The sequence below is a fragment of the Prosopis cineraria genome, unplaced genomic scaffold (genome assembly GCF_029017545.1).
Source record: "Prosopis cineraria cultivar Desert tree isolate PC_DT_omini unplaced genomic scaffold, ASM2901754v1 PC13, whole genome shotgun sequence".
NCBI lineage: Eukaryota > Viridiplantae > Streptophyta > Magnoliopsida > Fabales > Fabaceae > Prosopis > Prosopis cineraria.
In genome coordinates this window covers 25,142,576-25,214,664 of record NW_026555344.1, presented here as the reverse complement: position 1 = coordinate 25,214,664, position 72,089 = coordinate 25,142,576, and the positions used below count along the sequence as shown (strand labels likewise).

General features: G+C 32.3%; 1 protein-coding gene across 1 annotated transcript; it reads left to right on the top strand.

Moving 5' to 3' along the window:
- Positions 1-19,288: 19,288 nt before the first annotated feature.
- LOC129290707 (protein transport protein SEC23 C-like) lies at positions 19,289-47,874 on the top strand. Its single transcript, XM_054927591.1, is given in 13 exon segments — positions 19,289-20,185; positions 20,336-20,509; positions 21,308-21,469; positions 28,011-28,153; positions 29,827-29,902; positions 29,986-30,078; positions 30,080-30,162; positions 30,262-30,343; positions 31,062-31,139; positions 38,685-38,846; positions 38,944-39,207; positions 46,342-46,446; positions 47,486-47,874. Coding segments are annotated over 13 exon segments (2,286 nt in total). The 5' UTR covers positions 19,289-19,462; the 3' UTR covers positions 47,627-47,874.
- Positions 47,875-72,089: the final 24,215 nt, after the last annotated feature.

The following is a 72,089-nucleotide window of genomic DNA, read 5'->3' as shown; positions in this document are numbered from 1 at the left end:
TGAGGTACCACATGAGTTTTGGTACACAGAATTGAATGATTTTTTAGAAGTGCAAAACCACGCATGAGAGGACAAGGTGTTCACATGTGATTTATTACATCTAGTTTTTTAAAACTTCTTCAGTGCAAAATCACGTGTGATTATGCCAGTCACTCACAAGAAATACACCAACGAATAGAATCACTATTCTAACAGTCTGTCAACTTTTAAAAACTATATAAGTAATTCATTTTGGACTAGAACAAAAACTAATGATCCTTGAACGAACAATTATCATTTGTGCATTTAAAGAACTTTTAAATCATGCTTTTACTTATTGCATTCATTTATTATTCTTGAAAAGAATTGTGAAAATCTCTTAAAGGTTATAAGCTTTCATTTGTATTCTCATCTACTCTTTAAGAAAGTTTTCTATAAAAAACTTATACTATTTTCTCAGAAATCTTGAAAAGAGACTTTTCAAGTATTTGCAATAACTTGCTAGATTGTAACAAGGTTTGTTAGGTGAATCAAGATAAAGTTAGTCTTGAGAGTTGTACTACGATGGCAAGCACCCATCGAAGCTTATGATTTTAGTTGAAAATATCAAGTGTGATCTTAAATACTAGATATAGGCCAAGTTTGTCACTGAACTAGTATAAATCTAGAGTGTGTTATCTTTTTTCTTTTCTCTTTAGCTCTTTACTCTTTTAACTTTTCAAAAGTTTTTAAGTGTTACCTAATTCACCTCCTCTTGAGTGCCAAGCTATCCTAACATTTGGTATCAAAGCTTGAACTCTTAATAGAAGTCTTAATAGTCTAAGAGAATCATATGGTTGGTTTTGGTGACAACATTCTCCTTAAAGGTGCTTAAATTAATAGGCCTTCAGGATTTAATGGTGAAACTATACTTTCTGAAAAAGTAAGATGAGATTATTCTTTGAAGCCTCATACCTTAACTTATGGGAGATTATCAAGATGGTCCTTATATTCCATACAAAATTGTAAAGGACAACTCATTAGAAAGAAAGGATTGAATTTACATAAAAGGAAGAAAAATTGGTGTTGCTTAACTTCAAGGAAAAATTGATTATTGCAAGTGCCTTAAGTCAACAAGAATATTTCAAAGTAAGTAATCTGAAAACTATATAAAAGAGATGTGGAATGCTCTAGAGATTGCTCATCAAAGTACTGAAGGAGTCAAGGAGAATAAAATTAGCATGTTGACTCAACAATATGAGTTATTCAAGATGAAGCCTGGAGAAAACATTAAGGATATGCAAGTTAGATACACACACATGATGAACAAGCTTGCAACACTTGGAAAGACATATTCTCAGAAGGAACAAGTCAAAAATTATTAAAGGTCTTCCAGTTGAATGGCAACCCAAATTACTGCCATTGAAGAAGAAAAAAAGTGACTTCATGAGATCTATGGCAGCTTTGTTTGGAAGTCTTGCCAAGCATGAAGGAAGACTATCATGCTAAAGGAAGATGTTGAAAAAAAGAAGTCACTGGCTTTGAAACTGACAAAGGAAGCATCAAGGTCTGAAGCAAGTGACAATGAAACTTTGATGAAGAAATGGCTATATTGTCAAGAATTTGACAAATTCTTTGCAAAGAAAAAATTTTGGGAAGAAATTCTCAAAGAAAAAAAAGAAAAAAAGATAATCTACTACAAGTACAAGAAGCTGGACACATTAAAGTTAACTGTCCTTTGAAGCAAGAGAGTAAAAGCTACAAGTATGACAAGAAGAAATTCAAAACTTATCTCTTTTCAATCTAGGGTGATAATGATGAGGAGTCCACAGAAGAGAGAAGCAAATCTATATTTAATGGCCAAAAGCCATTTTGATCAGGTAAACGATTTAAACCCTGACTTTAAATTTGATTTTACATTTGAAGAGCTAAAAATTGCTTTTGAAGAACTACACAATAAGTCCCTTCTTCTTATGAAAAATCTTTCACAAGTTAAAAAGAAACTTGCTATTTATGAAAAAGAAAACTTGGTTCTCAAATATGAAAAATGATACCTTGAAAAAGAATGTTACTATTTTGGAAAAAGAAACCTTATGTACTAATTTTTCTCTTCATATTTTAAAAAAGGAAGATTTGAAAAATACACTTGTAAAATTTGTTAAGGGTAGAGATGATTTAAATAAAATTTTAAGTCAATAAAGAAGTGTTTTTGATAAAGCTAGCATAAGTTATAAACCAAATAAGAAGCAAAAATATTACAAGAACTTTTTATTCCTACCGCTATGACTAACTCACCCAAATTCACTTGTTCCTACTGCAACAAGAAAGGGTACTTAACAAGTCATGTATCCATAGGAAGCAAGGGTTGAATAAAAATATAAAGTGAGTTTCAAAGGGGTCTACTAACCCGCCAAGACCCAAACAGATTTGGGCACCTAAGAAAATATGACATTTGTGCATGTATCAAGGAGAGTCATAAATGAAAAGTGGTATCTAGACAGTGGCTACTCCAACACATGATTGGTTATAGCTCCATGTTTTTATATATGGTAGAAACCAAAGATAGTGGAATTGTCACCTTTGGAAATAATGAAAAGGGAAGAATTCTCAATATAGGGAAGGTTGGTAAAATGCATCCAACTCTACTTGTATTAATAATGTTTATTTAGTTAATGGCTTAGGACATAACCTCTTGAGCATAAGTCAATTATGTGACAAGAGTTATGGGTTATTTTTAATGTTGTATGCTACATTGTGAGAGATGAACAAATAGAAAAAATCATCCTAGAAGGAAAGAGAGTTCAAAATTTTTATTTAATAAATCTTTGTGATAATGACTCACTAAACACAAAATATCTCATCTCTGTGAATGATGAAAGATGGTTATGGCACAAAAGATTAGCCCATGTCAACATGAAACAATTGGATAGGCATGTAAAGAAGGAACTAGTCATTGGGCTGTTAAAGATAAAATTTGAAGCTGAACAAGCTATGTGATGCTTGTATGGAAGGTAAACAAACCAAGACTACATTTCAAAGTAAAAATGTAGTATCCACATCAAGGCCTCTTGAATTGCTTCATATAGATCTAATTGGTACTTTAAGGGTAAAAAGTCTAGGGGGTAATCTCTACACCTTTGTTATAGTTGATGATTATTCTAGGACACATGGACTATCTTCATCTCTCACAATGATCAAACCTTTGAATATTTTATGGCATTTATAGCCAAAGTACAAAATGAACAAGATTTGAAAATTGTAAAGATAAGAAGTAACCATGGTGGAGAATTTGAAAATTTTAACTTCATTGAGTTTTGTGAAGAATAGGGAATTAGTCATGAATTTTCAACTCCTAAAACACCTAAAAAAATTGGAGTTGTGGAGAGAAAGACATGACCTTGGAAAAAATGGCAAGGACTATACTGAATGAGAAGAAACTTCCTAAATATTTTTTGGTGGATGCCATGAGTACAACATGCTACATCACTAACAAAGCATATATTCGACCTATTCTGAACAAAACTCCTTATGAGCTCTACAAGGGAAGAAAGCCTAATATCTCTTATATGTATGTATTTGGCTATAAGTGTTTTGTACTCAGCAATGATAAGGATAATCTAGATAAGTTTGATTTTAAAAGTAATAAAGCTGTATTTCTTACTTATTCCAATAAAAGTAAAGCTTTTACAATCTTTAACCAAAAACCTTATCTGTTGAAGAGTCAATTCATGTTAGATTTGATGAATCTTTATCAGATGAGAACAAAGAACGACAAACTGTGAATCTTTCTCTTAATGATCTCTCACTGAGATAAAAGGAAGAAAATCAAACCAATAATGATACCATGACTAATGATCAAAGTAGAGAGACAAATGATCTTCTAAAAGGTTGGAGATATAGTAAGTCACATCCTATTGATCAAGTCATTGAAAAAGTTAGTGATAAATTTAAAACAAGAGGTTTACTTAGAGAAGTATGCCATTTCAGTGCATTTCTTTCTAATATTGAACCCTTTAATATTAAAAAAAGCCTTAACTGATAAATATTGGCTCATAGCAATGCAAGAAGAGTTAAACTAGTTTAAGAGAAGTCAAGTTTAAGACTTGGTACCAAGACCATGCGATCATCCTGTTATTAGGACGAAATGGGTCTTTAGAAACAAACTTAATGAAACTGGTATTATGGTAAGGAAAAAGGCCAGGCTAATAGCTAAAGGTTATAATCAAGAAGAAGGTATTGATTATGATGAAACCTTTGCTTCTATTGCTAGACTTGAGGCTATTAGATTTTTACTTGCTTTTACTTGCATTAAAGATCTTAAATTTTATCAAATAGATATTAAAAGTGTATTTTGAATGGACTAATCAATGAAGAAGTTTATTTAGAGCAATCTCTAGGATCTAAGGATCCATCAATGCCAAATCATGTCTACAAATTGAAGAAAGCATTGTATGGCCTGAAGTAAGCACTAAGAGCTTGGTATGATAAGTTAAGTACTTTCTTGTTAAATAATAACTTCAAAAGAGGAATGGTGGATAAAATATTGTTTTATCAAACTAAAGATAATGATATCCTTGTAATTTAATTTATATTGATGATATTATTTTTTAAGCTACTAATGAGGTTCTTTATAAGAAATTAGCTAAGATTATGCAAGGAGAATTTAAGATGTCTATGATGGGAGAGTTGAACTTCTTTCTCGAATTGCAAATCAAGCAAATGATAGATGGGATTTTCATAAGCCAAACTAAGTACACTCAATAATTGCTAAAGAAGTTTGGATTTGAAAATTTAATTCCAAGCAACATACCTATGAGTGCATCAATCAAAATGGATAAGGACGACAAAGGAAAGAAAGAGGATCAATAAAATTCAGGTAAATGATTGGATCATAACTTTACTTGACTACCAGTAGACCTGATATCATGTTTAGTGTTATATGTATGCAAGATTTCAAGCTGATCTTGAGAATCACATCTAAAGGCTATGAAAGAATCTTTAAGTATTTAAATGGAACTACACAGCTAGGACTTTGGTTTTCAAAAGGAGAAAAGCCTAATTAATTACTTACTCAGATATTGATCACGGAGGATACAAGATAGATAAAAAGAGCACTAGTGAAACTTATCAGTTCTTTGGTGGCTCATTATTATCATAGTTCAACAAGAAATAAAATAGTGTGAATATAAGCATATGAATATGGGAGAGTAGTGAAAAGTATGATCATAGAAGGTGGAAGTTCTCCCAGGTATGTATAGATGTGTGTGTATGGAAATATGAGTGAACAAATCATATATCAGGCTAGTACCATGGGACATCTGGTGTAGCATTTATGGGTTGGTACCATAAGTAATCCGATACAAAATTATATTAGAACTATTACTATAGGACAACTAGGCAGTCTGGCAACTCCTTAGTGCTCATTAAGGTGTGGTTAGGAGTCAATGACGCCTCTACTACAAGTGTATGAGAAAAGAAAAACCATAATCTATAGGTAGGATAGATTACTTTTAGCCAAGTATTTCTACCACTAAAAGTGTGCTCAGGTTAATAAGTGATTGATCCAATAAAGCTTATGGTTTCATGTCAAGGAGCTTCGGAGGTTTGGTAGATAGATGATCATAATATTACTGGAAATTATATGGAAATGTTTTTAAAAAGAGAAAATTCTATATATTTTGATGTGTGTGTACATACATACATATATATATATACATATATGTTATTACTTTGATTGTTACTTTGACATAGTTATTTGTGTTAATGGATATTAAATGAGCTATAGTGGTTAATGAGATTTTGATCTCACATATGTTTACTTACATTTTTTATGTTGTGAAAGTAGTGTGTGCAAAGGGAAAAAAATTGGGCTGAGAATAGAGATTTTCCAGAAAGCCTTAGTAAGAAATGGTGTAATGACTCGAAATAGAAGTTGTATTGTATAAATGTATGAGTTGCCTTAGGATTTGGAAACATGTGCATATTACTATGAATGTTTGTGGTGTTTGGTGTTTTGATTTCCTAGCCCCTATATATATGTGTGTACATGATGATATGATGGTCTGGGCTAGTGGATGGATGGTAATATGTGTGGATATGATGAATATTTAATGTGTATGTGAAATTTGGCCTTGGATATGAATGAGATTGAGAAATAGGAATTTTGCCCAAACATGTGTAATAAGTAGTTTACAGGCCAAATGTGTATATATGTGTTATAATGTATATATGACTATTCAATCAGGTATTGTTATAATGTATATATGTGTTATAATGTATATATGAGCTATAGATGTGATCATGGCCCTAGGAGTGGCCAATGACTAGTGGTTTCATTTGGTGATGCACAAGTGATAAATTTAATTTGAAACGGTTAAAATATACTTGGGTGTTCAATTTTTAAATGGAAAATTAGATTTAAACAAAACTAGTATCATTGGTTAAATTATGAAATAAGCTTTGTGTGGGGACTTGAATTACCCCAATCAAACATTGGATGCAAAAATGGTGTACATTCGAAGTTCATATCAGAATCTGTAATTTGATAGTAGATTCTGGTATGTACGCCGCAACATATGTGTCAACATGGAACATCATGCCACAGCGTATGGTATAGAGTATGGGGCTTATGCCTCTGTGCCACATGCTGCAATGCATGTAGCATGAGCTGTGGCAGATGGCCCACTCTTTGTGTGAATTGTGATATTTTGAGTGATTTTTCTTTTGAGATCTACTGAAGCATGATTACATGCTTTCATTGTGTGCTGTTTATTAACTTAAGTAATTTGTGAAATGATTTTGAAAATGTTTATCTTAGGATCCCAAGCTTTTAAAATAAATTGAATTGATTAGTAGATTGTGTGAAAGATGATATGGTAATGTCGTTAAGGGCATTAAAATTTGCTGGTATTAGTTTCTCAAGTTTTGAGATTTGGTCACTGTGCTTCTTTATTGCATTCATCCTAGTACTTGGCAAATTATTTATTGTTCATTACACAATTCTTTCCCTTTTGCTTAACTTTCTTTTCTTTTCATCCTTATGAGGGGAGAAATGAAAAGAGGTGCTCGAGCTTCACGAAGTGCTCGAGTATCATGATGTCCTGTTGAGGATGAACTTGTGTTAGAGGTTCAACTAGATAAACCTTAAGTTGATAGAAGAGATGTTCTCTTGAAAGAACTTAAAGATATGGTGATTGATATTAGGCAAACAGTACGAGATCACGATGTGTTATTGAGAGGTAGAGAACATGCAGATGAGAGAGAAGGTCAAGATAGACCAGTACTAAAGGAAGCTCATAGCAGACCTAAGCTGTCTCAAGTTTTGAGTAGCAAAGTAGGCTACGAGAATTGTTGCTGACCCATCTATTGACCGAGCTTGGAAGACTTTTGTGAGGTTCAGTCCACTGACATTCGATGGCAGTATGAAAGAGGGTGAAGTTAAGCAATAGATTAAGCGCCTCAATACTATATTCAAGGTAGTGACTTGTACGTGAGAGTAGAAGGTAACATTGGCTATGGTTCAGCTAATTGGAACAGCCAAGAGATTGAGGGATTTAGTAAGACCATCTGGTGATGTGAGGTATTTAAGGGAAGAATTCAAGAGGGTATTTTTTAACTACTACTTCCCAGCATCTTTTCGTACTAAAAAGGAAGAAGAGTTCTACTCATTCAAATAAGGGGATCTAGATGAGGAAGAATTTATTAAAAGATTTAATGATTTGTTAGTTTATTTGATGTATCTACAATACCACAATGATACAAAGTGAAAAGTTGAGCGGTTACTAGAGAAGATGCACCCAGAGTATCGACAGTAGATTGCTCTGTTTGATGTTATCACCTATGAAGAAATGTGCCACAAATTGAAAATGGTTACGAGGAAAGGTAGAGAAGCTAAGGCTACAAAGAAGAGAGACAGTATAGGAAGGTTTACTTCTTTGTCTATCAGGCAGTGTTTTGAAGAAGCCTATTTATAGCTCAAGCATTCTAAAGCTTATGGGAAAAGAAGTTTTATTAGAGGTTTTTAGACTTGGACTGTTTAGAGAGGTTTAGTACAACTTAGTGCTGGGGGTTAGAATTAGGCCTCCACAACCTTCAAGGCAAGCTTCAAATAAACCAGCTCCTACTTTTAGCACTAGAAGATCATCTTAGTGCAATATTTGCAGCATATTCCATACGGACAAGTGTTGGTCTTGTTTCAAGTGTGGGAAGCTAGGTGACATCACCAAATATTATCCTGAGGGTGGAATTGAGGCAATAAAGCAATAGTTGACTATCCTAGGATGAGTCTTTACTGTAACGCAAGAAGAGGCCAAAGCCTCTCCAAACCTAATTAAAGATATAATCTCTATCTGTGATAATAAAATTGAAGCATTATTTGGCTCTGGAGTTACACATTCTTGTATCTCAGAAGAATGTGTAGATAGACTGAAACTAAAGTTGAGAGAACTGCTTGTGTTGATCAACGTGACTACACATTTAGGACCCTCAAATATTATTAATAGGGCTTGTCAGTGAGTAGAGATTGTATTTAAGGATAAGGTATCTATGATCAATCTAATCTGTATTCCTATGAAAGGGATCGATGTGATAGTAGGCATAGATTGGCCGGTAGTTAATAATGCTCGCTGGACTGTGTTAAAAAGTTAGTATCTTTACCAATGCTGACAATAGGAATTAATTCTACTGAGCAGGCCAGAATTCTTTCATTTATATAAGCCGAGAAGTTGATCATGTAGGGGTACTGTGCTTATATGATGATTTGTGTGGCTAGTAGTATATATGGCAGGGGTATTGAGAAGATTGAAGTAGTAAGTAAGTTCCTTGAGGTATTTTTAAAAGAGATGTTTGGATTACTTTGGAAAAGGAAGTTGAATTCTTTATAGATTTAGTTCCTAGTATAGAACTAATTTTTAAAGATCCATATTGGATGTCGCCCTCTGAGTTGAATGAGTTAAAGAACCAGATTGAAGATTTGCTTGATAAGGGGTTCATTAGACTAAGTGTATCAACTTGAGGATCGTCGGTATTATTTGTGAAAAAGAAAGATGGCAGCTTAAGGTTGTGCATTGACTACCGACAGTTGAATAAGATGATGGTGAAGAATAAGTACCCTTTGCCCAGGATTGAAGATTTGTTAGATTAGTTGGCTAGAGCCTCAGTCTTTTCTAAAATTGACTTAAGGTCAAGATATCATCAATTAAGGATCGCTGAGAAAGATGTATGCAAGATGGCCTTTAAGACTTGGTATAGGCAATACGAGTTTCTTGTTATGCCATTTGGTCTGGCTAACACACCTGTGGTATTCATGGATTACATAAACCGTATTTTTAGGCCATATTTAAATTAGTTTTTGTGCTTTTTATCGATGACATCTTAGTTTATTTGAAGACGAGGAATAATATGCCAAGCATCTCATGATTGTGCTTCAGATCCTTAAAGAGAACAAACTATAAGCCAAGCTTAGTAAGTGTGAGTTTTGGCTGAGAGAAGTCAGATTTTTGGGTCATGTGGTGTCAGTAAATGGGATTTATGTTGATCCTCATAAAGTTGATGCTATGTTAAAATGGGAGTGACCTAGTTCAGTTACAGAGATTCAAAGTTTTTTGGGATTAGTTGGATATTACTGACAATTTATCCAAGGTTTCTCTCATATTGCTTTCTGTTAACAAAATTGACCTGTAAAAATTAGCCTTTTATCTGGGATGACAAGTGTGAGACTATGTTTCAAAGGTTGAAAGAGAAGTTGATGATGGTGCCAATATTGATAATTTTGAATCTGAGACTACCTTACCAGGTGTACACGGATGCTTCTCTAAATGGTTTAGGATGTGTGTTAATGCAAGATGAATGAGTAGTGGTTTATGCACCAAGGGAGTTGAGACCATATGAAGAAAATCACACAACCCATAATTTGGAACTTATAGCAGTAGTCCTTATGCTAAAGATTTGGCATCATTACCTATATATGGTTCAGTGTTTAGCTTGTTCAGCAACTACAAAAGCTTGAAGTATCTGATAGATTAGAAGTAATTAAACATGAGGTAGAGAAGGTGGATGGAATTGTCCAAGGATTATAAATTTGAGTTGAAATACCATCCAAGGAAAGCTAATGTAATGGCTAATGCATTGAGCAGGAAACTAGTATGATGGTGTAAGAGTATAGCTTGATGGAGTCTTTTATAAATTCTCAACAAGGTGTACCACTAAAAGCTCTAGTTAGTGCCTATACTACTGTAAGTATAGTGATTTTTTTTTGAAAGAGTTGAGAATGGTGTAATTAAAATATGAATATCTTCCTGGGATTCAAGAAGATTTCGAATTAAATATGTCTAAAGATTTTAGTTTTAATGATGATGGATTTGTGGTGTACCGAGATAGAATTTGTGTGCCTAATGATGTGGACTTGAGAAAAGTGATTCTAAATGAAGCACACTATAGTAAATATACTATTCACCTGGGAGCTATGAAGATGTATTGGGATGTGAAGCATCATTGGTGGTGGCTAGGAATGAAAAGAGACGTGATAGAGTTTGTAGCACAATGTTTGACTTGTCAGAAAGTAAACATCAAGCACTAAAGAACAGCGGGAACATTGTAAATGTTAAATATACCTAAGTGGAAATGGAATAGTATTTTCATAGATTCCATCTCTAGATTTCCAAGAACTCAATTGAGGCATGACACAATCTGGGTGATTGTTGACCAATTGATAAAGTCAGCTCACTTTTTAGCCCTTAGGATTAGTGATTCTCTAGAGAAGTTAGTGGAGATCTATATTCGGGAAGTTGTGTGATTGCATGGAGTACTCAAGGATATAGTTTCTGATCGAGATTTGAGATTTATGTCCATATTTTAAGGAGCATTCAAAGAGCCATGGGTATTACTTTGAAGTTTAGTATCGCTTATTATCCTCAGACTGATGGATAGACTGAGTGAACTATTCAGACCCTAAAAGACATGCTGCAAACATGTGTAGTGGAGTTGTGGGGTAGTTGGGATAATTACTTGCCATTAGTAGAGTTTGCATATAATAATTGTAACCTCCTTGAGGTTAAACTACAATTGTCTCAAAATCATGGCAATCTAGGGTTTAACCCTCAAAGGATTACCAAATTATAAAATTTTATAAAAGAAATTTCTTAAAATTCTTTTCAAGGAATCTCAATCTCAACAATTCAAATTTCAAACATTATTTAAGAAGTCCGTATTAGAGTTTTAAAAGCAAAGTAGAAGTTTGAAAACTAATTGAGACCCAAAATAATGAGTTTTAATATTCAAAAATAGATTTTGTTTAGAAAATGACAGCATCAGTGCTGTTATTTGACAGCAGGAGGAGCAAACTTCTGATGCATCCCAAATCTTTATCCGATGTTCGATTGAGGTGGTTTTAGTATCTACATGGAGCTTTCTCCTAAATCTAGCTAATGGCACTAGTTTCATACTCAAACTCATTTTCTATAAAAAAGTTAGACACCAAAACCCATTATGACCACTTTTTCACAAAATTTCATAAATAGGGTGTCCCAACTTAACCACAAGTGCCAATAGCTCATACCAATGATCACACTTAATGGACTCTTGCAGACTCGTGCAACACACCACACATAATAAAAAATGCTTATCTCATAAAATCACCACTCAACCCCGATTTTTATAAAACATAAAGGGACAGGAAATATTGCACAAAATTAATAATTTCATTCCAAATCTCTCAAAATACATATGTTTCTACTTGCATAAGTATTTTAGCTCTATCCATGGGTTTACAACCAAAATTCACTAACTTAAGGCACAAAATCCACTAGTTATATACAAAATCATGCAAGTAGTGCATAAAACATGTCAAGCAATCTTAGTTAGCAATTACATTAACAAATACACATGAAAATAACAAAAGAGAGTCATATAAAGGATTACTCCACAATCCTAGGCCTCTGTATGTTTTCCTCAACTTGAATTTTATGAGTTAGGTCATGAAAATATTGAAAATTGAGGGGTGAGTATAACCACTCAGTAACTAAGTTTCACTTAACCCATACAAATTCATATCAATTGTAAATAGATACAATTAGGCAAATAAGCACGAATAGAACATAACACTCAGCCACAGTTCACAAAACTAACGACCATGTGATCAGGCTTGCCACAAAACACTTTATCATGTTACTTAGCAAAAACATAACATAGGGTCGTAAAAATAACAACCATGCACCCTCAACACATGCAAGACCACAAAACTAACAACCATGTGACCAAACTTATATGCATGATCAGATGCCAACCTTATATCCTCCTATTACCTTCGACACAAAACTGGTGGTTATCATGTGGCTACGTCTTTCATGAACTAACCCAGCTTTCCACTTGTGAGGAGCTACCAGGCTAGGGTGAACTAACTCACTTATGTAATTCAATTTTTCCCAATACTAACAACCATGGGGTGTCGTATCCCTAATCTAACCTCCTTATGAATCGATGGAGACTAGTTAGGTTTGAGTCCCTTATAGAACAAGTAGGACAGTCTTGAATCAACCATGGGACAAGGGCTACCTCCTAATTCCAACAGTTAGTGCCAAGACTATTTTCCGATTCCAACAGTCACTGCCAATACCACGTGGATTTCAACCAATCTACTCCTCTCCCTAGGCAAACTCTCACCAATAATCATGTTATGCACATTTCTCACATAATATGCAATTTAATAATTAATTTATAATACATGAACCCACATAACTCAATACTCTATAATTTAACACATAATATATCACAATTTTCCATCCATAGTAATAAATCATAATCAATTTCATAAAACACTAAGGGTGGTAACATCAAGGTTTCCTTTCCAAAAACTATTTCACAAATCAAACAATTTATCAATATGCATCACCAATTTAAATCATAATTCACATTTCATAAACACAATTAACATTCAATTATAAAGATTAAGTTTCCCCCAGTTACCTCAAACCTTTGAGAGATCAAAGGTTTACCCCTGAGAGATCAAAGGTTTACCCCTCACTATACCAATTTCCTAAAGTCTCAACAAGCTCGAATGGTGCCAAAAATGAACCTCTCTACATCCATACCATAAGAATTTTATCATTGTCTACTCTTGAAGCTTTATCAATATATAACTCCACACATTTTATTTTTATCAACTCATAATCACTACCCATTCATACCAATAGGCTTATTAAATTTTATTAATGCACATTATCATTAACAACACCTCAGACCATCATGAATGCATATAAACTCTCCCAACTACTGCATTTATGATAATTTTCGGATAATAAATGCTTCCATGGATCAACCACTTCTAAAATCATCAATGTGGTGTTCCAATATATTAAACAACTCCCGTTATACTTATTTTAACCAATAAAATTGGACTCATATTGAAAATCCATTTTCCAACTCAAACCCTACCATAATTCATCATAAATGAGGGAGAGAAAGGAAGAATGAGGCTTAGATTACCTACCTTGGGTGTTTGGGAGCTTCAAAATGTCAATAATGGGAGCCAATAAGCATGCCCTAGTAGAGCTCCAACATTCTCTTTGTTTTATTCCTCTTCTCTCTTTTGTTTTCTCGCATAGACGCGATCTAATTTATAAAAAATTTTACTCATGCACCACGGCACATGCTGCCTTCCACCGCGGTGCCTGGTACAAAGGAGCCCATTGCATTTAAATGTCTTTGTGCAACATAATAGACCAACCACGCACCACGACGTATGGCACAGAGAACAATTCTTCACTTTTCTTCCTCTATCCTTACCCGAGTGGCCTGTCATCAATCTAGACCTACTTCTAGGGCTAAAATCACAACAATTATGCCAAGTTAAGCCCCTCTAGCCACACCCTTATTAACTCACTAATTACCCTCATTAGGTTAATAAACCAAGGTTAAATTTTTCTGGATGTTACAATAACAGCTACCATTTTAGCATTCAAATGGCACCATATAAAGCTCTATATGAAAGGAAGTATAAATCACCATTGTTTTAGACAGAGTTGAGTAGCTTGACATTTTGGACCAGACTATGCAGAAGATTGACGTAATATAGCAAAAATTGTTGACAGCTCAAACTAGGCAGAAGAGTTATACTGATTGATGAAGGAGGCCGTTGGAGTTTCTAATAGGTGACCATGTGTTTCTAAAAGTTACACCAGTAACGAGAATTGAAAGGTTGATTAAATCTAAGAAATTGACTCCTAAATTCACGGGTCCCTTTGAAATATTGGAGAGAATTAGGCTAGTCACCTATTGAATTGCTTTACCTCCATAATTGTCTAGGATTCATGATGTATTTCATATATCTCAACTTAAGAAATACCGACCAAATCCTTGTCACATGATTGAGCCAGTAAAGGTAGAGCTACAAGAGAATATGACCTATAGAGCAGAACTAGAACGGATAATGGACGTGAAAGACTAGTTGAGGAATAAGACTATTTAATTGGTAAAAGTGTTCTGGAAGGGTATGACTCTTGGTAATACAACCTAAGAGATAGAAACAAAAATAAGGCAATAGCATCCTCATTTGTTCCCTTAGGTATATGTGTGTACTAGTAGTTATTTCAATTTTGGGGATAAAATTCTTAAAAAGGAGGGGATAATTATAACATCTTGAATTTTTAATTCTTACATTAATACTAATTAAGGAATGAATTAGTAATTTAATGCAAGATTAGGATTCTGAATAGTGAAATGTTGTTTTAACTCTTTGGGATGTTATATGAACAGATATGAGTAGAAGAACGGCATCCTAAACCAAAGAGTGTGAATAGAGTGAGGATTTCCTTTACTGTGCCATGCGTTATAGCTGAGGCCGGATGTGCCATGATGCATAGTGTAAAATTCTGATAAGTTGGATGTGTTTAGCTCATGAAAACAGAAGGAGAAACAAAGGAAGAGAGCGTGAGGGTGGTGGAGAAGGAAGAGATCTCTGCTAGGGCAAGCAAAATCAGGAGCAAGGATGATGTTTCTAACCTGTTACTTATCGAGTAAGTCTTGTACTGCCTTAACCTCTGATTCTACCCTATTTTTTCCTAGTTTAAACTATTGAGAAATTGAATTTGAAAGTTAGAAGGAGATGATTTCTTACCCAATAGTAATAGAAAGATTCTCTAAAACTAAACCAATACTTTATAACTAGTTTGAGTCAGAATGATAAAGCTTCGAAGATTTAGGCCTAAATTAACCTAAGTTAGAGAGAGAGTAATAGGAGAAATTTGATAGTAAGTGGAATAGTGCTTGTAGTGAGAAGTAATTGAGTGTAGAAGGTGGAAATGAACACAACTAAGGGAATGATAATGCTTAGGTGCTTAATTGCTATAGTTAGCACTTTTTGTCAATGATAAAATTGACTCTAGTTGCCTAAATTGTATAGATTTTTGTGTGTGACGAGTTGAATGGCAAGAGGAAGTGAGTAAGGTTGAGGAAACACGGGTAACCTTTCTATCGGACAGAAGGGTTGAGATAACTATATAGTTTGTTATGTTTATTAGTTATTATAATTGTGTAAAAGTGATTGCATGATTGTAGAATCAGGGTTTTATTAGTTTCTATACATGATTTTGCTTCATAAATGGTTTTAACATGAAATGGATTTGTAAAATGAAAGTTTATTGATTATGGTCTCTTTGATTTGCCTCTATGTATGTGTGTGTGTGTGAATATAAGCGTGTGAATATGGGAAAGCAGTGAAATGTGTGTGAAAAGCATGATTATAGGAGGTGAGAGTTCACCTAATGTATGTGTGAATGTGTGTGTGTAGAAATATGAGTAAACAAATTCATATAGTTAGGCTAGCACCATGGGACATTCAGTATTGCATTTTACGGGTTGGTAACATGGCTAATTCGGTACAACATTATATTGGAACTATTAACATGGAACATTTGGGCAGTCTGGCAACTCCCTAATACTCGTCAGGATACAATTAGGAGTCAACAATGCCTCTATCACAAGTGTGTGAGAAGAGAGACATCATAGTTTATAGGTGAGATAGACTACCTTTGGTCGGGTATTTCTACCACTAAAAGTGTGCTCGAGTTAATAATTGATTGATCTAATAGAGCTTATGGTTTCATGTCGGGGGGCTCTAGAGGTTTGGCAAATTGATCATGCTATTGCTAGAAATTATGTGGAAATGTTTTTGAAAAGAGAAAATTTTATATATTTTGATGTGTGTATGTGTTATTACTTTAGCATAATTAGTTGTGTTAATGGACATTAAATGAGCTATATTGGTTACTTAAATTTTGATCTCACTTGTGATTATTTACATTTTTTAAGTTCTAGTAGCAATAGTGCAAAGGAAAAAGAACTAGGTCGAGAATAAAGATTTCTCCAGAAATCCTTAGTAAGAAATGGTGTAATGACTTAAAATAGAAGTTGTATTGTATAAATATATGAGTTGCCCTAGGATTTGGAAACATGTGCATACTGCTATGAATGTTTGTGGTGTTTGGTGTTTTGATTTCCTAGCCCCTGTGTATATGTGTGTACATGATGATATGATGGTGTGAGCTAGTGGATGGATGGTAATATGTGTGGATATGATGAATATTTAATGTGTATGTGAAATTTGGCCTTGGATATGAATGAGATTGAGAAATAGGAATTTTGCCCAAAAATGTGTAATGGGTAGTTTACAAGCCAAATGTGTATATATGTGTTATAATGTATATATGACTATTCAATCAGGTGTTGTTTGTCCATTTGGATGTGATCATGGTCCTAGAAGTGGCCAATGACTAGTGGTTTCATTTGGTGATGCACAAGTGATAAATTTTGACTTGAAACGATCAAAATGTACTTAGGTGTTCAATTTTTGAACGAAAAATTAGATTTAAACAAAACTAGTATCATTGGTTAGATTATGAAACAAGCTTTGTGTAAGGACTTGAATTACCCCAATCGAACATTGAATGCAAAAAGGGTGCACGTTCAAAGTTCATATCAGAATCTGCAATTTGACAGTAGATTTTGGTTTGTGCACCGTAGCATATGTGTCAACATGGAATATCATGCCACAGCGTATGGTACAGAGTGTGGGGCTTATGCCTCTATGCCATGTGTTGCAATGCATGTAACACGAACCGCGGCACATGGCCCACTCGTTGTGTGAATTGTGATATTTTAAGTGATTTTTCTTTTGAGATCTACTGAAGCATGATTGAATGCTTTCATTGTGTGCTGTTTATTAACTCGAGTAATTTGTGAAATGATTTTGAAAATATTTATCTTGGGATGCCAAGCTTTTAAAATAAATGGCTTTGAATTGATTGATAGATTGTGTAGAAGATGGTATGGTAATATCGTTGAGGGCATGACACCTCAAGCCTATGACCTCAAACCCATGGCTATAACCTTTCACACAAAGCCTATCATGTTACACCTTGCACCTTGCACATCAGGCCTATAACATTGTGTTGGCGGCACCAGATGCAGACGTGAATAGCGAACTTCAAATTGCTTGAGTCGTGCCTGGAAGGACACTGTCCTTAAGAACTATTCCGGCACACCTGGACGACAGACCGGTAGTTCCCCAGATTGAGCAAGCACTTCCTGCGGCGGAGCAAGGAAACAGAATAACAGAGACTAAAAATGAACACAGACGAATGGACGAACAGAAGATAGAGGGAGGAGAGAATGCTGGCACACTGTTCTGTCCGCACCCATAGCTATATATAGGCCGAGGAAGGAGACACAAACACTAGGTTATAATTACCGGTTAATGCTTCGGTTATACAAACATTAAACAATGAGCGTTCATGGATTAATGTTTCAGTTACACACGCCTTAAATAGCAAAAACGTGCACGTCCATTAATCCGAAAATGTTCAGCGTTCATCAATCTGGAGACGTTTGGCAGACAAAACATTAACCTACAAAATTCAGTTTCTAAAAGAGGTTTAATGTCCAAAAACTGCCAAAGCCTCAAGTTCAAATTCAAAACATCAAAATCAGAGGTTTTTCGGGTAAGCTAAAAATAATTATTTATTTAATCATTTTTGTAAAAATAACCCGGTAAAAGGAACCCAGTGCCTCTTGAACTCATCCTCAGGGGGGCAAATCGGCTGATTTCAACCGCGATTGCCCTGAGTTGGCCTGTCTCATGTGCGCGAGGCCACTTCTCTTCCAAGCCCATTTTGCTAGCCCACTTCATTCCTTAGTATATATACATTAGGAGATTCCTTCTTTTAGTCAATGTGGGATTTTGATACACACAATTTTGACACACATACAACACATTGCACCTCAAGCCTATCACCTTGCGCATCAAGGTTATATCATCTTGCACACCAGGTCTATCACTTTGTACCCTGCACCTCAAGCCTATCACCTTACACCCCAAGCTTTTACCTTGCACTTGATCAAGCCTATAACCTTGTACCCCAAGCCTATTTAGGATAATAGGTTGTATTTTCAAGAAATTTGCACATCTATGTTGTGAAGAATCCCTTGTTCATGTTTTTATTTTTCTTTATGCCGTGACTTTCAGGAGAATAGATAGAATTTTCATAGAATTATATGTTTTTCATGTAAAAGTCCTTTGTTTGGCCGGATAAGTGAAAGTCACAACATCTTTCTACTTTCTTTTAAGAAATTGTGCTTTGGTATTTTGAAAACTTGTTGTATACTATGAAAATTATGGATGAAAAGCAATCATGGCCTCAATATGCCTTGTTTAAACAAACAAGAAAGCAAACTAGAATAGTGTACCTCTGTTTCACTATAACAAATTTTCTAACAAGAGATCTACAAAGTTTGAGACCCAATTTGCACCACTTCCTAATTGTTCTTAACCTTGTTCGACCAAGTCTTTACATGATCGCTCCTTCGTCAACATCATTTGTCACAACTGCTCTAAACTTTCCCTCATTTGATTGTTGTTTCATCTCTCTAGTTCTATGATTAGGGATTGTCATGTGAAGAAGCAATTTTTTGTTTTTTTCTTTAATTTTGTTTGTTTAAACAAAGGAGTATTTCAATCATTTCATGATATGCTTTTTTGAATATTATAATGCATTTGTTTCTTAAATTCCTTAGTCCCCCACAATAATTTTCTTTTCGAGGAGAAATTTTTTAACAATTTTCCCTTAAATGTACCATACTTTTTTACCTACAAAAAATGCTATGGACTCTCGCATACATGCTTGACAATTGACATCTTTGATATATTGATGATTTCTTTTTTTGGGCAATTTGATACATTGATGGCTATTTAATTATTGTTAAAATCTTAAAAAATAATAATAATAATAAGTATTTGGTTTTTTTCTGCTCTGTAACTTTTTGTTTGTCATGTTGTGTGGAACTATAGTGGCTTTGGTCTGCATGATCCTGGGTCCTCGAGGGGCAGAGAGAGAGAGAGACATCACCAAACTACACTTTCTCTCTTGGATCGTCCCTGTCCCAACCCAACTGTCTGAACTGAAACCTCGTCATCGATTCCTCCCTCCCACGCATACGGAAGAGCTTCTTGAATCCCATGGCGGAATTCCTCGATTTAGAAGCGCAAGACGGCATTCGAATGCCCTGGAATGTGATCCCAGGCACTAAGCAAGAAGCCATCAACTGCGTCGTCCCTGTCTCCGCCATCTACACTCCGATCAAGCATTTCCCCAGTATGCCCGTACTTCCTTACTCTCCCTTGCGTTGCCGAACATGCCGCGCCATCCTCAATCCCTTTTGCATCGTCGATTTCGCTGCCAAGATCTGGATATGTCCCTTTTGCTTTCAGCGCAATCACTTCCCCCCTCAATATGCTTCCATGTCGGATGAAAATCTTCCCGCGGAACTCTTCCCTCAGTATACTACGATCGAGTATGAGACTCCCGGGGAAGTGGCTTCTATTCCACCCGTTTTCATGTTTGTTGTTGATACCTGCATAATAGAGGAGGAAATGGCATTCTTGAAGTCTGCTTTGTCGCAGGCGATTGAGCTATTGCCTGATAATTCGCTTGTTGGTTTGATCACTTTTGGGACTTTTGTTCATGTTCATGAGTTGGGTTTCGGCCAAATTCCCAAGACATACGTTTTCAAAGGGTCTAAGGACGTGACTAAGGACCAGCTTCTTGAGCAGATGAGTTTCTTTGCTAGGAAGCCGAAGCCAAGCGCTGGTGTTATTGCTGGTGCCAGGGATGGACTATCTACTGAAAGCATTGCACGGTTCTTGTTGCCTGCATCTGAGTGTGAATTCACTCTCAATTCGGTACTTTCGATTATGAGATATCTGTGTTTGAGACATTTAGAGGAATTATTTGTGATGGGATTACCTGCCTGCAAAAGTGAAAGAGGGGAATTCGTGTTTTTGCTGTTATGTTTGGTTCTCTAATTTTATTTTTGCCACTTCAATTAACAGGTTTTGGAGGAGTTGCAGAAAGATCCTTGGGGTGTACCTGCTGATCAGCGTCCAACCAGGTGCACGAGCACAGCGCTGAGCATCGCAGCCAGTTTGTTGGGGGCGTGTGTTCCTGGTTCAGGGGCCAGAATAATGGCTTTTGTTGGTGGGCCAGCAACTGAAGGACCTGCTTCTGTAAGGATAACTGATCATGGTCATTAACGTGTTCCAGATTCATAATCTAAGAATGAGTGGAAAATCAACATGCTATTTTATGGATTTTATGATGATCTTTTATTACTGGGATAAAGATATATAGTACATGTGGAAGCATTTGGTTGGTAAACTGGCATTTTCACATTGGTATGCATGATATTATGGAATTTAGGATGTGTTTGGCAAGCCTGCATCAGGGAATATGGGGTACCTGGTATTCAGTTGTTGTTGTTGTTATTTGATGGATATTATTATTATTATTATTATTATTATTTGTAATTTTTTGGCCAACCATGGAGGTCTTCAATGTCAGTATTTGATGCCACATGTTTGTATGAAAATGTTGACCTACTAAGTATTTGCTATACAAATGACTTAGTGATCAAGGAAGGGTCAGGTGAATACCCTAGCTCAAGATTCATTTTGGATTTAGTCAAGACTCGGTGAATCTGAAGATAATTTTTGATAACTCGCAGTTTGCTATATTCTGGTTGAAACTTCACAAATGTTTGAACCCTGTGAACTGCTCTAATTCTATGATTGAAGTTGAAACAATAAAAAGTCCTTAACCTGTTGGCTGCATATTTGGTGCCTTGAAATATAAAACTACCATGAGATGCATAAAATTTGCATAATTGTATGTAGTATTAGGTACTTGTGAAAACTGTCAAGATTATATTTTACTTTGGATTTTTGCATTCTGGTATCATTTTAAGTATGATTTTGCATCACATTTGACCAATTAGTGAAGCTTAACTGATTCTATTATATTTACAGATTGTGTCAAAAAGTTTATCGGAACCTATTCGCTCCCACAAGGACCTGGATAAAGATTCTGTGCCGCATTATCATAAATGTGTAAAATTCTATGAGACACTTTCAAAACAGCTTGTACATCAAGGTCATTTACTAGATCTCTTTGCTGGTGCTCTTGATCAGGTAATGGTTTTGTTCTACGGCAGATTTTTCCTTGTTGTACTTCGCATTCTCTGGGTTTTTTTAAGTCAATAGATGACAGATGATTGCCTTTGCCTTCTGGCTTTAAAATTTTTTTCTACACATGTTTAGTCAGGTTGGAATATTCAGAATTTAAATGACTCAATTAACTAAATCTGGATTTATTTGTTCTTGGTTTCTTTTTCATATGTTTTAATATGTACTCTCCAATCCAGTGTGTTAAGAAGTTGAAATTTCTTGTTAGCTATTATAGTATAAGAAGAACTAGCAAGGACTCCCCTGTGCGATGCTTGGGGAGCATATGCTTGGTAGAAAATTTTCACGCACCCATATCAAAAAGGGATTTGATTCTTAGCAAAACACATAATGTGAAAAAGAAACTTGCTATTTTATATCTCATGTATTAAAAGTTGGAATGATTTTCAAGACAATCTATTAGCAGATTCCATATACTTAAATACCTCCCTGTACACAACATTTGTTGATTTTGACATAAGATGGTTACTAGGGCTAATTGTGATCTTTAGACCACCCAAACTCTTGACCCTAGAAAGTGCAACATACAATTGTCCATGTGTGAAAACAAGCTTTGGCAAATAAAGGCCAACATGGCGAGATTGACCTTGACTCTTGTTAATAGTCATTGCAAATGAAACACTAATTGGAAATTGTCTTCTTTGCATGTGAAAAGGCCACTTGCTCTCTAATGGGTTCATATCCATCTTATAAATCAAAACCTTTTGATTTTTATGGGAGCCATTTATCATCACAACTTCAATGACTGTTTTACCCAATCGGGTAGCTATAAGTCTTGTCCCCTTACATGGAGCAACAGCTTAATCAATGTTGCATAGTAACATTATGGGTGTTCCTGCCTTTAATATAAGTTTATAATGTGGTAAGCCAGAACTATTAATGGTGTTCAAAAACTTAGTAGTATAAAGATCATCAAAAGAATCACAATCTTTTGTAGGTTTGCAAACTGAGTCACAACTAAAGTTCTCAACTGGTTCTCCAAGCAATATTGAACACATGAAATCATTCAACTGGTCGACACTCTCAATAGTAGGTGCAAGTATTGCCCTGTCACTGAAGTAATTGAAATTTGAGAAATTGTCAACCAAATCTAGGTAGGTTAAAGACACAATGGCACTGATTGGATCTTGGTAATTAAGCAAAAGTAAATCTGTTGGTATTTCAACCTTTGCTATCCCATCATGTGGAAGGCCTAACTTGCCATCCCTACTATCCAAGAACCATTTTGAAAAATTTTCAAGCTTATTTGAATCATTATTGGATGAAGAAGTGGACAATTGCATATTCATAGTCAAGTTAAAAACCATGCAATGTTGCCATAAGTATGATGAACAAATGCAAGCATTAACTATAGTTGCCCTTGTGTCCTTTGGTATAACAGGAAGTACTTGATGAAAATCACCTCCAAAAAGGATTGCCTTACCTCCAAATACATTGTCAAATGCATAATATCTTTGAAGGTCTAGTTGTTGAATAGGGAGGCGTAATGGAAGATTAAAATTTTAAAGTCCCTATCCTAATATGGACTGAACGAACTTGTTTAAGTCAAGGTGGATAGAAGAGTTACCTTTTAATTCTTTAAAGTTGGCGCACATTTGGATCTCAGGAGCTGACAACATAGATCTGCTCTCTCTACCTGTATCCACATGAGCAGCTCTCTAACTCGAACAGCGTGCTAGCGCTCTCAGCGTCCGTTCTTCTTTAAACGTTAATTTTTCTTTCTAAAGGGTGTTTCGTGGCTCTTAGAGCGTTTTTGTTGTCAAAACTTTTCTTTCTCTATCTTCATAAGGACATCCTTATCTATATATAGTGTATCGATAAGGGTTTTTGTCTTCCACTTAAAAGCTTATGAAAATTTACTTAAATTTATCTCATAAATTTAATTTATAATATCATATCTAATTCGAATTTATCTTATAAATTTCAATTATAAAAATGACATGATATTCTCTCTTATTATGTTAGTTATTAAATTTAATCTATCATATAAAATTAAATTTAAAACTAACATAATATAATATAATATATATCACATATATATTATATATATATATATACGAATATATATACACATATATATATTTTGAAAAAAAAAATATATATATTATATTATCTATATTTAATTTTATATATCATATACATATATCATATATATATTTGACACACACACACACACATAAAATATATATATACATATATATAAAATTATATTTTGAATTTTATATTTCATATAAATATATATAAATATTTATCAAATAAATATTCAAATATATATATATATATATAAAATTCATTCACCTTATATTACATTTATTGAATTTAGACATATTTTAGATTCAACGAACTTGGACATTATAGCTCGAGTTGGGCCGTTCTTGTGTGCGACCCTGTAAGCCCATATGAAATTGGCAGTAGGTTAATTACGCTATTGCCAATCAAGTCCATTCCATTCCTTAGTATTGCCAATCATCTTCCCCAAGGTCAAATCCTGAAAATGACAACCATTTTTGTCAAAAATAACAAGACAATTTATCTAAGTTGTAACTTGTCTGACAACTAACAAGTTGCATTGTATTTTAGGAACATAAAGGACATTCTTTAACACAATATTCTCAAAAATAACCACAGTGCCTGAACCTAACACCCTGGCATATTGTCCATTTGCTACTTCAACTAAGTCATGTTTAGTCGATTCACCAAACTTAATAAATAGGTCTTTAAAACCTGTTATATGATCAGTTGCATCTGAATCTTCTATCCAAATATTTTTAGTTGCAGTAACACCACTAAGTGCTTTGGTAAGAGCAATACTTGTGTTTGCCAGGGTAATAGAGGGAGAGGTTTTCTCACATAAATTGGCAGAAGCAAGTGAAACAGGTTTGTCCAGATTTTTTCGCAACACCAGCAATTCTTTAGGGCTCAAAGAGCTTACGTCGGACCTAACAATACCAATCAGCAGCCTTTTCCCATCTGATTTAGACTTTTGTTTTGGGTTGGATGGCTTATCGTGAAGCTTCCAACATTCATATCTGATATGGCTGCTTCTTACAGCACTCACACCATTTGTTTGACCTTTTACCCTCGCATCACCTTGAGTGCCTTGAATAGCCGAAGCAGAAGAGTCATGAGATGAGTTAGAAGAGATAGAAGAATGGGTCAGTACCTTTTTGCTCTCTTCACACTTAATCATATTAGATGATTCTTGTAATGAAGGAAGCAACTTCATGCTCATGATGCATCCCCGAACATCTTCAAAGGCATCATTGAGGCTGAGGAGGAAGTTATAGCATCTTTCTCGATCAACAATTTTTTTATAATACAGTCCATCTTGATGGCAAGACCATTCATGGACCTCATATAAATCAATCTGTTGCCAGAGCCTCACCAATGAACTATAGTATTGTGTCATAGACTGGTCTTTTTGTAAAAGATGATGAAGCACATGTTTCACTTGAAAAATTGCAGATGTGGTCTTGGTAGAATCCTAAATTTCTTTTGCTGTTGTTGCAAGTAGATAGTTTTCGCTAATTTCTACAGCATGGAATTGACAAGCCATGCCATAATCATATTGTTCTCGGCACACCATCTCTCAAATAAGGGATCATGCGATTCAGGTGGTTTTGGGTTCTAGGTGAGATACTTCTCCTTGTTGCAACCTCGAACAAGCATTAAAACATTCTGAGACCATTGGAGATAATTACTACCATTGAGGCGATGAGGTATTGTGAGTTGCGAGAAGGAGTTTGGGCTTGACTTAGTCATCCTCATGTACGACATGGCCGTACTAGTCCCTCCTTCTTTAGACATAGTCTGACCCTTATGAGCCCTCATTGTGCAACGAAGAGTAGTTGTTACCTTCGTCGACAGTCAAGACTTGTGACTGGCCCATCATTGCTGCCTTGAACGACATCGAACCAAATGCTCTGATACCATGAAGTTATTTGGGAAGATCTGATCTTTATTCACTAAAATGAGTCAATATATAGTACAAAGAGAGGGAGAGAGAAATCGATCATATCCATATGATTTCCCCTCATAAAATAATAAAGACTAAGATAATAAGAGATAAGATCAGATCAAACAAGAAAGGAAAAATAGGTTAAATATTGGAATGGGCCTAATGATGGTAGGCCCATTATCAACAATAAGTAACACTACATTTTTGAATGTTGCAACATATTTGTGTCAAATACTTGGGAAGCGGAAGAATTGGTTTTATTATGTGTGCAGAGCTTGATGGAGGAATGCATTGGAGAGGAAAGGAGGAGGAGGTTGATTATTGCCTACTTCATCCAACAAAGACCTTTGGTCTCCTCCTAAATTAAGTTGGTTTTGTCTGGACATTGATGGATCCGTTAATCAACAAGGAGAAGCTTCTTATGGTGGCCTAATTCATGATTCATAATGCGTTAAAAGGTTTATGAAAAAGCTTGGTCACATTTCTATTATTGAAGCAAAGGTTAGTGGAATTCTAGTGGGTGCTGGAATTTGCTGGAAAGGAGGTCTCTATCAAGTGGTTGTGACTAGTGATTCAGCTGAAGCTATCAATCTAATCACTAGAGATAAGACTTTCATTCTTTTGTTGAAGGACCTCATTGAAGAGGCTATGAGTTATATAGCTAATGACTAAAATGTTAATTTTTGGTCTTTCACTAATCCCCTAGGTTGTTGGAGGTTAGTGCAATTGGACAACAAGAGGATCTAAGCCTCTCTTCTTGCATAGATTTCCCATAACCTTTTACTTAATATAAAGAAAGGTCACTTGACAATGACAATTTCATGTTTGGTTCATCATGAATGTTTTGGGAATATTTTTGTTATCGTCCAAGACTTCGGATTCACATGCTTTGTAACCATAAGTGGAAGAAAAATTGACCCAAAAAATGCAAAATGGATTTTCTGAGGGTATTGTATTTTTGAAAGGTGAAAAATTTATTCATGGTTTTCATTGATTTTGGAAAAAGTATATGACCGTTTACCAAGAGAAGTACTTTGGAAAGCTTTAGAATAGAAAGGAGTTTGGGTTGCCTATATTAGAGATATACAAGAGATGCATGAGAGGACAACAACTATCATAATAACATCTAACGATGCAACAACTGATTTTTCTATACGGATTGGACTATATTAAGGATCATCTTTGAGTTTTTATTTGTTTGAACTAGTCCTAAATGTTTTGATTGAGCATATTCAAGAGGAAATCCTCAAACATATGTTTTTTGCAAATGGTATAATTATTATTGTGGAGACAAAAGATTAATTGCAAACTTGAGCTGTAGAGAATGACATTAGAGTTGAAAGGTTTCCGCTTGAGTAGAAAGGAGACAAAATATTTGTATTGTAATTTTGATAAAAGGTTAGTCTATAGTAATTTCTAAGTAAAATTGAGAGATCAGATCATTCTTTAAGTGAAAGTTTTAGATATTTGAGAGCTATGATTCAACATCTAGAGGAAATTGATGGAGATGTTACATATAAGATTCAAGTTAGGTGGTTTAATTGGAGAAAGGCTAAAGGAGTTATTTATGATTGAAAGGTACTTAATAAATTTAAAGGAAAATTTTATTAAATTGTTATAAGACTATCTATATTATATGGTAGTTAATGTTGAGCTTTAAAGGGCTAGCATGAGCATAAAGTTGGAGTAGCAGAGATGAAAATGCTGAGATGGATGTGCGAGCGTACGCGTAAAGATAAAATTTAAAATGAGCATATATGAGGAAAAGTGGGCATAGCATCTATTAACGAAAAAATGGTAGAAAAATCATTTGAGATGGTTTAGACATGTATAGAGAAGACCACGAGAGGCACCGGGGAGGAGAGTGGAACAAATAATTTTGAGCCTTGTAAAGAGGGGTAGAGGAAGGCAAAAAAGAACACTTATGGAAATTGTTGATCAAGACATCTTAGTTAACAATATTCCTAAAAGCTTAGTGAATGAGCACAATGGTGTATATGTAACCGACCTCATCTAATGGGATAAAACTTGTTGTTGTTGTCTTGTATTTTCTCATTGATAAATGGGTGGTTTTTTTTTTTTTTAATAGCTATTAATATAGGCCTTATGAAAGAGGGGTAAAGGAAGACTAAAAAAGCATTCATGGAAGTTGTTGAACAAGATCTCTTGGATAACAAAATTTCAAAAAACTTGGTTGATGATTAAGCACAATAGGGTCATACAATTCATGTAACTAACCCTACTTATTGGGATAAGACTACTTGTTGTTGTTGTATCAATATAGGCCCAATTCATTGGGTTGGTCTTCTTCACTTCAAATATGTTTAAAGTTGAATTGTGCTAAGTTTATAGATTTTACCTTTTAGGTGATCTTTAGACTGATAAATTTGTTATTACTCAATTGTTTTGCATGTATAGAATGCCCATTCCAGTTTTTGTGCATCTACGTGTGTTGTTTGGATAAAAATTTTGCTTTTCACATCCATTTATTTTGAAGTAATGTTCTTTTTGCTCTCTACTTGCTTACAGGTGGGCATTGCTGAACTCAAAACAGCTGTTGAAAGGACTGGTGGTCTTGTTGTACTTGCTGAAAGTTTTGGCCACTCAGTGTTCAAGGACTCGCTTAAACGTGTTTTTCAATCCGTTGACTTTGATTTAGGGCTATCATCCAAGTATGTCTTTAAGTTTCTCATTTTATATAGACGTACTTTGAAGTTTCTTTTGATTCATGCATATATTTATATTGATGAATTTATTTAATACAACCTTCATGATTTTTTATATGGTTTCTAACATTGAAGGTTAGCCTCTTTTTTTTTAATAAAAAAAAGAACAAATTGACTTTATTTATATCTTTACTATCTTGAAATTTTATCCCATTATAATAAACAAACAGGATATGTGATCTTCAAAATCTCATTAGATATCAATATGACTCTTAATTGGCCTGGGAATCTATCTGTTTTGAGGAGGAGGATATGAGTGAAAATTTATTAATAATAATAGCAAAAAGAACTTTTCCAAAACCTCCCATTTGGAATGCAGTACTGCTTGCATTTTAGATAACGTAACTTTCAAACAATTTCTCTGCTATATTCCAGATTTTCTCGCATTTCTTGTTAGATAATGAAGTCATCCTTGTTGATTATTGCATTAGCTCATAATAAAAGTTATCATCATCATACACGTCGTGGTGATAATAAAAATATGGAGAATCATAAAGGCTACAGACACACTCTTCTTGAAGTTGCAGTCTCTCTCTCTCTCTCTCTCATATTTATTATACTTGGAAGATGGAGATTAACTACGAGATATAACTAAGAGTCCCAAATTTTCATGAGCTCATGGACCCTGTAGATAATAAAAAGGCTCAAATTCTAAATGAAGATAAAAATCGAATCTAATTCAGAGATCTATATAGATATATTTTCAGTCCTCCCTTCAAGTTTGTTACAAATAATACCTAATTTGAAATTAAAAATAGATCTAGACTCATTTGAAAAATGACACTGGAGACAGACTAGGACATCTATATATGACCCAATTAAAAATTGTGTGTCTAAACTAGGATAACCATATACCTTAAGGCATTTTTCATTACTTAAACAGTAATTTCTCCTCCTCCTCCTCCTCCTCCTTGTCCTCCTGCTGTTGTCATTGTTGTTGTTGTTGTTGTTGTTGTCATCGTCGTTGTTTTTCTTTTTATTTAAGGGTATAAAAAATATCACTCCAACATCATCTAATGGGATAAGGCTTGTTATTCCTGCTACTGCTGTTGTTATTGTTGTATAAAAAATATCACTCATTTAGTAAATTACTTTTTCATTCCATTCCATTTTGTGAGCCAAATGTGCTCTACTATAAATGAATATACGGATGACTTATTACTAAAGATGAGGTTTTATACATATAAAGGAAAGTTTTCAGAAGTTAGAAGCATAATATTAGGATATTTACAACTAACTGGTAAGGTTTAGATGATTTTTGTATTCGTGTGCATGATTCAGTGCCCTGCTTATTAGAAAGGGGGATGCGATGAGAATTTATTTTGGAATGATTTATTATAACATCTCTCTTTTATATTCACTATTATAGAAGAATGATGAGATATTTTTTGATCAGTTGAATGCCTGATGTCATGAAGTTAGAACTCTGATTTCATATCTGTTTCTTCTTTAAAATCACGATTATTTGTTATGTGGATTTTTTTTTTTTAATGCCAATATATCTTTCCCGGAAGCTGAATCTAATGATGTTAATATCTAATTCTGACTTGATGCTTGTGGGGCTGATCATCCTGTTTTGCTTTTTAACGTTCCGCCTTTATTTTATCTTTGTATTGCAGTGGAATATTTGAGATAAACTGCTCTAAGGATATTAAAGTTGAAGGTATTATAGGTCCTTGTGCATCTCTTGAAAAGGTATATCTTTAACCTTTCTCTATTCCTCATTACTACTAATTGTTTATATGCTGAATCAGTTAATTACATGTTTGCATATGCAGAAAGGTCCATTGTGCTCAGATGTTGTTGTTGGTCAGGGGGGTACAAGTGCATGGAAGATGTGTGGCCTTGATAAATCAACGTCATTGTGTCTGTTTTTTTGACATCGTGAGGAAAGAAAGTCCTGATACTACAGTTCAGTCTACAAGCAATCAGTTTTACTTCCAATTCATGACCTAGTATGAACTCCGTCCTAGTGAACACTTCTGTGTAATCTATTTTCAGTTATGATTGCATAGATGAAATATTTCTCACTCGATACAGATATTTTGATTCAGTTATCAGAATAATGGTGGGCAAATGAGATTTCGTGTTACAACCCTTTCTAGGAGATGGGTTGCTGGAGCAGGAAGCATACAGGCAAGATTTACTGCTGTCATTCTTTTATTTATTATGTCTATTTCCTCTGATCTCTGTTGATGATAGAAATTCTGTTGAATATTCCTAGTTGTGACAGTTTTCCATTTAGTCCTAGGAATAAGGCAGGGTGAATTTTTATCACCTGCCCCCTCCCCCTTGGGTTTTCAAGACCTTTTGTTGCTGAACTATGATTCTAATAGCTTTTGGATACTGATAATTTCTGGCTTTTCCTAACGATGATAAACTTTGTCTGATAACAGGAAAGAAAAAAAATTTGACTTTAGTTACTAGTACTTGACACAGAATGAGAGAGTTGTTATTTATTAAGCTTTTTAAAGATTTAATCATTATCATTCATCATTTGGGATTTATGATTTACATGTTTGTATTTAGTAATGAATTAACAATAAAGGGGCTTTAGTTGATGTTCACCAACATTTGTATGTATATTTCTTGATAATTTTCACACAATTGGTGCACATATACTAGAATGACCAAAACCAGTGGAAAAAACAACTCCATATCTTTTGACTTTGGGGGGAGGGGTTTCTTTGTGTCCTTTGCTGTTAGGTGAAGATTCCTGGTTCTTCTTTATTTTATTTTATTTTTTACTTGTTCTCTAGATGTAGACTTTAGCATTGTATCATGTTTATTTGTCGTCCATTTACTTTATGAAATTCTTAAAAGCTGGCATAATGCCTATGTTCAAAATATTTAGGAATTGATTGCTGGGTTTGACCAAGAAGCAGCTGTAATTGTTATGGCACGCCAAGTCTCTTTCAAAATGGAAACCGAGGTGAGCACTGACTTTTGTAGCTTGAATTTTGGGTGTTTTCTCCTAGATTATCTATCTCTGTCTATCTGAATGAACACATTGCCATTAATATGCCATCCCTTTTTCATTGGCAGAGTGAAGTTGAGAGTCCAAATAATAAGGACCAATTGTGTAATTGGACTAAAAAACAAGAAGTAAATGAAACCTTAGATATAGTGTTCTGAGTCTCACGGGACCAATGTTGACAATCTCTATTCTGGTGTTCAACATTTATTATTCAAAACTGAGTTTTTGTGCTTTAGATGTTGGTTCCTTGTTTCAACAATTATTTAGATGTGGACAAGCATAGATCCTGATTGCAACACGGACATTTATGGGACCATTTAACAAATGGGGTGCAACTGATGCAGATGTGAGAGGATTAAAGCAGTGCCAATCGATTTATGGCGATTGTAACACTAGAGCTGAAATGATTTAATAATTTGCTGTTGATTCTTAATATCATTCCGTTCCTTTCTCTTTCTCAGTCTTTTATGCCCATTCGTTATCTCTATATTGACTTGTCAAGATCGAGAGAGGAGTATGTATGTTACCATCTTTATTTGTAATTTCAAAATACAATCCGTCTCGTGCACAACTTTTCAAATCTACCATTACCATTTCAGGAGCTATTTCTGATCCTAAGTGGATAGGTTCAGCTTAACTATATCTTTATTTGTTTTGTTTCATTTCTACTGTGAGATGGAGCTTGATTATTGATCATGTTTATGAGGAATTGTATATGTTATTCAAAGGGAAATAGAGTATTTATAAAGTACAAAAGATATGATAATAATAATATCGTATAAGAAAAATAAAAGGTAATCCCTAAAATCATGCTGAAAAGATAATAACAGATAATAAAGATAATGAGATTAATTTTAGGGCAAAGATAACTAATGGGCCTAGGACCCAGTAGCCCACTTTCAACACTCCCTCTCAAGCTGGCTAATAGATGTTGATCGTTCCCAACTTGCTTATCACTCTGCAAACTTGGCTCGTACAATAGGCTTTGTGATCATATTTGTAACTTGATTTCTTGAGGGAATATATGTCATATCTATGATTTTTGCTTCGATCTTTTCTTTGATGAAATGTCTGGCAATCTCAACGTGCTTAGTACGCTCATGTTGAATAGGATTGTTTGCAATCTTGAGAGCTGCCATACTATCACACCACATTTTTATAAGAGCTTTCATTTCAACACCAAGTCCCTTCATTAGTTGTGCAACCCATATAACAAATTCCAAGAGCTAGCACTTTGTATTCAACTTCTACCAAGCTTCTAGATATGACTGGTTGTTTCTTGCTTCTCCAAGTTACTAGATTACCCCACACAAAGGTGCAATATCACCCAGTCTACATCGGTGTAGATTTCTACATTGGTCGCACTTTTTGATCCTAGAGTTCTCTTATTGCCATTTGTATAGATTTCTACACTCTTCTTATTCCCCTTTGAGAAGAATAAGCCCTTTCCAGGTGTAGTTTTTAGATATTGAGCATTCTGTATGCAGCTTCCATATGCTCCTTTTGAGGGTTGCTTGCAAATTGGCTTACAACTCCTCCAGCAAAGGATATATCAAGCCTTGTGTGAGATAAGTATATGAGTTTTCCCACCAATTTCTGATATCTTTCCTTATTCACTGTCTTGCCATTAGGTTTCACTTCCAGAGTGCAATTCAAGTCCATTGGAGTATTTTCAGGTCTTGCTTCCAACATTCCAATTTCTTTGAGCAAATCTAGGGTGTATTTTCTCTGTGATACATTAATTCCCTTGGATGAACGGGCAACCTCTAGACCCAAGAAATATATTAGATTTCCAAGGTCTTTAATCTTTAAATTCTTTAGCTAGTCATTGTTTTAGCTTCGAGATCTCTTCTGCATCATTTCCTGTTAGTACTATCTCATCCACGTACATGATTAGAACAATTGTTTTTTAACCAGAGTATCTTACAAATAGCGTATGATCTGCCTGACATTGAACATACCCAAATCCCTTTATAGCGTGAGTAAACCTTGCAAACAAAGATGTGGGTGACTACTTTAAGCCATATAGTAACTTGTGCAATTTACATGCTTTACCTGCGTTATCTAGATCTCTCAGTCCCAATGGAATCTCCATGCATACTTCTTCTTCCAAGTCCCTATTTAAGAAAGCATTCTTAACATCTAGCTGAAATAATGGCCAGTTTAAATTAGTAGCAAGAGAGAGTAGAATGTTTATGGTATTGAATTTTGCCACTGGAGCAAAAGTTTCCTGGTAGTCAATGCCAAAGGATTGGGTAAAGCCTTTGGCAACTAATTGAGCCTTATATTTATTAAGGCTATGATAGAGACTTGGTAGTATGGGATACCAAGTCCCACATTGAGTAATATGGGATGTTCAATGGGGTATATAAGTGGGTTGGTTCTCCCACTTCAACAGCTAACTTTTGAGGTAGGGTTCCCTATCCAACTTAGGTACCCATCAATTGGTATCAGAGCCTCGTTGTCGGCGGTTCCGGAAAGGGCTACCCACAAAGGGTTCTGACTGGAAGGAGACTGAGTTAAGTGCTGTGGAGTGTAGTTGTCGGGACGTTGGCTGTCCATGGGGGGCCAATTGATAGAGATTTGGTAATATGGAATACCAAGTCCTACATTGAGTAGTATGGGATGTTTAATGGGGTATATAAGTGGGTTGGTTCTCCCACTTCAATAGCTAACTTTTGAGGTAGGGTTCTCCATCCTACTTAGGTACCCATCAGGCTACCATTAGGATTCAACTTCTTTGTAAGAACCCATTTACTCCCTAATACTGACTTTCCCTTAGGTAACTCCACAATCTTCCATGTTTGATTTTTATTTATAGCTTTTAGCTTCTCATCAATAGCCACCTTCCATTTAGAATCAACTATGGCTTCCTTAAAAGTCTTAGGTATATTCTCACTATCATCAACAGCAACAAAGTTCTTAAATTGAGTATTGAGTTTGTTATAAGAGATATACCTACTAATGGAGTGTTTAGTACAACTTCTCTTGCCTTTTCTACGAGCAATAGACCACTGAAGGTCTTTAGGATTACCCTCAGATTGAGAATCATGACTTTGCCTTGGAGCATAAATGGGATCCTCATTATTTGTGTGCTGTTCTATCCTGATTCATCTAAGTATGGCTTCGAGTTAGGCTTAGTATGGGTAGGTTGAACTTCAGGTTCTGGGATAGGTAGTTCATGATCTGGGATGGGTGGTTCAGGCTTGGAAAAAGTTCCTAGTGATGTATGCGGACCCACATTAGGGCTGCCGGTCTGTTTATTATCAGAATGATTGTTATGATTAGTAGCACAAATTAGCCATTCACCATCATTCTCCCCTTGAATGGGTAATTTTCAGAAAAAAAAGGGAGAGATTCAATAAAAGTGACATCAGTAGTGACATAAAACTTGCGCTTGTCAGGAGAATAACACTTATACCCCTTTTTAGTAGATGAATACCCTAGAAAGATACATTTGATGGATCGAGAGTCAAGTTTGTTGCTTGCATCATGAAAGACAAAAGCAATGCACCCAAAGACTTTTTTTGGAAGATAGTTAAATGAGAGTGAAGATAGGATGTCAAGAACAAGTCAAGAGGTGTTTGGAAGTTAAGAACCTTAGAGGGCATGTGGTTAATGAGGTAAGCAGCTGTAAGGACTGTGTCTCTTTAAAATTTGTGCGGAACATTATTACCTAGTAAGAGAGCCCTAGCAACTTCAATTAGGTGTCTGTTTTTTCTCTCAACCATTCCATTTTGTTGAGGAGAATGCACAAAAGAAGTTTGGTGGTGAATCCCATTTTTAGTAAGGAAGGTGCGAAGAGTAGAATTGAGATATTCATTTTGTTGTCACTATGAAGAATCTTTATAGGGGTTTGAAATTGAGTTTGAACAAAAGTATGAAAGTTTTTGAAAATAGTGCAAACTTCAGATTTATCTTTTATTAGAAAAATCCATGTCAACTATGTATGATCATCAATAAAAGAAACAAACCACCTGGCCTTAGTGTGAGTTTCAATCCGTAAAGAACCCCACACATCACTATGTATGAGGGAAAAAGGTGTGGAAGGGATATAAGAATTAGCAGGGAAAGCATTGTGAGTTTGTTTAGCAAATTGGCAAGTATCACAATGAAATTTAATTTTACTCATAGAGTTGGGAGACAAAATTTGCATATAATCAAAACTAGGGTGGCCTAAATGAAAATGCCATAACATAATGTCTTCTTGAGACAACATAAAAAACAGAAACAGAATTGGAAATAGGATCAATTCAACAGCGTTGACTGACAGATTTGCCTTCCAAATAGTAGAGCCCATTGCATTTCTTAGCTTTGCCAATCTTTCTCCCCGAGGCTAAATTCGGAAAAACACAATGAGATTTGTCAAAGGTGGCAAGGCAAGATAAGCGTTGGGTAATATATGTGACAGATAACAAACTACATTGGATATCGGGGACATATAAAACATTCTTCAAAATAATAAAGTTGTAGATAACATTAGTGCCAGTTCGCATCACTCAGGCATATGTGTTATTGGCTACTTGTATATGAGTATGCTCTGAATGAGGGCTAAATTCAGAAAATAATTCCTGAAAACCTGTAATGTGGTCTGTTGCCCTGAATCAACCACCTAGATGTTGCTACAATGAGAGATAGCACTCAATGTAGTTGATAAAGTCTTACCTACATAAGCCAAGGTAATGGAGGGAGTAGGTTTCTCACTTGTCTCATCACGAGAGTATTTCTTTAGAATGTGTTTCATCATAGCAATTTCCTCAGGATTGAATGTATGATCATAAGTAGGGTGGAAGTGAACCTTTATGCTCCCTTTGTTATCACCCTTGGGATTGGACTTTAGATGAGATGGCTTGCTATGAATCTGCCAACAAGTTTCTCGGGTATGACCATTTTTATTACAATGATCACACCGAAGAGACTTTTTTCCTTTGTGATCCCCCTTTTGATGACCACGAGCCACCATAGCAGAAGTTTCAGTGCTAAGAGGGGTTGAGGAGGTAGAAGAAGGAAGTTGTGCTAGAACTTTGTGGCTTTCTTCATATTTAATCATGTTAAATGTATCTTCAAGAGAAGGTAGAGGTTCCATACCCATAATTCTTCCTTGAACATCCTCATAGGAGTCACTGAGGCCAAAGAGAAATTCATAGCACCACTCCTGTTCAACTACTGTCTTGTAGTAGAGAGCATCAGCTTGACAAGACTATTGGTGCACCTCGTATAGGCCTATCTGCCGCCAGAGATGCATAAGAGTAGTGTAATATTAGGTGACTGATTTCTCCCCCTGTGTAAGGGTTCGAAGAGTACGCTTTGCTTGATAAATTGCTGCTGTATTTTCCTTGATAGAGTAAGTATGCTGGCAGACTCCTAAATTTCCTAGACTGAGTTGCGAAGGAGATAATTTTCACTTATCTTGGGGTTCATCGAATGAATCAACCTAGTCATCACCATGTTGTTTTTTGCACACCAAGTTTCATACTTAGGGTCGCCAACTTTTGGTGCTTTCAGGGACCCAATCAAATAATGCTCTTGATTCTGACCACGTATGAACATAAGGACACTCCTGGACCACTATAGGTAATTATTCCCATTCAACCAATGGGTGAGAATTAGACGAGAAAGTGAATCACCATTGCTGCCACTGCCTGGGGGAAGGATATTGTCACTACCACATTGACTAGAGGGATTATTTATGGATCCACCTTCTGTATTAAAGGTTTGTGGGGTACCATTCAAGGCTTCCTTGTAAGCCATGATAATAAAAATGAAGAGAAGAGCAGGATAGGATACTTCTCGATAGAAACAGAGAGTATGGTTGAGGAAGAGAACACTGTGAAAGGACTGTAGATGAGGAAGGCTCGTTTCAGCACTGGACCTAGAAGATCAGGATGCGACCTTGTGTGTAGATAAAAAGTTGCAGTAATAGAGTCGAGAAACAGAGTCGCACTAACAGAGTCAAGATGGGACACACGACTAAAGCACAACTTGTGAGGGCCAAGACGCACTTTTCAGCACGTTGTGTCTGAAGAACAAAGTTGCACAGAGTCTCACGCTTTCCAAGATGAAGTCACATGAGCAATAGAAATTTAGGTACAAGCCAATGGTGGCTCTAATACCATGATTGCGTTTATGAGGAATTGTATATGTTGTTCAAAAGGAAATGGAGTATTTATAAAGTACAAAAGATATGATAATAATAATATCATATCAGAAAAATAAAAGCTAATCCCTAATATCATGCTGAAAAGATAATAGCAGATAATAAAGATAATGAGATTAATTCTAGGGCAAAGATAACTAATGGGCCTAGGACCTATTAGCCCAATTTCAACAATTATATTAATAGCTACTGGAAAATACACCTCTTCTTTATGTAATGGCAAGGGGAAAGACAAAACACAAGCTAATTTCCCCTTGTTACAACCAATTCACACAACTGGAAATAAAGAAAATTAAGTGAACAAAGAAGAAATGGCAATGGAAGTCCTCCCCTGACTTTTGAGAGGTCAGGTTCTCTCCAATCCAAAACTGAAAAACGTCCTATTTTCTCCACTCATTCTCTCTTCCTCTCTCTCCCATAGAAAAAAGACAACTAGTAACTCCCCCCATGATTCTCAATGTGCCTCTCCAGGTTGCTTTTTGCCTTCTTCCCCATTTTCTAACATACAACTGATCCCTCTTCTTGAGAGAGGGCTCTTTGGGGCTTCTTATGTATAAACTTGGCCCACTTGCGTGCATGGCTCATCACTGTGCGGTTAACTATATCTTCTATCAAGGACCACTTCAAAATCAAAAACTTAGTCTTTAAGTGATGGCCCATAGAGTTTATCATCACCTTTGATATGCTCCTTTTCATGAAAGCTCTTGGGTTTGGAGTTTTGACAAAGCACGGGTTCACTATACCTTTTCCTGAAACTTAATTTTAGTTAAGAGAACTGAGAGTGCAAGGTTGAGGCTTGATACCATATTGAGGACTTATTCAAGTCAAATGCTTAAGCTTTTAAGTGAAAGTCCTTTTTTTTTTTTTTAATGATAATCTATGGAATCTATTTTTTTTTTCTATCTTATATACTATTCAAAATTTACTTTGGAATTTAAATACAACATATCAGAGAAGGTAGAGTTCTTTCCTACTCCTCTTCTGTGGTGTGCAGTATAAACTTTTGATGGCTCGTGAGTTCTGTCAGTTGATTATTTTAGTGTTTTATAGATGCAGTCTTAAATTTCCGTGTTTTAATGGTTCATCAGTTCATAAGAAGCAACATCAGAGCTCCCCTCCCCCTCTCTAATATGAAATGAAGAACTGTATTTTTGTAAAATGTATCCTGAGCAAATCTTTGAAGGCTTATTGACATCAGCAATAAGAGGGCGCTGAGTATTCTTGCTTGTCCACTGTTGTGAAAATTTTCTTAAGGCTCTTAAACTGCTCACATTGAAATGGTCCTTGAATTTTATAAATTTTCATTTGTGCAACTATTTGACATTATGGTAATTTGTATTCAGGCTGAATTTGATCCTATCAGATGGCTGGATAAAGCCTTGATAAATTTATGTTCCCGGTTTGGCGATTACCAGAAAGACTCTGTATCGTCTTTCAGTTTGTCTCCCAGGTTGGCAATATTCCCACAGTTTTTGTTTCATTTACGACGCTCTCAGTTTGTTCAGGTATTCATTTTTGTTTTTGCTGGTGTTGGCTACAATTTTTTCCTGCATTTCAATTGTGTTTAATATTTTCATTTTCTTTTTTTAATTTATGTTACAGGTCTTCAACAATAGCCCTGATGAAACTGCATATTTCCGAATGATCCTGAATCGTGAGAATGTTGCAAATTCTGTTGTGATGGTTCAGCCTTCTTTGATTTCTTATTCATTCAATTCAGGTCCTGAACCCGCTCTTCTTGACGTGGCTGCCATTGCAGCCGACAGGATCCTGCTTTTGGATTCTTTCTTTACTGTTGTTATTTTCCATGGCTCAACCATTGCTCAATGGCGAAAAGGTGGATATCATCATCAACCTGAACATCAGGTATTCTTGGACATGTTTAATTTGATCACATGTATTATCTTTTGGGAAAATGACAATTAAAGACCCTCTGAGAACATTAATCCCAATTAAGGACCATGACATTTTGAAAGGGGAGAATGACAAATAAAGACCTTGTAAGAATATTAACGTCAAATTAGGAATTTCAGTACTGAAACATGGTAGAAGGAGTACTGAAATTTTGGAACATCAGTGTTGAAAAGTCTTAATCTCACATTAATATTCTTACAAGGTCCTTATTTGTCATTCTCCCTTTTGAAATCTCATGGTCCTTAATTGGGATAAAAAAAATGTAGTTTGTAAGGTAGGATTCACTAACGTCACTTGAGAATTCACTAACACAACTTGAGAAAATTGCTAACGTATATTATGAAAACATAAAACTCTACTTACAAATTTTTTTTATTAAACAATTGATTCTCAATTGGGGTTTCATTTTTTCACAATGTATGTTAAAAATTTTTCAAAGTCTAGTTAGTGAATTTTCAAGTGGCGCCTTGTGTTAAACAATTGATTTTTAAGTAGGGTTTCATGTTTTCACAATATGGGTTAAAAATTTTTCCTGGTCGGATTAGTGAATTCTCAAGTTGTACTTTTTATTGAACAATCGATATCCACATTGGGTTTCATGTATTCACAGTATACGTTAGTAATTTTCTCAATTGGGTTAGTGAATACTCAAGTGACGTTAGTGAATCCCACCTCACAAAATACATTTTTTTATCTGGTTCTTAACTGGGATTTCAAAATGTTATGGTCCTTAATTGGGATTAATATTCTTAGGGTGTCCTTAATTGTCATTTTCCCCTTTTTTGTCATCTTCTGAGGTTTACTGTGTTGGAATAAGATAGCCCTCATGACACAAACAATACAGATGAAGAAAGCATAAGCTGAAATATCAATCCTTTTAATAGTTTTTGCGTAGTTTTTCTGAATATAATCATTGATGGAAAGCACATGTTGTGAAGCATAGTTGATCATTTTCTGCACTCCCTCTCAAGCTAGGAACAGCTCATGGTGTGTTTGGTGTGTGCAAGGGAAAGGGATTTCCTTTCTGCTCAAGATTTGATATATGTGACATATATCAGACGAATGTTGTCATTATTCAACTGTAATTGTTTATTTCTGTTACTTGTTTTATTCAGGATCCCAAAGGACATATTTCATTTAAAAAATTATTTTCCATTTTATTCTACATATCAAACAACCCCTTCATGAGAGGCTTCTTCCTTCATCAGAGACATTTCATAGTATCAAAATACATTTGTAGAAAGAGACTCAAATTACTAAGTGACAAACTCTAGGGAAAATGACAATTACAGACCTTGTGAAAACATTAATGATGATTGAAGACTTCATATTATTGAAAGGTCATGGAAGAACCATGGTCCTTATTTATAATTAACAAAATAAATAATTATTGAAATAACAAATGGAAGGTCACTCATTAATTTAATGAAAATTAGTTGTGAATTTAAGGAAGATCACTTATGAATCAATGGAAAGTCAACTATGAATGAATAGATAGTGTCATGAATTTATGCATGTTACTTGCGAATTTAAAGATACTCAATTGTGAATTTGATAAAGGCCACTTGTAAATTTATAGAAAGTCAGTTGTGAATGTTAAATAATCCGGGGCCTTCATTTGTCATAAATGCCTTCACAAAATCTGTAATTGTCATTTTCCCTAAGTTCTATCTAAATAAAAGAAAATAAACAGCTGAAGCATAGGGGAGATAAACCCAAGTCAGTCCTATTTGAACAGCCTAAATGAACTTTCAAAAGATTCGAAATGTAGTTAGCCTTTCATAACAAAAAATAAATAGTCAAATTTTGTAAGATCCAACCAAATAAAATAAATGATAATAAATGAAAATGTGTTGTGAAGTAGCCTTTGGATATTTTCTAATGGTGGTTTCCAAGTTAACTTACAAACTGGTTTTGTTATTTATTAGGATTTGCCAATGGATCTTGGTACGACGGTGGCATCAATATAAAATATTAAAAAGGGAAAATAGTGATGGAAGAAATTTATATCAAACAAGGATTAGTTGTCAAAATCCGAATGGAAAAAAATCCAAATGGACTGTTATTAATTTAGAATAAGTTGTTAAAACCTAAAAGGATACTTGTCGATAAAAGACGAACCTGAATCGACAAGTATTCATTCGAGTTTTGACAAAAAGTAATCCTTAACTTATGTAAATTTCTTCCAACTGTCCTTGATTGATATTTTCCCTATTAAAAATGGGGAGAGTTGCCACTGTACACCAGCTGTAAACAGTGTATCTTGGGTTCTATCCAAATACACAGGACCCACTCTAATTGGGATATGCAAGTCTAAACGGATCTGCAATCTGTTATGCCAATTGTCTTGAATATATTTAGAGCATACTTTGTAAAATAGTGAAACCAATGCTAGATTAACCTACCAAAATTCCATAGAAATGATTTTACCTTGCTATTTAGTCTTAAATAACAGAAGAGATGTTACTTTAATGACTAGAACCCTTCTCAGTCACTGTTTGTTGTGCCTAGTGCTAATTCAGACTTCTCATGAGTAGTAGACAGTGTAGGAAACTCCATATAGACCTCTCCAGCTAGCTTTTGAAGGAGAAAATAATTGTTTCTATCTAGTTAATGAAGAGTCCAATGCCACATGGCATCTGTATAAAGGAATAAGTTAATCAAAGATGCCTAAAAGGGCGCTCCTAAACTGGCTTACTGCAGTTATCACCTTTAGCTTCAAGCTCACAAGCTCTACCTTCTGACTTAACACATCAGCCACTAGATTCATGCATCCTAGCTTAATACTCTATACACATATTGAACTTAGACAAGAAATCTTGCCACCTTGCTTGCTTAGGGCTGAGCTTATTCTTTGTTTGGAGATTGCTGGTAGCTATGTTATCCATTCGGACAACTAATTTTTACACTAGCAGAATTTGTCTCCAAATGTGTAAACTGTCTATGGCAGTCATCGTCTTTTCTTTTACTTTGTATTTCTGCTCGGTGTCATTGAGCTTACAACTCTCATAGGCGATTGTTTGCCTCTTGAAAAGTTAACCCAATGATCTAAAAATAAAAGCTTACCCCTTCTCAAGATAGGCTATAAGCAGTCAATTTTGTCCAGTTGATCCAAGTTTAGGTAAAGGAGGAGGGTTGTATTGGGCCCTCAACAGCCAACATAAAACTTTGTTGAATCTCATATGAATATAGACAATAGATGTTTTCGTGCTAATGCTAGGTCGTTGCCCATAAGTAACACGCTGCATGGCTCGAGTGTAGTGACAAGTGAGTTAGAGCTGTAGCACCGGTACTTTGATGTAGTGTTAAATGAGCAAGGGCTACCACATTATTCTAGACGAGCCCGGCTAAATAAGTTAGTCCATGTGAGCAAGATCTTGGGAACAAGGATTGGGAATGAAAAATTTATTCTGGACTAGCTCGTTCTAAAATATTTGAAGAGTTTTATAATGATTTTGGGACAAAGGATGGAGAATGAAAAATTTATAATAGTGTTAAGAGTAAGGAAAAAAATCAAGAGATGTGGAACAAGGTATATAAAGGATGAAGAGAGAAATGTTTTGGTCATAGGTGGTGATATTAAAGACAAATAGGAGACCTATTTTCCTAAACTTTTCAATGATGGCGGGGGTTCATCAATTAACTTGGAGGATTTAGTAACTCCTAAAGAACAAAATTTGTTATTCTATCGAAGGATATGCGATTGGGAGGTAAAGGAAACTCTTAAGGAGATGGCAAATAGTAGAGCCAATGGACCTAATTGTATCCTTGTTGAAGTGTGGAAATGTTTGGGTGAAGAAGGGGTGCGATAGTTTATTAAGTTATTTAATGAGATCTTATGGTTCAAGAGAATGTGTGACAATTGGAGGAGCAGCACCTTCGTTCCTATTTACAAAAATAAAGGGAATATTCAGGATTGTGCTAACTGCAAAGGGATTAAACTTATGAGTCATACAATAAATTTGTGCGAAAGAGTGATGGAACATAGGTTGAGATTGAAAATTGGTATTTTTGAGAATCAATTCCGCTTTATGCTAGGTAAGGTGATTACAAAAGCAATTTATCTACTAAAGGGATTAATGAAAAAGTATCGATGCAAAGGTAAAGATTTATATATGATTTTCATTAATTTGGAAAAAGCTTATGATCATATATCGAGAAAAGTACTTTAGAAAGCATTGGAGAATAGCCTATACTCGAGTTATACAAGACATGTATGAGGGGGGCAACAACTACTATAAAAACGTCTAGCAGCAAAACAAAGGACTTTCTATAAAGATTAGACTTTATCAGGGATCATTTTTGAGTCTTTATTTGTTTGATCTAGTCTTAGATGTTTTAACTGAGCATATTTAAGAGGAAATCCCTAAATGAATGCTTTTTGTGGATGATATAGTTCTTATTATGACATGAGAAGTGATTAACTGTAAACTTGAGTGATGGAGGAGGACATTAGAGTCAAAAGGTTTCTGCCTGAGTAGGAGTAAGATGGAATATCTATATTATAATTTTGATAAGAGGTCAGTAAGTAGTAATTTGGAAGTGAAATTGGGTTATTAGATCATACCTCAAGTGGAAAAGTTTCGATATTTGAGAGCGATTATTTAACATAATAGGGAAATTGATGGAGATATTGCATATAGGGTATAAGTTGGGTAGTTTAATTGGAGAAAGGTTAAGAGTTATTTATGATCGTAAAATACTTAATAAACTTAAAGGGAAGTTTTACCAAACTGTTATAAGATTAGCAATATTATATGGTAGTGAATGTTGGGCTTTAATAGGACACTAAGAGCATGAAGTAGGAGTAGCAAAAATGAGATTGTTGCGATAGATGTGTAAACATACACGTAAAGACAATCCGAAATGAGTGTGTACGTGAAAAAATGGGCATCGCACCTATTGAAGGAAAAAATGATAGAAAATCATTTGAAGTGATTTGGACATGTACAAAGAACACCACAGGAGGCACTTGTTTGGAAAGTGAAACAGATAACTTTGAACCTTATCAAGAAGGGTAGAGAATGGCCAAAGAGAGTACTTATGGAAGTTGTTAATCATAACCTCTTAATTAACAATATTTTTAAAAGCTTAGCATAATGGGATCATATAATTTATGTAGCCAATCCCGCCTAGGGGGATGAGGCTGCTTCTTGTTGATCCAATTTCAATTGGTACACTAAGCAGCAACCAAAATTTGCTTGTCATACCAATACTACTGGGATGCAGTGGACTCATCTTATCAATCATAGCTTGGCGCTATCCCAAATGTGAACGGGCCTCTGGTGGTTTCAAGCACAAAAATTGAGACACAGGATGCAAGCATAGTATGGGGAAGATAAAAGGTTATAGCTACGGGAACAACATTGAAACATATGCTCGTAGGAAATTTTGGTTGATTTATTCTTATAGTAGATCACAGTCATGTAATTAATGGAGATATTATTCTGTAGCTCTTTAAAGGCTTGTATGTTCCCCATAAATGAGGAGCCTCGTGTAACTCTGAATCACACTATTATTTTTCCTGTTGGTCCATACTCCCATTAACCCTGTCCTATGATTAAGGAAGCTTTTTATGAAAGGGAGGGAGGAAATTAAAAGCTTGCTAGAATTGGAGATTTAGTCAAACTTAGGGAGATTTATAGGAGATTGTGCTTATTTTTTCTGGATTTTTTAATCCTCATCTGCTGATATACGTTGAGGAATTACAAGTAATGGCCGAACAAATATTGGGCCTGCTTGTTTTCTAGTATTGTCTTATTGCGTTTCTCAGACTCCTTTCTTTCTCCGTTTGCTTTAAGCAGTAGTTTCTTCAGTTTTTTGGTGGAATTAATAAATATAGTTTTTGTTGAATTTCTGATCATGTCAGCCATATGACGATTCCTAAATCGTGCTAGCATTTCATGGAAACCTTCCACAAATTAATGTTCCTTCTCATTAATTTTTATGCACTCTCAGCTTGTTCCGTTGTCCTGTATTAGTATTTAGTAGTTCCCCCTAGAATGACATTATTTTGGATTGTTTTTGTTGACCTGTATTATAGTTTTTGTTTCCTCAAGAATGAAAGTATTATTTTGGATTGATGATTGATGTGCTTGTAATTTCTTGACATGACGGGCAACTTGGTGTGGTTTGAGATTGATACAGATGTGCTGTTGGCTTGTGATAGTATATAGTACTCCCTCTATCCCTATTCACAAGACACTTTTAGATAAAATTATACATACCAATAAAACTCATTAATACACTTTATAGTCTTATTTTTTCAAGAAAAATATAAATTTTTAAAAATGCCTTTAATTTAACACTCCAAATTGTGAAAGAATATCAAATAGAGAGAATATAATGAAAAAGGTAATATTGAAAAAGCACCATTAATAAAACTTGATTTTTATTAAAGCATCTTATATTTTGGAATGTTGAATATCTCCTAAAAGTGTCTTATAATTTGGGATGGAGGGAAAATTAATCAATATCACATTCATGCCATGAATCTCATAACTTGATTACTAGAAAAGTATATATTTTAAATCATGTCATTAGGACATCAATATAATTCCATTAGGATTTTGGCTTTAGTTCTATTTCTATGGGCATTAAGACTGTTACATAATAAATCTAATGCCCTCATCCAGACGTGAAATTAAGGTCATGTGTGACCCAAAACATGAATGCCGAGCCCAAATGCAACACCTTATTAGAGAATCACCATTGCCAATTTATACATGCATGGTAAAGTATTGGTAAATTTTAAATCACCATTGCCAATTTATACATGCATGGTAAAGTATTGGTAAATTTTAAATCACCATTGCCAATTTATACATGCATGGTAAAGTATTGGTAAATTTTAAGTTTGAACATACACACAGATTCTCGTGATATTGGGCCTAATTAAAGTCTCAAAAAAGGAACTCCATCATGTGGCATGTAGCCTTGTACCCATTAATGCTTGATAATTGAAATTAGCTTTTGGACACTTTTTCTAGGTCTTTGCAGGCTCTAATCAGGTGCTGAAAATGCGTTACTAATATGTATTATATATTTTTAGTCCATTTAAGGAAGCAAAGTCCCTTTGTTTGGCAGGCATTTGCTTTGTTACTTCAAGCACCTCGTGACGATGCAGATTTAATAATGAAGGAAAGATTTCCTGTACCTCGCCTGGTTGTCTGTGATCAGTATGGCTCTCAGGTTATTTTCTATTCCTTCTGTCTAATTTGATGTTAAATATGTGAACGCCAAATATGGATGAGTGCTGCATCGTTTGTGCTTTCTTGATGTGGTGGTCTCTGTTATGACTTTGTATATTTCACATTTTGCTGTTGCCATCCTGTCTAGAACACATCTACGCTGTCCGCTTACGTGTTTTTCCACTTGTGAGAAATATTGACGTACGGAAAAATTGATTATTTACTAGAAGTCCTAAGGATTACAAGGTAAATAAATAAATAATCCCTGATCACATGTTATCTAAGAATTAACCAGCTTATGTAAAACAAAATCTATTATTAAAGGCAGCTTCTTGGAACTTTCCCCAATCCTTAACAGTGCTGACAGGTTTTTGGAAATTCCCTAAATCCTATACCAGGCCAGAGGGAAGAATTATACAACGGAATGAATAGAAGTGTAGATAATAGTATTCTCTTTGTCCTAATTTATGAGACATTTTCAGTGTATCAAAATATAAGATGCTTTGATAAATGTAAGGTTTCATTAATATTACCTTTCTAATATTTATCTTCCCATTATATTCTCTCTTTCTATCTCTTTTTTTGATATTCTTTTACAAACGGAGTATTGAATGAGGGTATTTTTGGAAACTTATATTTTTGTATTTGAAAAATTAAGGTTGCAGAGTATAATTAATGGGTTTTATTAATATGTGTGATTTTATCTAAAAGCATCTTATAAATTAGATTAAAAGTAGTATTTGTGTTTTTTATTGGGAAAAAATACTTGTTACTAAATACTATGAAATATTTGTTACTAAATAATATGAAACAAAAATAGCAACACTCTCTTAAGTAACGAACCTTGCAAAATGAAAAAAAAAAAAAAAGAATAAAATATTGTGAGAGCTACCTTTTCTTTGAGGCCTAATAATGTTGGAATTTGCATTAGCTGATTATATTAGATATTAAATGGTTGTTGAAAAAAAAAAATAGAAAAAATATTTTATTTTTTGAGTGACATAAAAGGAAATCATTCTAACAACATTCTATTTATTTAGGCTCGATTTCTCCTAGCAAAGTTAAATCCTTCTGCTACTTATAATTCTGATGCTGCTGTTTCTGGAGAGGATATTATTTTCACAGATGATGTTAGCTTTGAGGTATTCCTGGATCATCTCAAGAGATTAGTAGTTCAATAAATAAATATTTATAGATGTAATAGGACATTCCACAATTTTGTAAAATTTCTTTTGGATTTCTTGTACATTGACTTGCTTTTACCCCCTTTAGTACTACTGACTTTGTAATTCATTGATTGAAACTCTTATTTTCGGCCTAGTTGGTGAATTATCACACTAGTTAATTGATGGGATATAAAATTAATTAGATTTAAAAATTTTTATGCTTAGAATTAGATTTGAATAAATGTAATCTCTTAGATTATTAAGTTATATTTTTAATTATTTTAGAATATTGGCATTTAATAGGATATTCTACTTTAAATGTTTTGGTTTTTAAGGTTGCAGCTGAGGCCTGTATCGTGTTTTAATACATTTACTCTAAACACGCTATTGTTGAATAAGGATTGCTATTTTGTTGTTTCTTTGAGTTTCTCTCTTTACTCTCTTTGCTTCTCTGTTCTCTTCTCCCTTTCCCTTTTTAAGGTTACGTCTTGCATCATCAATGCAATAGGATTTAAAATTGTACTCCATTGTTTTAGAAAAATAAATTATATGGCATGGTGTTTTTAATTTCCTTTTGTAAATTGTGACAATTTCTACGACAGAAATTTGATGCACGAAATTACATAAGAAATTTTCATGTTGTATAAATTATTGATTATTGGTAGTTTTTTTTCCATTCAATTTCCTCTTCCCTTTTTCTCAGTGCCATGAAACATATCTTGAAGGATCTAATTTTCTGTCAACATTGGTAAAGTATCAATAGTGGTGGAAATATCTCGGGTCAGGCCTGAACTAGAGTTGCAAAGTGATTGAAATGGGTAGATTATATTAGGCTTTAACTAAGTAGTCTTGTCGCCTTTTTTCCCCCAAAAAAAAAAAAAAAAAAAAACACCACCCACAATCTGGCCCTCTCCCATGCAAAATGAAATATATGCTCCAATCCATATATGGCAATTTTTGTAAAGTATTTTGTTAAAAATATTTTTTAATCTAAAGTTCTTTTCCAAAAATATCTTTAATCAAGTGGTGTAAATGATAAGATTTTTTTTAATTAAAATACTTTATTCAATAAGTGTAAACATGAAAATACTATAATTTTATAGATAATTACATGTAACTTAGTTAAAAGTTGAGTTCATTTGTTTCAGTTTATTTTATTTAAAGAAAATCACTTTTTTTTTTAGAAAAAAAAAGTTATTTCTTTAATTTTTGTTATGTTTATTTAAACTTTGGAAAATAATTAGAATGCTTAAAAAGAAGGATAGGGAAAAATTAATTATTTTAATTTTGATTTGTTATAATTCAGTTCTGAAGTTTTAATTTGCTTATAACTCAATCGATAAACTTTGACTATTGTAATTCAGTTTTTATAATTTTAATCATTTAAATATATGTTTATATATATATATTAAAAAAATAAAAATTATAAAGATTAAAATTATATTAAAAATTTATTACTAAAATTTCATACTACTAAACCCTTTTAATCATTATATATATTAAAAGTTTAAAATATTTTTAATTGTTATAATTTTTTTAAATATATGGAAATTATAGAGATGAAATTGTAAAAAATAAAGTTCAATAATTGAGTTACAATTAAATTAAAACTATAAAGATTGAGTTATAACAAGTGAAAGTTCTCGAATTGAATTATAACTAGGTTAAAAATACAAGGATCAAATGATTAATTTTTTAAAAGTAAATTTTTTATTATTTTAAAAAGTAACTTTGAATAGCTTCTAAATAATTTGATGCAAATGAGAAAGAATGTTTTAAAAATACAAGATACATGAAGATATTATAAAATTTTAAAATACTTAAATAATAAATTATTTTTATAAAATATAAATTAAGGAACATATCATAAAATTTAAAAATAACTAAATTTTTTTTATTAGGGGTTTTTGTAAATATAACTCATATTATAAGATTGCATTATGATCGATTTATTATATTTGACAATAATATACTATTGTATATCAATAATCAACTCTTTATAAATTTTTAAACTTTTAATAATAAACCTCTTATATATTAATAATCCTAAATTTTTAAAAATTTGTTCTATATTTTTTGAGCACAAGATTTTTCTAAGCCAGTGAACCAATTTATCCTTTTTATTATTATAATAAATATAAAATTATGTCTACTTTTTATAAAATTTTTGTATAATAAATCTTTATTTTTTTAAAAAATCCCTAAGCTAAATAAAAATTACTTATTTCTTAATTGTAAACAAAGAAGCCCACTAAACGAAAAGAGCACGTCCAAATATGCCCAAACAAAATTCAAACCTTGGATCTAACTGTTGAAGAGAGGTAATGTTGTCATTGAGATATTTAGTTAAAATAAATCTTGTCCACTTGAATCTTGTCTCATAAATGTACAAGTTTCTTTTCCTTTTCAATACTCATATTTGGGCTAGAAGCTGGGGGTAGTCTGGATTGGCCTTTGTTAAATCATTTGAATTCAACCCTAAACTCTCACTCATTTCCTTTCTTTTTCCTTTTTTCTGTCTTCTGATTAAAACCAATTATTTTCTTTATATGAAGTAATCTCCACTCTTTCTTGTTTGGAAAATAGCACCAATTACATTATCTATTTCAGCCCTGATGTATACTTGCTTTTAAGATTAAGCTTTAATATATATACTTTTTTCACTTCATGGAATATAAGAAATAAATTGCATTATTCATGATATAACTTGTTTTAATTTTCTTTATTTTATGTTAGTGGTTATTTCAAATATCTCTCTCTCACTCAAACTGAGAAAATGGCCCTATAATTACAATTTTATGAATTATAACAACAAACCACTGTTGGTGCTTTTTAAATCTAGAGAGAATGACAATTAAGGACCTGCTAAGAATATTAATCTCAATTACGGACCGTGAAATTTTGAAATTCCAGTTAAGGACCATGGTCCTTAATTGTGATAAAAAAATGTAATTTGTGAGGTGAGATTCATTAACGCGACTTGAGAATTCACCAACCCAACTTGAAAAAATTACTAATGTATATTGTGATAACATGAAACCCAACTTGGAAATGGAATGTTTAACAAAAAGCGCTACTTGGGAATTCACTAACTAAACTTGAAAAAATTTCTAATGTATGTTGTGAAAAAATGAAACCCCACTTGAGAATCATTAATAAAAAGTGACTTATCCAAATTAGGGTTTTTTATTAAACAATCGATTCCCAAGTGAAGTTTCATGTTTTCATAATATATGTTAAAAATTTTTCAAGTCGAATTAGTGAATTCTCAAGTTGCGCTTTTTGTTAAACATTTTTTCAAGTGGGGTTTCATATTTTCACAATATACGTTACACATTTTTTCAAGTTGAGATAGTGAATTCCCAAGTGGCAATAATGAATCCTACCTCACAAATTACATTTTTTTAATCACAATTAAGGACTATGGTCCTTAACTGGAATTTCAAAATTTCACAGTCCGTAATTGAGATTAATGATCTTAACAGGTCCTTAATTGTCATTCTCCCTTAAATCTACTAGTGTTTCTTCTAAGTAGTGTAGATTCTATTTAATGGATAAGTCACGCTACTTATTGCATAATATTTAATAAATAAGTCACAACATTTATAACTCAAAAATAATTCACTTTATTAGTATGTTTAAAGAGATATCATATATGGATTTGATTTTTTTTTTTTTAATTTGTTACGAGAGTGCTTCAAATGTTTCTATTGTTGGATAAAAAATATTTGTGCAACATCTAAAACAAACACTAACGTTATTTGAAAGAGCATCATAAATAACTTTTTTGGGTGAACTGATTATTAACTTTTTTTAAGCATAAAATCCAATTATATTTTCAATTAACATATAATAACAATCAGTAGTTGAATTAATAGAAGTGTTAATAAGAGCTGGCTTGGCTTTAAGGACTCAAATTTATATATAAGGTCGCATATCTTCAATTTGACCATGTTTTTCAAACCCAGCCCTCATTGACTAGGCTTAGGTCTAAAAGCTCAAATAATTTTTTTTCAAACCATTCATTTAAATTACTAATTATATTAATGCATAATTTAAAAATTTGTGTGATTTTTATATATTAATTAAAAAATAAAATAAACCAAACAATTTCAACTAGGTTATTTTGTAATATTAACAATTTTAACCCAACAATTTTAACAACATATTGATTGAAAGTAAGAGAGAAAAAAGTTTTGAGATTGAGTTAAAGGGCTAAAAAAAACTAAATAGTTAAAATTATAAAGATCGAGTTATACCAAGTTAAATTTTAAAAATTAAGTTACAATTAAATTAAAACTATATTAGCTAAGTTGCATAAAATTAAAGTATTTAAACTGAATTACAATCAAGTCAAAATTATATAAACTAAATTATTAAATTTTTAAATGTTATGATATATGCTCATAATTTAAAGAAATGTTTGTGTAATTTAAAGTTCATTTTTAAAAGAATTCCATATAACTGAAAATAGAGAAAGAATGTGTGTAACTTACAACAAATTCAAGCTCAAAAAGTTTGTATTATTTTCATCAATATCTACGAGTTCCATGTTAAATTTATTATTTTAAAGAACTAATTTTTTCCTAAAATAAATTGTAGGCTATGACATTTTCGAAAGACCTTATGAGGTTATGGTTTAAACAGATCAAAGTACGTAATGTCCAAGCTTCAATTATTACACAATGCTGTCTTATTTGTGAATGTGTCAATACATACAATCTTTTGGCCCAGGAAAAAAAGAATATATATACAATCTTTTCTCCAAAAATTAGTTTTACGGTTATCGGCAATAAGAATACTTTGTTGGGGGAAAAAAACTTTTCACAAACACAACAATTATACATCAAACTTGTGGCATATATTGTTGGCAAAATAATATTTGAGGACCAACTATTATTCCCAACTAATTATCATTCGTGATTTTGTCACAAGAACAAAAATAATTATTGGATTGTGTTGCCCTTCTCTCCGTACCAAGAAGGCAATATAAAAATATTTGGGGTTAGTGTGTGCGTATATTTAAATGATTAAAATAAAAAATATAATATTAAATTGTTTAATATGATATTAATAAGTAATTATATTTCTTTTTTAATTCCATTTTCATTCTTATGTTTTTGAATTCTGCTTAATACAATAAATAATAGGAAGAATGATAATTAAGGACCTTCTAAAAATATTAATTTCAATTATGGATCATGAAATTTTAAAATTCCGGTTAAGGACCATGGTCCTTAATTGTGATAAAAAAATGTAATTTGTGATGTAGGATTTACTAACGTGACTTGGGGATTCAATAACTCAACTTGAAAAAATTACTAACGTATATTGTAAAAACATAAAACCTCACTTGAGAATGGATTATTTAACAAAAAGCTTCACTTAAAAATTCACTAACTCGACTTGAGAAATTTTGTAACGTATATTATGAAAACATAAAACCCCACTTGTAAATTAATTGTTTAACAAAAAGTACCATTGGGAATTTACTAACTAGACTTGAAAAAATTTCTAACGTATATTGTGAAAAAATGAAACCCTATTTGAAAATCAATTGTTTAATAAAAAGTGACTTGTCTAAATTGGTATCTTTATTAAACAATCGATTCTCAAGTGAAATTTTATATTTTCACAATATACTTTAGAAATTTTTTTAAATCGAGTTAGTGAATTTTTAAGTGGCGCTTTTTGTAAGATAATTGATTTTTAAGTGGGGTTTCATGTTTTCACAATATACGTTGCAAATTTTCTCAAGTTGGATTAGTGCATTCCCAAATGGTAATAGTGAATTTCACCTCACAAACTATATTTTTTTTATCACAATTAAGGACCATAATCCTTAACTGAAATTTAAAAAATTTTATGGTCTGTAATTGGTATTAATATTCGTAGAAGGTTCTTAATTGTCATTCTCCCTAAATAATAAGTTACCTTATTTTTCCCCTTCTCATTATTTTAATTATTTTAAGGTTTAAGGATTATTTTTGTGTTTGAAATATTCACATAGGATCTACAGGTGTTCGTTTTTTTTTTAATATAAGTTTTGAATGTGTTCCCTGAAAAATATAAGATCAAAACTAGAATCCATTATAGCAAAATGACAATTTAAGAATAAATTATTTATGGGGACCAAATTATTCCTTAAGCTAACTACTAGGGGGAAATTTAATGGAATATTTCATTTGAAAACCAAATCTCACTTTCCTCTAATTAAAGATTATTAATAATGTTGAGATCTTTGGTTTTGAACTAAAATGCCTCTAAAATGGCAAATCATTTGAGGTCCCCCCCTCCCCCCGGGATTTCTCCCAAGCCTCTAAAAATGGCAAATCATTTGAAGTTCCCCCCCTTTTCCAATTTCTCCTAAGAAATCGTATTTGAGACATTATCTGATACTAAATATGGACACTTCTTTTAATAAGGATTCAAACTTTTGTTCGCTACATTATAATGAACTATTTTGTTTTGCTAGATTCAACCCCCATTAGTTGATGTCTTGATTAATTGCAAATCACCTTTTAACCTATTAAATTAAAACAATAATTTGGCTCAATAACTTTGATGCAAGAGGAGATTGGGCATGCTTCTCCAAATCTGATCTGTTTAGCTAAAAGGGCTGTGTTGAAATAGTACATCATTTTAATAATTCTTCTTTTTTTTATACTAGAAAAATGCATTCATAAGCTAACCAAAGTTATAGCAAGACAAAGTCATTTGACAAATCTCTTTCATCACTTGCCCCCTCTCGGGTGAAAAGTAAAGGTTGATTAAAGATATAAAAAATTACATTCATGGAATAAGGCAGCTTAGCTAGGTAATCTGCATACAAATTTAAATTTCTACCAAAATGATTAATGACTAACTCCGCCTATGTTTATAGCCGGTCCCAAGCTCGGGTAAAGGAGGAGGGTTGTGTTAGGCCATCAACAGCCAATGTAAAACTTTGTTAAATCTATCATGAACATGGACAATAGACATTATAATGTTAATGCTAGGTCGTTGCCCGTAAATAACGCGCTGCATGGCTCGAGTACAGTGATAAGTGAGTTAGAGCCGCTGCATCGGCGTCCAGATGTAGTGTTAAATAAGCAAGGGCTACCGCGTCATTCTGGACGCACGCGGCTAAAGAAGTTGAGAGCAAAATTCGATTTGGTACTTGGAATGTTGGGACATTGAATTGTAAATCTGTAGAGGTTGTCGGGGTTATGATTCAAAGGAAAATCAATATCCTTTGCCTGCAAGAAACAAAATGGCGTGGAGAAGAAGTTAAGGATATTCAAGGTTTCAAACTTTGGTATGCAGAAAAAGTATGTGCACGCAATGGAGTAGGCATCATTATAGATAAGGAGTGGAAGAAGAACGTTGTAGAAGTTAGCAGAATTAGAGATAGAATTATTTCTTTAAAAATGATAATTGGACGTGAGACTGTTAATATTGTTAGCGCTTATGCGTCGCAAGTTGGGACAGAAGCTAGTCTTAAGGAATTATTTTGGGAGGATCTGGAGGGGTTGATTCGACACATACCACAGAGTGAAAAGATTTTTATTGGAGGAGACTTTAATGGGCATGTCGGCAGGGAAGCTGGTCAATATGCGAGGGTGCATGGTGGTTTTAGTTTTGGAGAGCTAAACAATGAAGGACAAACTCTTCTTAATTTCTCATTAGCATATGATTTTAAGATTGCCAACACTTGTTTCAAGAAGAGATATGAGCATCTCATCACTTACAAAAGTAGAGCCTCAAGGTCACAGATTGATTTCCTTTTGGTTAGGAACACAGATAGAAGACTTTGTAAAAATTGCAAGGTGATCCCCAGAGATGCTGTAACGACACAACATAGGGTCCTAGTCCTTGATGTGTGTATTATGAGTAAAATCCAAAAACGTCGACAAGTAGTAGCACCAAGAATTAGGTGGTGGCAATTAAAAGGTGAGAAGTAAGATATTTTCAAGCGAAATCTTTTGGATAAAGGAATTTGGGAATCTCAGGGAAGTGCTAATATCATGTGGGAGGATATGGCTAAAAAGATACGGGAGGTTGCAAAAGTAGTTTTAGGAGAATCAAAAGGTTCTGGTCTGAGAAATAAGGAGTCTTGGTGGTGGAATAATAGTGTACAGGACAAAATCAAGTATAAGAAGAACTGTTTTAAAGCCATACATTTGTGCAACAATGAGGAAAATTGGGAGAGGTACCGTATGGCTAAGATGGAAACTAAGAGAGCTGCGGGTGAAGCTCGTTCTAAAGCTTTTGAAGAATTTTATAAGAGCCTTGAGACGAAGGAAGGAGAGCGAAATATTTATAAGATTTCCAAGAGTAGGGAAAGAAAATCAAGAGATCTAGAACAGTTAAGGTGTATTAAGGATGAAGAGGGAAGAACTTTAGTTACAGATGATAAAATTAAAAATAGATAGGAGACTTACTTTTCTAAACTTTTCAATGATGGAGAGGGTTCATCTAGTAACTTGGACGATTTAGTAACTGGTGAAGGAAAACAAAATTTGTCATTCTATCGAATAATACGTGATAAGGAGGTAAAGGAAGCTCTTAAGAAAATGGCAAATGGTAGAGCCAACGGACTTGATTGTATATCTATCGAAGCGTGGAAATGTTTAGGTGAAGAAGGGGTGAGATGGTTAACTAAGTTATTTAATGTAATTTTACGATCCAAGAAAATGCCTGATGAGTGGAGGAGAAGTACATTAATTCCTATTTATAAAAATAAAGGAGATATTCAGAATTGTACTAACTATAGAGGAATTAAGCTTATAAGCCACACAATGAAATTGTGGGAGAAAGTAATTGAGCACAGGTTGAGATTGGAGACAAGTATTTTGAGAATCAGTTTGGTTTTATGCCAGGTAGATCAACTACAGAGGCGATTTATCTACTAAGGGGATTAATGAAAAAGTATTGTTGTAAAGATAAAGATCTACGCATGGTTTTTATTGATTTGAAAAAAGCTTATGACCGTATACCAAGAGAAGTGCTTTGGAAAGTGTTAGAAAAAAAAAGGAGTACGGATTGCTTATATTAAAGCCATACAAGATATGTATGAGGGGGTAAAAACTAGTATAAGAACGCCTAGTGGTCAAACAAAGAATTTTTCTATAAAGATTGGACTACATCAAGGATCATCTCTGAGTCCTTATCTGTTCAACTTGATCTTAAATGCTTTGACGGAACATATTCAAGAGGAAATTTCGAAATGTATGCTCTTCGCGGATGATATAGTTCTTGTAGCATATACAAGAGAAGAGGTTAATTGCAAACTTGAGTTATGGAGGAGGACATTGGAGTCAAAAGGTTTTTGTCTGAGTAGAAGTAAGACGGAATATTTATATTGTAAATTTGGTAAAGGACTATTCGACAATAATTTGGAAGTGAAATTGGGAGATCAAATTATACCTCAAGTGGAAAAGTTTAGATATTTGGGAGCCATTATTCAAAATGATGGTAAAATCAGTGGAGATATTTTACATAGAATTCAAGCTGGGTGGTTTAATTGGAGAAAAGCTAAAGGAGTTATTTGCGATCGTAAGGTGCCTAATAAACTTAAAGGAAAGTTTTATCGCACTGCTATCAGACCGGCAATGTTATATAGTAGTGAGTGCTGGGTTCTAACGGGACAACAAGAGCATAAAGTTGGAGTAGCAGAGATGAGAATGTTACGATGGATGTGCGGACATACACGTAAAGATAAAATTCAAAATGAGCACGTACGCGAAAAAGTGAGGGTGGCACCTATTGAGGAAAAAATGGTAGAAAATCGATTGAGATGGTTTGGGCATGTACAAAGAAGACCAAGGGAGGCACTAGTGAGAAGAGTGGAACATATAACTTGAGTCCGATTAAGAGAGGTAGAGGAAGGCCTAAGAGAATACTTTTGGAAGTTATTGAACGCGATTTATTAATTAATAATATTCCTAAAAGCTTGATAAATGATAGAGCACAATGGCGTTTTGCAATTCATATAGCCGACCCCATCTAGTGAGATAAAGGCTTGTTATTGTTGTTGTTGTTGTTGTAATGACTAATGACTAAATTCCAATCCCTATGGAATGAGAGTCTTGCATCTTCAACCAACTCTTTAAATAGGTGAGAATTATTGCATCTCCTAGTTAGTAGGAGCACAATCTCATTGCTATTATAGAAAATGTCCTCAATGCAAAAGCCTCTGGCCCAATAAAGATTTAGGCTATGTATAATAGCTAAAAGTTTAGAGATCGCAACAAGTACATTAATTAATTTACAACTAAAGCCTTCAATCCAATTCTCATCTCTATCCCATATACCACCACCATAACCACTACTTTCATTAGAAAAGACAAATCCATCAACTTCAAGTTTAACTGAGCTATCTCTAGACAAGTTTCTTTCCCTAGAGTGTTTGGTTTCGTAAGACAAGGAGGGGGCTAATTTAAATAAATAAGCATCCAAGCATGCTCTGACATATTAATAATTCTTAAATTCCATTTTATTATGTGGGCTTTAAAAAAAAGTGTCAATGACACATATTAAATGAGAAACAAGCAATATGCGTTTTTTAATTTAAAAATTCTGAATAATTTCATTACAATGATTATTTTCTTGGTTTGAATGGTTATTCCTTTCTTCCTATTTTATTTATAAGTCACTTTTAATATATTTTTGTTAAATTAAAGAAAGCCTTAAAACTTATTAGCTCTCTTTAAAAAATTACAAAATTTTTTAATTTTGCTCTTATTGAACATACATGCTTTAATAACATAATGCTTTCTTTCACCAATATTTAATAGTAAATGAAAAAAAATTGTAATGAAAAATCTATGACATTATTATAGATAGGAAATAATTTATTTCTCTTATAAATAAAACTATTGAAACACTTAGGAGAAAATATCTAATGCACGAAACAAAAGCAAGTATGAAGAAATGGGAAAAAAAAATCCAAGGAAATTCGATAAAAATAATCCACAACCAAAAGGGAAAATTCCTCGATTTAGGTAACTTTTTCCCAAAAACAAAAAAAAAGCCCATTAAACCTCATGATAAGTTTGAGGGTTTGCTTGTTTAATTTTTCTATGAAAACAATTACATATTTTTTAAAAAAATTATTTTATGAAATTTTATTATATTTTAAAAAAATTGAGAAAATTGAGAAAAACATATTTCTGATTATTTTAAAAAATTATATGTACAGTAGATGTGAGAGAAAATGAAACAAAAATGCAGAGATATAAGTCAATATTATAAAGTTTTAAAATAAGTAAATAATAAATTATTTTTATAAATAGATATTCATGAAAATATCATAAAATATAAAAATAATTATATAATAATCACTTTTTACTAGTGTAATTTAACATAAAATCATATATATTTTTATAAAATCTCTACAAAGTAAATATTTTTTTTTTTCAAATTGAGCTCTAACTTATTAGAACATTCAACTTATAACTTATATAATAACACCATTTCCATTTTTTTTAATATTTTTTTCTCTGAATTTTTTCATAATTTCACCGGTCAGAGTAATCTTATCTATTATATGTGATATGTGTGAGAACGATGAGAGACTTATCCAACGAAGGTTCAAGATAACCATTGAATATCTTTTCTTTTTTTTTTGTTGGGAAAAAAATCATAAGATTAAAGAATTCCACACGAAAGGAATCTTAGAAAAATTGATAAAATGTAGCAGACCCACCCTCATGCAGAGCCACCACACCGTCTAACATTGAACGACAAGTGCGACGAATATATATATATATATATATATATATATATATATTACGTCTGATCACATGATTTTATCCGTCTTGAGGATTTTTAATGGAGTGAAAATGATATCAAATAAATTTAATATTTTAAATAAGAAATATTATATATATTTTTAAAATTTTTATTCATGTCTTCAAAAATTTCAAATTAGTTTTTTAGGTAGAGTAATACTTTTTTAAAAAAAATTTATCTTAAGAATATGAATATTAATTGGGATAATGCGATTTTTAGTTTATCAAGTTTGTCTCAAATATCAATTTAATTCATTAAGTTTAATTTCTATTAAGCTAATCCTTCAAGTTGATTTTAATTATTAATTTAGTCCTTATTATTTAAAGAAAAAAAGAGGTTATACTGTTAAAATTTGGGAATAATATAATTTTTAATTTCTCAAATTTGTCTCAATTATTAATTTAGTCCATTAAATTTAATTTTTTTTCATTTAATCCCTTATATTTATTTTGATTATTGATTTGGTCCATGTTGTTAAAAAAATGTTATATTATTAAAAAAATTTTACTTGAATAACAGAATATTTATAGTAATCATATAATTTAATAAAAATGAGTGTAATTTATTTTGGTGGGGAAAAATAAACTCTGAATTTTTTTTAAAAAATTAAGAGAATAAAATATATTATAAGGTATTATATTGATAAAAATTAAACTCATTTGAAAGTTAATTTGTTCTTATTTAACTACATATATACGTCAAATTATCAAAATATTTTACACATTAGATTATTTTAAAAATTAATTTATATTTTAAAACTTAAAAGACTTCCCTGATATTTTAAGGAAACAAAACTACATAAGGGATCAAATTAGTAAAAAGTAAATTTAAAGGACTAAAAAAATTTTCATTATTCCATAATAATTTAAAGAAAAATTAATTTGACAAATAGTAGCAATATTTATCTTCAAAGCTTTTTATTTTTTGTTTAAATTTTTTATTTATATCAAAATTATTTTCTTAATTTTATTTTCAAGCCATAGCATATATTTATTTTTTTAATTAAGCATATTTCATTTATTAAATAAAAAAACTGACGATTCAAACCACCTAGGGGCCACAATGAATTTTCATCCCATCATCAAAGTCTTTTTTTCTTATAATAATAATAATAATAATAATACACAGTGAGTGGCGCGCGAGTATCGAGTGTGAAAAACAAAAAAAAGGCACAAGGTTTTTAAATAAATAGCATATGAAAGGGAGAATTTGTAATTAAGATGTGACTTAATTATTAATAAATTTAAAAAAATTTTAATTTAATTTAATAGAATTGAAGTGAAAATCATTTCAATGGTGAAAAGATTAAAATATTATTTAATTATTAATTTTATTCAAGATTTAAAATTATTAGTTATTAATTTTTTTATTTCATTTGCTAATTTACTTATATGAATCGTCAATTACATAACTTGATCTATCAATAATCATATGAAATTTAAAAATTAATTATTTAATAACAAGCAGCAATATCATTTATTAATTTAATAATATCAATTATAAATTATTGATAGATCTTATAATTTACAATTGATATTAGAAAATTAGTGAGTAAAGTTAATAAATTAATAACTAATATTGATGCTTGTCTAACAAATTGATGTAAATTAATAAATAAAGTAAAAAAAATAAACAACTAATAACTCTGCATATCAAACAAAATTAACAAGTGAATGGCACTTTAATCTTTTTAACATTAAAATTATTTTTACTTCAATTCTTTTAAACTAAACTAAAATTTTAAATTTTTTAAGAATTTACTAATAATCAATTCACATCCCTGATGCTTTGTTGAAATTCTCCTTGTAGGAAAATAGAAGTTAAAATCAATGAAATACTAAATTAAAATAAAATTATGTAATGATGTTTCCGCGCTCGGTTTAAAGTTTCAGCACCTAACCTGAGATATCTTGAAGCCGCAATTGATAAAATCACATCTTTGATCCAGAAATGAAATTCTCCCTTTTAAATTTGGAGTTTTGTAAATATAATCTATGTTATATAATCAAACCAAATAAATAACCCAACATTTATTATATCTTGTATTATGATCATTTTATTATATTTATCTATGATATCCCGTTATATATTAATAATAAGCTCCTTTTAAATTTTTAATGATAAACCCCTTTATACTAATAATAAATCCATTGTATATCAAAATGAATCAGCCATATTCTTAGATTTTTAAAATTTGATCCATATTTTTTAGCCATAAGATTTTTTTGACTGTTAAGCCAATTTATTCTTTAAATTGTAACCATACATGTTGGTTAAAAAAAAAAACAATTAAACCATGCATATCCTGCACGGCAAGTTAGATCAAATTCTAACAATAGAAATCCTAATTAAAAATAATAAAATTAAATAAAATCAATAAGTTGTGAGGCAAGCTGGAATGACAAGACAAGAAGTAATTAAAATTTATGGAATTTAGAGAGGAGACATTCCATTTAGATTGTACTGATATTGATATGCGCATCAATACGCCAATACTTTTATTTTTAAAAATATAGTATATGATACGTTTTTTATATGTGCAAATATATTCATAAAAAATTATAAAAATATAATTTTAATTTTAAAAAAATCCAACCTAGCATACATATATAATTCTTTATAGTAATACCAATCAAAACATAACCATTAATTATGCATTTATTCTATATCTACTTAATTGTCTACAGCCTAGTCTTTGTTGATAGTTTTATACTTAGGGTTTATATAAAAGATTATATTCCTACATTTTTATACTCCCTCCGTTTCAAAATATAAAATATTTTTTAAGAAATTAGATGTTAAAAAATGTAAGGTATTTTTAATCTTTTAAGGTATAATCATTGTCTTTTTTTTAAATGCCCCTATTGATGAATAACATTATATTTATTATAGGTTGTTTAACAGGGATAAATATAAAAAGATATGATTATTTGAAAGTAGGTAACTATTTTATTAAGAGGTGAGATTCAGTTAAAAATGTCTTGTATTTTTAAACAGAGGAAGTAATTAAAAATATAATTTTTATCATTTTATTATATCTGAAAGTTATTTTTTTAAGGAAAATCGAATATCTTTGACTTTAAAAGTAAATCACAGAAATATATTAAAAATAAAAAATAAAAATCATAAAAATTAATAAAATTTAATTTCTTAATAATAGTTTCTAAGTATCAATTTGAAAATATCAACTCACAATTTAAAAATATCGGATACATATCAAAAATTATTTTTTTAAAATTTAAAAAATATTTCGATACTTTATGAATACATATTGAAGAAGTATTGATGAAGATCAATATCAAACATAATATTAATACGGATATGTAAAATAATTTAAAGTATCGGTGCTTCATAGCATTATATGACTGTTAAACACATCTAACAAACATCCTCCATTAAGGCAAAATTATTGAAGCCATATCATCAACGTCCATTCAAACTTATATGTCGACCAATTGAAATTTGACACTTAGTTTTATTTAGCCAAAAATATGTAAAATGTACTAGCAATCAAATTAAAATATTTCCTCAAACCACAATATAAAATATTAATAACTATTTTATGATTCTAAAAAAATTACATGAAACTTTAATCTATTAAAATATTTTATATCTTTTTAATTATGTATTTTATATACTTTTCCATTTTACTTATAAAGCAATGAGAAAAGACTTTTTTATTTTATTTATAAGTTACGTCATTAATTATTTTATCACCATTTTCTCTTTTCACCTTTTATTAAATATTGGTGAAAGAAAATATATTATTAAATGATGTATATTTAATAAGAATAAAAATTAGAAACTTAATTTTTAGACAGAGTTGATGTGTTTAAGATTTTACTTGATTTTTATTAGATATGTTGAAAGTGATTTATAAATAAAATTAGATGAGCAAGTGCCTTAATCATGACAGCCGAAATTTTAATGCATTATTTTCTTCAAAAAGAGTAATAAATGAAGTAGGAGTGTAATTAAAAAAATTATAAAAATTACCTAATACTCCCTCTGTTCTTATATATAAGAAGTTTTTTAAAACATTTTTTTGTCCCTAAATATAAGGAGTTGTTGGCATATTTTTTTAATTTATGGACCATTATATTCTTATTAAATTGGAAAGAAAAAAGATAAATACTCTTATTAATTTACTTCAAAAAATTATTTTTTATTTACAATAATTAAGGGTAAAATTGGAATGTTGTTGTACTTTTAATTAGATAACTAACTTTTATTAATTTGTGTAATTCAATTAAAAATATCTTATATATAGAAATAGAAGGAGTACGTTATATTTTAAACTAAGCATAATTAAGAACTTCTAAAAGACATCCCCCATTATAGTCCCAAGAAAGTAAGTTCAACGTAATATACTCCCTTTTGTCCTTATCATAGGGCACCTTGTAGAAATATGTTTTTGTTCTTAATATAAGGCATGCTTTGGGGTATTAATTATATTTTTCTGATGTTATGCCTATTTAAATTCATTAACTATGAGAAAGAATGTAATGTAAATTTTTAAAAAATTCATTTAAATAGGGGTAAAATTAAAATTTATTCAATTTTTAGATAAAGTTAATGAATTAACCACCTCTTTTTCATTCTAGTGAGCTAGTTAGAGGTACCTTATAATAAAAACTAGAGGTATTTTTTAGAATTTTGTTTTATCGCTAAATATAAAGGGTGCCATGATAATTAAAAAATTTACCCTTATTATCTGGAAAAGGAAAATAGATATTAATTGTGTGATTTATCCGTCATCATGATATTAATTATAACATTGGATAGGCAACAAAAAAAAATTATAACGTTGGACAAAATTGAAAAATTATTATGATTTGATGTGCTTTTAATTAAATAATAAAATTTTATTGATTTTCTGAATTTGATTAAAAATATCTTCTATATAATGATTGGGGAGAATAAGTTGGGGTTTTATTTATTAAACATTATCCATTATATTTTAGATAAAATTAATGCACAAATCTTTATAGTTTTACTTGATTTTGAATTAGGTTCATGTTACTCATTTTGTTTTGTCAAACTTTTATAGTTTTATTGATTAAATATATTAGTCTTTGGTCGTTAAAATTCTTTAATTTTACCTTTTAAAAATGAAATTATGGACTTTTATATGTTTAGTAAGAGATTATATAATTTTAAAATTAATTACTTAATTTTTTCAACTCAAAATTTATATAATTATGTTATGTTTTCTAAATAACTTTTACACATATGGAATTTTTGTAAAAATATAATAAAAATATAAACCTATTGTATAAAATAAAAATTGGCTAAAAATATTAAACCAAATTTTCTATAATTTTTAAAATTATTTTTATTTTGAAAAAGTTAATTATTCATTAAAATATAAAACACTTTAACAAAATAAATTTTCATTATTTATACATGTTTCAATATTACACTTCCCTCCTTATATATTTTCTCTTTCTCTCTATTTAATGTTTCATAAATAATGTTATATTAAATAAAGGATATTTTTAAAAACTTATATTTGTCTTTTTAAAATAATAAGATTGTAAAGTTATTTAATAAATTTGATTGGTATGTGTAATTTTATAAAAAAATAAAAAAAATTAATCATTTGGTCCTTGTAGTTTTGATCTAGTTGTAACTCAATCCTTCAACTTTGACTCGTTATAACTCAATCCTTGAAGTTCTGACTTGGTTGTAAATCAATCCTTGAACTTTACTTCTTGTAATTTAGTTCCTAAAGTTTTAACCTCTTAAATATTAGTCCTTATATTTTTAAAAATAAAATTATAAAAATTTAAAATATTTTAACATTTATTACTAATATTTTAAATTTTTAAACCCTTTTAATCTTTATAAATATTATAAATATTAAAATTTAAATATTTTTAATTTTTATAATTTTATTTTTTAAAATAGCGAGGTCAATATTTAAGAGATTGAAACTTCAAGGACTAAATTACAAGAGACAAAGTTCAGAAACTGATTTACAATCGAGTCAAAATTTTATGAACTAAGTTATAACAAGTCAAAGTTGAGAGACTAAGTTACAACTAGGTCAAAACTATAATGACTAAATGATTAAATTTTTTAAAAAATATCTTATAAATTGGGATACGTATTGAACATTTCTTGACTCCCTGTTTCGTTAGAGGAAAGCGGAAGGAAAAGGAGGGACTGAAGTTTTTAATGATTTCAATTTGAAAAAAATGATAAGTAGAGTTATAAAATTTTAATAAAGGTAATTTATAAATTAAAAAAAGAAAAAACAATTAAATTCTTATAATCTCATTCACAATTTTTTTTTTAAATTGAACTTATTGGAATCTCCCCTAGATCAAAATTTGTGAGTGAAAAAAAGTATATTCAAATTGAATTAGTAAATAATACAAAATATTAGATAGTTAGAAAGTGGGGGAGTGAAAATAGTTTATCCTGCCCCTTTTAACTGAATCTCATATAGGTGGATTTCCCCCAAATTTTTCATTCCAACAACAATACTCTTAAAAATATTTATTTAAAATAAAAAATATTTTGTGCGCGTGCTTTTTTGGTTTTTGGTATTAAAAAAGAGAGAAGTTTACACTGTGAACCTTTCTTTTCTTTGTATCCTGCCTGCGACTATCGGAAGGAATTTACATATCCTTTGCAGCTATGAAAGGTCCAGCAAACAACCTCACATTTAATAAATATTTCTATTGAACTACAGTGTAGAATATTGGTGATTAATTTATGGTTTAAAAAAAGTTACGTGAAACCTTAATGTCTTAAAAATTTATATCTTTCTAATTATATCCTTATTAAATATTTTATATAATTATCTTAATAATGACAATTGAAATTTCAATGACTTTCAAAAAGAACAAAAAATTCAGTAGGAATATAGTTAAAATTAAAAAATAATTATAAAAACTACTAAGTACCCTATATTTTAGTATAGAACTTCTAAAAAATATCATATATTCAAGGCAGCAAAAGGAGTATATAAGAAAGTTATTGTGTCAATGACAAAGTGATCACTTGAACGTCAATATTTGATTGTCATGTTGGTATTGAGGATAATGATCTTTTCACATGTCAAATGTTCGAAACTCACATTAAGAGAGAAAAGTGAGCACATGAACAAGGAATCATGGACGGATTATTCTTTGGTGCCACCAACTGATATTTCATAGTACAAACTTGAAAGCTCTCATTAATTTGCCCACAAATCTTCAAGATTTATTTATGAAAAAATTTCAATGAGGACCCCTAGATCAAAAATAATGAAAAAGAAGTTTTCTAAATATGTGATATATCACTCCAAGCCTTGGGTCCTCATTTGATATTAATTTGGAAAGTCAAATGACAAAGTCGCCTTGTGGAGAGAAGAAAGAAACCTGAAAGCTTGTGGAAGAAAAGAAGCATGAGAATGTTCTGTTCCTTTCATTCCTCCCCTCTCGCCTTCTCCAACATCACATTTGGTAAGTTAACTAAACTATACTATGATTCTGTTCTTTAATGTCTAGGAAAGTATAGTTGATTAGTTGCTGGGAACACCAGTAGATATGATTGGGTAAGACCTGTCTTCCCTCCCTTCAACATATCTTTTGTCCCCCCATCTATTTTACAACTTGTTTTGTGGTTGGAAGCAAGATTAAATATGATCGAGTGATATGGCTTCATCATTAAAAACTGCTCGTGATATTCATAAATGCTCTGCTTCATTACATTAAATTAAATGATTGATGGTTGGAACATTGTAAATGTATATTCTATTTAAACTCTCATTGCAACTTTTTCACTTAGACAAAATTTCTTATGTTGTTCCTTTTGTAATGTTGTTGTAAATATGCTTACTATACTTGTTTACATATCCAATTATAAAGTGCTCCTAAGTGATTATATTTGAACGTCTACATGTGCAGAGACTCATCATAAATGGCTACTTATTTTGAGAAGCAGCTATATTGAATCTTCCATATAAAGGAGGGATTTAAAAGTGTGCGTTAAAATGTTATTTATGAGGGTGATGTTGTACTTGGAAGATAGATAACTAAAGGGTGACCTACGAATGAGTTAGAAATATCATAACAAATGATCTATGGCCTGAATGTAAGGACTTTTGCATGAAATATAGAGTTATCCTATCTGTAGATATATTATTAGATCTTGTTAATTTTAACAAGAAGAGTAAGTTATCAATTTTAATGAACTTATTAATTTCCCTCCTTTTTATTGACATGCACTATAAATTTCCTTCGTACTTATTAATGCATCATAATGGAGTTGGTAGAACTCAGGGAGGGAAGTTCACTGAGTCCTTCCAATTTTGTGACATCAAGCACTCCTTCTCTATTAACCTTACAAAGTATGTCAATGTGTATTTAAAGCTTGCAAATATCATGCAATATAGAATGCTTAAGTGAATAAAGTTTGCCTACACTAATCCTTAAGATAAATCATTGGAAGTTGAAGGGGATTTGATTATGTGGTTAGGCAGATATTCCCTCATAGAGATGCATTTAGAGATGTTGTTTTTAAATATAGCATAGCTCAAAACTTTTCATATGTCTTTATGAAGAACAATATGAAGAGAATAACTGTAATATGTGAGGTAGAGGATTGTGCTTGAAAAGTCTTAGCTAATCAAGTGAGTAAGGAAAATATATGGGTACTTATAACATCATTGGAGCTGGAACAGTTGCATGCTGTGCAAGACAACCTTGTTCCACATAATAAGAGATGTAGTTGACTTTTGGAATTATAATAGATGAGTTGAGGGCCAGCACTGACAAGCCACCTAATGGGATAAGAAAAGATTTGGAAATAGATTATAGGGTGAGACTTAACTATCAACAAGCCTATAAGACAGAACAAATAGCTTTGCTAAGTATCTATGGTATTTTAAGTGATTCTTATATGCTAGTTCCTTGGATATGAGAAAGGTTGCAGCAAGCCGATCTAAGTACAGTAACCAAATGGGTTGCTTTATTTGACAATAGATTTGAGCAAATGTTCATTGCATACGGATGTTGTACACATAGGTTTTTGAAAGATGCTCAACCTATTATTCATGTGGATGGATACTATTTGAGTGGACCATACAAGGGGACTCTGTTGGGAACCCAAGCCTATGATGCAGACAATCAGTTGTTCCCTTTTGCCTATGCAATTGTTAGTGGTAAAGCTCTTGATGATTGGACATGGTTATTGCACAACTGAAAGGAGATAATTAGTAGTATGGTTTTAACAATTGTGTCTGATAGACATTCATCTATAATAGGTGTAGTTAGAACTATATTTGGTGGGGAGCGACATATATGTTGTTATTGGCATGTCAAGGAAAACTTTAGCAATGAGTTTCTAAAATTGACAAGAGGAAAGAGAAAGGCTACAAGATTAATAAAGGAAACAGCATTAAAGTTGCTAGATGTAGTTGCTTATGTAAGACATTTTGGAGAGTTTGATACAAGCATGGAAAACTTGATGCGTTTTTTACTAGAATTGGCACAATGGATTGAAAATAGGGTGATGTATAAAGGTGGGTGCAAAGCCAATTTGAGCATAAGAGGTGAGACAACATCATAACCAACCTTGTGGAGTCATTCAATGCTTGGCTGGTAAAGGAAAGGAAGCACAATATTCTTATTTTGATACATGAACATAGGGAAAAATTAACTAAGAAAAATAGTGTAGGATTAAGTGTTCAGGCTAAATTGAAGGAGAATGTAATGTAATCTGAGAGAATGGCTGTAAAAAAATTATGACAATAATATATTTAGAGTGAGTTGTCTGAAAGGAGATTTGACTTCGGATCTTAACTATCACATTTGCTCATATAAAGCATGGGACATGAATGGAGTGCCTTGTCCACATGCTCATGCTATAAAAAATCATTTTATAGAAATATATATATATATATATATATAAGTATGTGGACAAGTACTTAAAACAAGAAGCTCAAGAAAAAATTTATAGTAAGGCAATGATTCTAGTTGAGACTTATAATATTCCTAGACCAGACATCCTAAATTATGATGACTATAGACACACAATATTGCTACACCCTTGATTATCTTACCTCTTGGAAGGCCAAGAACTTATAGGGTTGAATCTTAATTCCAAGACAAACGGGTGTATCACTGTTTAGAATGTGAGGAGCCAAATCATACTGTGAGGAGCCAAATCATACTGTGAGGACCTATAGGAACCTAAATCCTAGCTGAACATGTTGCTGAACATAAACCTTTTTTTGTTTACATGCTGTTACATAATTGATTTTGTGTATCCAACTAATAATTTTTTTAGAACATTAGGAGACAGCTAATATATGAATTCACATAACCTATTAGTTTTTTTTTTGTGTGGGTTGCTTTTTGTAAAGGGATATAATATTATGTGCCATTTTTTGTGAAAGGGTATAATGTTATAGGTTACTTTTGGTAAAGGAAGTTTATATGATATTGGATGCCTTTTGTAAAGTGGTGCATTTATATGAAAAAATATTTGATTTGGGTACTTGTTTAAAGATTGGGTAATGTACTAGGATGAAATCACTTCTTCTTTTTCTTGAATGTAACTGACATTTATTAATAGAACTTGTTAATTACCTTATACATGTTGTTAATTCCCTTAATTTGCAAGACTAAATAAAATTTAAAGTTCTTGTTTAATGTTATGTTTGAATGACTTATTCGTCACCTTACTTTGTGTGGTTCTGTGCCTTACAGTATGTTGTTAATCTCCTCAGTCACTTGTTCTTTACAACACTAGCTTCAAAGAATACAAGTGTTGGTCTCTATATTAGAATGATTTGTTTGTGACCTTACTTTGTGTGATTTATTACCTTACAGTATATTGTTAATGTCCTTACCTAACTTGTTCTTTACAATATTGGCTTCAAAGAGTATCAAGTGTTGGTCTCTATATTACAATGACTTATTTGTAATCTTACTTTGTGTGGTTCATTGCCTTATAATATGTTGTTAATGTCCCTATCTTACTTGTTCTTTACAATATTGGCTTGAAAGAGTACTAAGTGTTGGTTTTTGAATTTCAAACATTTGTTTGTGACCTTACTTTGTGTGGTTAATTACCTTATAGTATTTTGTTAATGTTCTTACCTCACTTGTTCTTTACAACACTAGCTTGAAAGAGCACTAAGTGTTAGTTTGTGAATTTTAATGACTTGTTTATGACCTTACTTTATGTGATTCATGACCTTACAGTATGTTGTTAATGTTCTTACCTCACTTGCTCTTTACAACACTGGTTTGAAAGAGTATCAAGTGTTGGTTAGTGAATTCAATCACTTGTTTGTGACTTTACTTTATATGGTTCATTACCTTACATTATATTGTTAATGTACTTGTGCCATTTGTTCTTTACAACAATAGCTTGAAAGAGTACCAAGTGTTGGTTTGTGAATTTCAATGACTTGTTCGTGACCTTACTAAATGTGGTTCATTACCATACATAATGTTGTTAATGTGCTTACGTCACTTGTTCTTTAAAATACTAGAAAGAGTACTAAATATTAGTTAGTGAATTTCAATGACTTGTTTGTGACTGTGCTAAGTGTAGTTCATTACCTTACAGTATGTTGTTAATATACTTACCTCACTTATTCTTTACAATACTACCTTGAAAGAGTGCTAAGTATTGGTTAGTGAATTTCAATGACTTGTTCTTGACCTTACTTTGTAGTTCATTACCTTACAATATATTGTTAATGTGTTTATGTCACTTGTACTTTATAATAGTAGCTTTAAAGAGTACACCAAGTGTTGGTCTATGAATTTCAATCACTTCTTCATCACCTTACTTTATGTGATTCATTACTTTATAAACTTAAACTTCATTTCTCCATATAATGAACAAGAGTAGATAATACGGCATTTTAAATATAAGAGATATGTACTAGAATAAGCACTTGTATAATCAAAAAAGAGATTGTTAGAGATACAAGGCAAAGCATAAATATAAGAATAAACACATATTTGAAATATAATGTAAAAGAAAAGATAGTTGGGCTAAAGTCTCACTGGTCACATTGGGGCCCTTGCTCAAGTTGATGAACTTTATTTTGTCTATAAAATTCTTAGTAGCCTTTTCAAGGTATTAGAATTGACATGTTGTAAGTGCACAATCATATAAGCTAGTGGTTTTGGTAAAAGGCTTGGTTTTTTATGATTCACCTTTCTGAACCTTTGATCTATATCTCTTAGGTTTTCTGAGATTAAACTTGGCACTATCTTTCTCTTACTGATTAGATTTCTCAACCTTTCCCTTTTAATCATACTTGGTACTATCTCTCTCTTTGTGATCAAATGTCTCACCCTCTCCCTTTTGAATAAACTTAGAAATATCTCTATCTTATTAGATTTCTCTTTTTGAACATAGGTTGAAGGAGGCCTTAATTGAACAATGTTACCTAAGGAGAGCATTGTGGTGAGCGAATGAGGGTTATTAAGTGAAGATGAATTCTTTTTGAATTAGTTTAATATCAATTGTATAGGGATGATCCTAAGGACAGCCATAAATGTAACAAAGACACCAAGGACTTCAATTGTAGTTAAAAAGCCAGGAATCTTGATATATTCAACATAGGACTTGGCAATGTTAACCACAATATCTAAATGAATCTCTTATTGTTGAGGTTGATTTTCAATGTTAGAACTTGTCCCTTTATGCTTGGACTGAACCTTTTCTTCCTTAAATTCTTCTTCAC